The sequence below is a fragment of the Dendropsophus ebraccatus genome, chromosome 15 (genome assembly GCF_027789765.1).
Source record: "Dendropsophus ebraccatus isolate aDenEbr1 chromosome 15, aDenEbr1.pat, whole genome shotgun sequence".
NCBI lineage: Eukaryota > Metazoa > Chordata > Amphibia > Anura > Hylidae > Dendropsophus > Dendropsophus ebraccatus.
This window is the reverse complement of record NC_091468.1, coordinates 29,803,676-29,875,764: the sequence shown is the minus strand read 5'-3', so window position 1 is coordinate 29,875,764 and position 72,089 is coordinate 29,803,676. Positions and strand designations below refer to the sequence as shown.

At 45.2% G+C, this 72,089-nt stretch overlaps 1 protein-coding gene across 1 annotated transcript; it reads left to right on the top strand.

Moving 5' to 3' along the window:
* The first annotated feature begins 35,337 nt into the window (after positions 1-35,337).
* On the top strand, positions 35,338-49,177 carry IRF2BP2 (interferon regulatory factor 2 binding protein 2). The gene is made up of 2 exons (XM_069955517.1): positions 35,338-36,754; positions 47,949-49,177. Exons 1-2 carry the CDS (start codon positions 35,902-35,904, stop codon positions 48,668-48,670), a joined length of 1,575 nt encoding a protein of 524 aa, XP_069811618.1. The 5' UTR covers positions 35,338-35,901; the 3' UTR covers positions 48,671-49,177.
* The last annotated feature ends 22,912 nt before the right edge of the window (positions 49,178-72,089 follow it).

The window sequence follows — 72,089 nt, the reverse complement described above, 5'->3', positions numbered from 1 at the left end:
ATACAACATTGGCAGAGTTATATACAGCCTGGTTATATACAACATTGAAAGTGTTATATACAGCCTGGTTATATACAACATTGACAGTGTTAGCGGAGGTCCTGTATACCTGTAGTCCTGCATCATCTTTATCTGGCCCTCTTAGGCACTACCTTTCATCCTTGGTGAGGACAACACAGAAGAGGTTTCAAAGTTTCTAATACTGTATACACTTCCCCCCCCATGCAGTTAGCCCCCGTACTGTATACACTCCCCCCCCCTTGCAGGTACTTCTATACTGTATACACTCCTTCCCTGCAGGTAGCCCCCATATTGTATACACTCCCCCCCCAGGTAGCCCCCCATACTGTATACACCCCCCAACCCTGCGGGTAGCCCCCATACCCTATACACTCCCCCCACCTTGCAGGTAGCCCCCATACTCTATACACTCCCCCCCCTTGCTGGTAATTACTATACTGTATACACTCCACCCCGCAGGTAGTCCCTATACTGTATACACTCCACCCTCTGCAGGTAGCCCCCATACTGTATACACTCTCCCCTCCTTGCCGGTAGCCCCCATACTGTATACACTCCCCCCTCCTTGCAGGTTGCCCCCATACTGTATACACTCCCCCCTGCAGGTAGCCCCCATACTGTATACACCCCCCCTGCAGGTATCCCCCATACTGTATACACTGCCCCCCTTGCAGATGGCCCCCATGCTGTATACACTCCCCCCTGCAGGTAGCCCCCATGTTGTATACACTCCCCCCTGCAGGGACCCCCATGCTGTATACACTCCCCCTTCAGGTAGCCCCCCATGCTGTATACACTGCCCTCTCCAGGTAGCCCCCATGCTGTATACACTCCCCCCTTCAAGTAACCCCCATGCTGTATACACCCCCACAGATAGCCCCCATGCTGTATACATTTCCTAACACGCAGCGAAATCCGCTGCGGATCCAGTATCATTCAACCCTATGACACTACATACTTGTAGCGGGACTGACATCCCTCAGCGAGTATGTAAATTAACCCCCTTGGCGGCCGGAGCGTAACTTACACTGACACAGGCACCCATCATCCTGCTGCACAGACCGCTGTTAGAACGTGCAGGCTCCCCTCCAGTGTGTTCAATGCTGTGCTGCTGCTGCCGGGCACGGCTCTCTCCTCACGGCTCTCGATGACCCCCATTGAAGTAGGGATGGTTCGAACCTGCCGAGGTTCGGGTTCGTACAAACCCGGACTCTCGGCAATAATTCTCGCTGTCTTAAACCTCCGTGCTGAGTGTGGATACAGCGGGAAGACCTCCTGGAAAACTAGGATACAGCCTATGGCTGTGGCTGTATGACGGTCCAGCTCCCTATAAAAATGAAAGTAGTAATCGTATTGGTTGCTAAGGCCTCCAACTGCCGTCTTTGCTGGACACAGCTGCAGCACTAATTATATCACCTGTGTGTGCAGTGTGGAGATTTTCACATTCATCTCTATGGAGCGCTCTTACCCCTCCCCCTCCCCTCCTGTACATCTGGCAAGGACGGGACCTTCGCTCTAACCTTCCTGGGCACCCAATGTATCTGTGGGCCAAAATTGGGGTCAAACGGTTCAGGCGTTTGGAAGTCTATACGGGACAGACAGACAGACTGACTTTCATTTTTATGATATACAGTAGATATATATACAGTGGTACCTTGGTTTAAGAGTAACTTGGTTTAAGAGCGTTTTGGTTTAAGAGCTCACAGTTTTTCAAAATTGTGATTTGGTTTAAGAGCATTGCTTTGGTTTAAGAGCTCCCTGTACGGGGTGGGAGCGCAGGTGGAGGAGGGGTATGGTCTGCATAGCGGGGTCTACAGCCCTGTACTCTGACCCAGGAAGTCTCCCTCACCTTCCAAATCATAGCAGATCCACCTCAGGCTGGGGCTTGCATCAGGGGACAGGACTGTGGAGGTAATCTCTCCATAGCTGTAACCCCTCTCTCCCCGGACAGAGAGTGCTGCATGTATGTGCCCACATCTGCCCTGCTCATTCCTTCATGCTCCCTGCAGTCTCTGTCAGTCCTTGTGTTTCCCATCCTCTCCATTACTGTACAGAAACTTATAATATCACATATTCTGCTGTTTCTGAATGTTTGTTTCATCTGTTTTACGTGTTATTTAGAATAATAAATCATTACTTTTGGGGTGTAGAACCAATTGTCTGCATTTCTATAATTTCTTATGGTAAAATTAGCTTTGGTTTAAGAGTGGATTTGGATTACAAGCGCGGTCCCGGAACGAATTATGCTCGTAATCCAAGGCACCACTGTGTATATATATATATATATATATATATATATATATATATATATATATATATTTATATAATGAAAAACCATAAAAAACATATAGGGGGATGTTACGGCCGCGGCGGCGTCCCGCGTTCCGGGCCGCCGCCGCGACCGCTACCTGCCCTATGCAGCAGCCGGTGTCCATAGTCGGGGACCCGGCGCTGCTGTCACCTCGGCCCCGGGGGGCGCCTCACCTCTCCACGCTCCTGTCTCCCGCTGTGCCGGCCGGCGCGCGCGTCCCCGCCTCCTAGGGCGCGCGCGCGCCGGCTGTCTCAGATTTAAAGGGGCAGTGCGCTCCTAATTGGTAGTTGCACCCAATCACTCCCCTATAAATCCCAGCATGCCCTGTCCTTAGTGTTGGAGCCTCTACATGCTTCCCATAGCGTTTGGCCCAGCCCCCTGTTGTTCCTGAGTCCTATCTGTTACCTGGTCCCAGTCCCTGTTCCTGAGTCCTATCCGTTACCCGGTCCCTAGTCCCTGTTCCTGGTTCCTGTTTCCCTGTCACTCCATCTGTTCCTGCGTTCAGCCTGTCACGTGCGCTCTCACCTGCAGACCTTTGCCAGTGCCATCTCCTGCCTGCTGCTCCTGCCACGCCTCGCCTGCCGACACCAGCAACCAAGCCAGGGGTAGCGACCTGGGGGTCGCCTGCCGCAGCAAGTCCATCCCGCCTTGCGGCGGGCTCTGGTGAAAACCAGCGACCCCTTAGACTCCGCTCCCTGGTGAGGTTTGTGCCATCGCTGGTGCCGGTCCAGCGGATCCACTACTCCGGGCGTTACAGTAGGCTCCAACCATGGATCCCGGCGAGGTGCCAGATCTCCGTGACGTCGCCAGAGTGGTCGCGCAACAGGCTCAACAAATCCAGAAACAGTCACAGCAGATCCAGCAACTCACTGCCGCCTTACAGCAGCAGACTACTGCCCAGCGCACACCATCTCCTGACGCTGCTTCTTCACTCCGACTGGCCCTCCCAAGCAAGTACTCTGGGGACTCTAAGTTGTGCAGAGGATTCCTGACTCAGTGCACCATGCACATTGAACTTTTGAGTAGTCAGTTTTCCACCGAGCGCTCTAAAGTGGCTTTCATCATCAGCCTATTAGAGGGTAGAGCCCTGGCCTGGGCCACGCCACTGTGGGACCGTGATGATCCAGTTGCTGCCAATCTCCGGGCCTTCCTATTTGAGTTTCGCTCCGTCTTTGAGGAACCTGCCCGTGCTTCTTCAGCCGAGACTGCTCTCCTCAATCTCTCTCAAGGCAGCTCCTCTGTTGGTGACTACGCCATCCAGTTCCGCACCCTGGCAGCCGAATTGGACTGGAACGAGGCCGCCCTATTGGCCACCTTCAAGAAGGGCCTGTCTAGTCGTGTGAGAGACGTGCTCGCTGCCCGAGACCTGCCTACCTCCCTGAACGAACTCATTCTACTGGCCACCCGAGTTGATACTCGTTTTTCGGAGAGGGAGGAGGAGGTTCGGCATGAACATTTACTAACCCGTTCCCGTCGCCATCCCCAGCTGGCGCCAGTTTTCCAGAATCCTGACCTTTCGATGTCCCAACCCTCTCCTGAGATTCCTATGCAGGTGGAACGGGCTCACCTGACGCCTGATGAAAGAATCCGGCGCCTGGAGCAGAATCTCTGTCTCTATTGCGGTGGTTCCGATCACTTCCGGCTGGGATGTCCCCTACGTCCCCAAACATCCGGAAAATGCTCGCACCTAGTTCCGGTGGGACAGGTGTCCCTAGGTGTGAATGCCACCATTCCAAGTCTGTCTATGCCAGTTTCCATCCGGACTCCCTCAGGACAAAATCATCAGACTACTGCCTTCCTCGATTCTGGGTCAGCAGGCAGTTTTATTGCGGCAACATTGGTCCAAAGATGGCGGCTACCCGTGACCCGACTAGCCAGGCCCCTGACTATCTCCTCGGTCACAGGCGAAATTCTTACCGACCGTGTGTACTACCAGACCGCATCTTTAGTCCTCCAGGTGGGTCCTTCACATCAAGAAGAGATATCCTTCTACGTCCTGCCCCATTCTTCCCCCGCGGTCCTCCTGGGACTCCCGTGGCTACAAAAACATGCCCCTCAGCTGGACTGGAGAACCGGGGAGATTCTCAGTTGGGGTCAGGACTGTTCCCACCAGTGTCTCAAGTCACCTCAGACCAAGTGTATTATGTCATTTCCTGTCCCGGCCAAGCCTCTATCCGGCCTACCGGCAGAAGACCAAGGCTCGGCGGATGCCTTCTCTGCCGAGGTGTACCCTCTCCCCGTACCCAAGACTAAGGTCGTATCCTCTCACCACCGGAAGAACTTACAGAAGGTCCCTTGCCACGTTATACCGCCTGATCGCCTAGTACCAGTCGTCACCTCCACTCTTCAGAGAGTACCCCCCGGAAAGACTCATGTTCACCCTGCGCTTCGAAGAGGTATTTTGAACTGGGGACATTCCTCGTTGGAGGCCGGGCACCCGGGAGTCCGTAAGACCGGCCAACGGATCTCTCGCCACTACTGGTGGCCCAGCCTATCCCAAGATGTCAAAGACTTTGTGGCTTCCTGTGCCATTTGCAGGCAAGAAAGAGGGGGAGGCCAAAGGGGGGGGGTACTGTTACGGCCGCGGCGGCGTCCCGCGTTCCGGGCCGCCGCCGCGACCGCTACCTGCCCTATGCAGCAGCCGGTGTCCATAGTCGGGGACCCGGCGCTGCTGTCACCTCGGCCCCGGGGGGCGCCTCACCTCTCCACGCTCCTGTCTCCCGCTGTGCCGGCCGGCGCGCGCGTCCCCGCCTCCTAGGGCGCGCGCGCGCCGGCTGTCTCAGATTTAAAGGGGCAGTGCGCTCCTAATTGGTAGTTGCACCCAATCACTCCCCTATAAATCCCAGCATGCCCTGTCCTTAGTGTTGGAGCCTCTACATGCTTCCCATAGCGTTTGGCCCAGCCCCCTGTTGTTCCTGAGTCCTATCTGTTACCTGGTCCCAGTCCCTGTTCCTGAGTCCTATCCGTTACCCGGTCCCTAGTCCCTGTTCCTGGTTCCTGTTTCCCTGTCACTCCATCTGTTCCTGCGTTCAGCCTGTCACGTGCGCTCTCACCTGCAGACCTTTGCCAGTGCCATCTCCTGCCTGCTGCTCCTGCCACGCCTCGCCTGCCGACACCAGCAACCAAGCCAGGGGTAGCGACCTGGGGGTCGCCTGCCGCAGCAAGTCCATCCCGCCTTGCGGCGGGCTCTGGTGAAAACCAGCGACCCCTTAGACTCCGCTCCCTGGTGAGGTTTGTGCCATCGCTGGTGCCGGTCCAGCGGATCCACTACTCCGGGCGTTACAGGGGATTACCAAAATGTCCAATTCATAATGAATACATAGTGACTAGGGCAGTAAATATGTAAACCAATTATAGAAGTCTTAAGGCCCTATTACACAAAGCAATTATCGGCCAAATTCTGCTGATACTGGCCGATACAGCCGATAATCAATTAGTGTAATAGAGGACAACTATTAGCCGACATGCACGATGTCGGCTGATTGTTGTCTTTCAACTGGCTGAAATGGCAACAATCAGCCTGTTAACAATCTGCTGCAGTCGATCCATGTAATAGGATCTGCTGCAGTCGATCCATGTAATAGGAGCGGCAGCAGCAGCAGACCGCTATTGTCTCCTATGGGCTGCCCGAACTATCTGACGATCACCCGGGCAGCTCCTTGTGGCCCCCTGCTGTTACCTGCTCCTCTTTGCTCGCTGTCGGCAGGATAATAGCATCGGCAGCAGGCAGGGGAACGAGTAGCATGCGAGCACTGACCTGACAGCTCGGCTCTCACTTGCTCTCTACATCGCCCTGTGTAATAGGGGCCTTAATGCTATTACAATCAGGATCCTTCTAATTAAGTGCTGGGGTGAAGGCCGCCCGACCCCCCGCTAGAGCCCTGGATACTTACCCCATCTCGCCAAGTCCCAGGACAGAGATATCCTTGTCGGAAGCCCGCCATGCGCGCTGCATAGGTGAATCCGATGCTCATAGAGAAGGACGACTCTATTCATTCTCTATGGGCGTCCGACTCATCTATGCAGCGCACGAAGGATATCTCCGTCCCAGGACCGGCTCCAGGAGCAGGACTTGGCGAGATGGGGTAAGTATCCGGGGCTCCAGCGGGGGTCGGGCGGCCTTCACCCTGGCACGAGGATTGACAGGTTCCCTTTAATAATAGTGAAAGTATGCAAACATGACAGCTGCATCTAACTGTCTTAAATGCAGCCTTCCCTGGTGTCTAGTGGCAGGATTACCCGCCGCCCACCACCACTTAGATGCGATCACAGAGGGAAGATCCCTTAATCTTACCACTCCAGGCCTCAGCATCGTAATGACGCCGATCCCGACTCAGTATTCTATTGCATTGGTCTGCAGCAGGACAAAGCAACAGATCACCGATTTCATGGATTGGTGCTGTGTAATTCAACTACACTGATCTCTATGGGAGATCAGTGCAGTTGTATTAGAAGTCACTCAGGAGGACTTCTAATTACTGTGAAAGTAAAAAAAAAAAAAGTGTTTCTATAAATACAAAACCCCCTCCCCTAATAAAAGTAAGAATCACCCCCCTTTTCCCGTTTTATAAATACTCAATCGCATATTCGCAAAGATTCGCATAGACCAAAGGATAAAAGTGTTATCAGCATGTTAATAGAGCAATTTTAAGGAATGTTTTTTTTTGTGCAAAAGGTTTTATTTTTTTAAAAGCCATCAAATAATATAAAAGTTATGCAAGTTGCATATTATTTTAATCGTACCGACTTGAGGAACATTTACTACAGTTTTTCCATTGGACGGCGTAAAAACGACCCCCCCAAAGAAAAAGAATTGCCTTTTATTTTTCAATTTTACCACGCATACAATTTTTTTCCTGGTTTCGCAGCATATTTTATGCAAAAATTAAGTCTGCCATTGCAAAGTACAATTAGTGACGCAAAAAATAAGGGCTCATGTGGGTTTCTAGGTGAAAAGCAAGGGCTAAGGCCTTTTAAACAGAAGGAGGAAAAAGCAGAGATGTCTGTGATTGGGGACGCATTCAGCTTTTTCACAGATCCGCAATCTTTTCCATGAAAAAATAGATGTCCAAGTGCGGACCGTGATTAGTGATAAGTCTATGGGATCCGTGTTTTTCACAGACATCACTTCTGTCTGCGAAAAACATGAAACAAATCTAAGCAAACTAGTCACTTAAAAAAAAAATTTTGTACCAGTTTTACATTTTTGTGGATGCAGATGCATTACAGATTCAACTACCGGCCATTTTTCACGGATCACAGGGTATTTGCGACTTGAATGTGTGAATGAGGCCTAAGTCCTTCTGTGATGTCACATTCCCTTTAAGGTAGCTTGCCTTTTTAGTAGTACACAAAGTGATGACTCCATTAATATTAATCTTAGTTTATCTCCATTGAGATTCTGCACATCTGGAGACGGCAGCGCTTGTTTTGTTTCTTTCTTTTTTTTTCCCTTTACTTCCCGCTGCCATAGTAACCAGTGCATGTTTGGTGAAATGTTCTGAAAGAAGAAAAGGCGCTCTGAGAGCTCGACTGGCAGTTGTCCAGTGTAATCATTCTGCAGAGCTGAATTGAGGCCTTTGGCAAACATCCAAGTTTCAGAGAACAAAGATGTCAGTTCCTAATGTTGGCGGCAAAGCTTGTTTGACATCCTTATATGGTTACCCAGAATTCTCTGCCTTGGCTGCTTTCTATTGCCTTTAGGGTTGCAAACAGGATTAGCACACAGGGACTTGTTTTTCTCCTTTCTCATCCAACTGTTCCAGTGACATCATCTATGCTGATTTTATTTGCCAGAACTATCGCTTATACAATATTTCATGTACGGTGTATTTTAGTGTGAATTGCTAATCCAGATACCTTTTATATGCTGGACTGCAGTCAGCGACGTGTGCATCGAGCATCTAGAGCCTACACAAACCACATGACATGTTAAATTTAACTCCAGAGCTCCATGTAGTGAAAAAAAAAAAAATCAGACAGTCTGGTGCTAAGTATAAGCCTTATATAACAGTGAGTCACTGTAACATGGGCTAAAAATACTATCATTGTTTACTGCTTCCTCGCTATGATTATTTATCAGACTTATTGCTAATGTCAGAAGAGGCTACGGAGCTCGCGGCATTTGCTGCAGCACATAAATATATATATATATATATATATATTCTATTTTTTTTTTAATAGGATTTCCTGACAGTGTGCATAGCAACAATCTGAAAATATAAGAGATTATAAAGTACAATATACACAAAACAATATACGCAACACATTGTACTGTTACATAATACGTAAAAGAGATGGAGACGGCCCCTTCTGGCATCCTGAGTCTTATGACACTTCACTTTTATCACGGTAGCGTGTTTCACAACACTGTGTGGTAGGCACTGCTAATGCATAACAATAGCACACAGTCTAATCATACAGAAGGGGAGTTGAGACATTTAAAGGGGAAACTATTAGCAGGTTCAGCCTCAGCAATGTTTTCGTGCATTTGCAGATTAATTCAGAGTCTAGTAAGGCTGTTTGGAGCACTTTGGGGCATGGCTATCGTCCCCAGAGCACAGATACGGCCAGCCTCTACTGATATTCATTAGAACGGGTAGGCCGGCTGGGGTTGGATTAGTGTTCTGGGGAAAAAAGGAGGGGGGGGGATGTATCTGAGATGTTTTATTTTTTATCTAACATGGTTGTACTTCCTGTTAAAGCCTCCCTACAAATAAATGTTATTGATCACAGTGTGTCTCGCACATCTCCCTAACTGGCCACACATTCTTTTCTTTCTTTTAAACTCTTTATTTAGAGAAACAGCAGGGGAAAACAATGACACTTCAATGCGCCAATATACACAGCAAATTGCACAACAAAATGAAACATCAGCAGTTCAGTACAGTGTCAAGCCAAAGTGCACAGTAAAAAAAGAAAAAACATGGACAGTAAACTGTAAACATGACACACCGGGCATCATCAGATCCCCCCATGTCCCTCAGTGTTTTTTTTTAATATAAAAAAACAGATAGGTCCAGGGTCCCAAAAAACTATGGGGGCAGTAGGGGCGGAGGGCATTGAAATGGCTGCACATTCTGTCAATATTTTTTAAATGTCTTTTAAGTCTAAGAAAATATTGATGGAATGAGCGGCTGGCCAGGCTATATCTCCTGATCACATCAGGTCTCAGCAATCAGACCTGCTGTGATCAATAACTTTAGTTTACATAGTTGATACGGTTGAAAAAGGACACATGTTCATCAAGATCAACCAAGGAGAGGATGAATGATGGGTAGATTCTATACATATACAGTGAAAGTGCCCCTGTGTCCCCATTATGATACTGTACTGGGTAGAAAGCCCTCTAATTTTAACCCACTTTTACCCGATCAACTCTGCTGGTGATCAGATGCCTTCCATCTCTCCTCCATTGCCTGTCCGTGTCACCTATGCTTCTCTCTGACCCCTAAATTAACCCCTTCACCGATAACTTCTCCAGACACCCCTAGTACCAGCAGGTTTGCAGCCACCTGGGGAGTTGTGTGTGGAGGAAAAGTTAACTGATTAACCTATACTTTATGATGTAGTGTTCTCTATTGATACATAATATAGAATACAGAATTTGCTTTTATATACGAGTAATTTGGATTACAAGCACATTCCCGGAACAAATGATGCTCGTAATCCAAGGTTTCACTGTACATTTATGTTATTTTGGTCTAAGCGCTTGTCTCTCCTTTAGTGAAGCCTCCACTGTATTTGCTGTGTCCAAATCCTGAGGTGACTATTCCACAGATCACTGTTCTCAAGGTGGAGACATCTTGTCCCCTTCAGAGATTAAAGGAGACGTCCGGCAAAAATTTAATTTTTTTTAAAAGTATTGTATTGCCCCCCAAAAGTTATACAAATCCACAATATACACTTATTATGGGAAATGCTTATAAAGTGTTTTTCCCTGCACTTACTACTGTATCAAGGCTTCACTTCCTGGATAAAATGGTGATGTCACGACCCGACTCCCAGAGCTGTGCAGGCTGTGGCTCCTGGAGAGGATGATGGCAGGGAGACACTGAGGGACACAGGGCATTGGAGGGACACTGAGCATCCCTCTGCCATCATCCTCTCCAGCAGCCACAGCCTGCACAGCTCTGGGAGTCGGGTCGTGACATCACCATTTTATTCAGGAAGTGAAGCCTTGATGCAGTAGTAAGTGCAGGGAAAAAAGCACTATATAAGCATTTCCATCAATAAGTGTATATTGGTCATTTGTATAACTTTTGGGGGGGCAATACAATACTTTAATAAAAATTTTCGCCGGACTTCTTCTTTAAACCTTGTTTTTCCTCTAGGCGAAGGCAGTGCAAGGAGGTCTTTTGAGGGGGTTTTATCTGGAACATCTTTTCCCCACATTTCTTGTAGGGGTAATTTATATATTGAAATAAACTACATCAAAAGTTATTTATATTAACAAATTAACGAAACAAAAACACAATAGTATCGCTACTCGCCTTACTTTGCTTTTCTAACATACCTGCTATTTCATAGGGCACATTGATTTCTGATTTGTTTGTTGCTTGTCCTTCTATCCTGTATGGATATGGAGACAATCTGGGGGTTACTCACTTGCTGTGATGCCATCTCCCAGGTCTAAGATGGTTGGCACACACAATCTGAAGTCAGCTTTATTAGTCCATCCACGGCAAAACATATGCAGTATAGGCAAAATCTGGCCACTTAAAGGGGTTATCCAGTAAAAAATCTTTTTCTTTCAAATCAACTGGTTTCAGAAAGTTAAAAAGATATGTAATTTACTTCTATTTAAAATTTTCAAGTTGTCCCATACATATCAGCTGCTGTATGTCCTACATGAAATGTTTTCTTTTCAATCTGAAACACTGCTGTCTGCTGACATCTCTATCTGAGAGAGGAACCATCTAGAGCAGTAGCAAATTTCCATAGAAAACATTTCCTGCACTGGGCAGCAGAGAGCCATGTGTCAGACTAAAAAGACAACAATATTTCCTGTAGGACATACAGCAACTGATCAGTACTGGAAGACGAGATTTTCACAGGATAACCCCTTTAACAGAACATTACAGCTTCCCTAGATGTCCTTTCTGAGCCTACTGCTCAATATTACCAGTTGCACTGGTCTCACCAAGATACTCTCCTCTTGGCTGCAGCTCCCACAGGCCTAGCTTTGCCTGTGTTCTCCCACACTGTCTTCACCTAAGAGCCATTAAAGTCTTTAAAGGGGTTATCCAGCGAAAATCTTTTTCTTTCAAATCAACTGGTATCACAAAGTTATATAGATTTTTAATTTACTTCTATTAAAAAATCTAAAGTCTACCCATACTTATTAGCTACTGTATGTCCTGCAGGAAGTGTTGTTTTATTTTGAGCCTGACACTGCTCTCTGCTGACATCTCTGGCCGAGACAGGAACTCTGTCTCGGTTTTCTATGAATACCTATAGGAAACCTCTCCTGCTCTGGACCCTGAGGGTATGTTCACACAGAGCAAATGTGGCGGAAATCTGTGGCGGAGCTCCCTGCCGCAGAATCCTGCCAGCCTCAGTGTGGCACTGTTTCTCTATGGGAGGGCTTGCGCCCTTTCGCTCTCCTCCACTCATAGAATTGACAGCGGCAGGAGTTGGAGGCGAACAAGCTCTCCCATAGAGAATGGGAGCAGAATTTCATCAGAATTTGGGCGGGTTCAGAATACGGAATTTGTGTGGATAAAATTTCAGGGGTGGGGGTTGGTTATATGTTGTTTAACTTATCCAAGTGATTCTGAGATATATGGCATATTGTACTTTAGGTTACTGGTGAATATTGGATGATATTTGAGTAGTATAAAAGAAAGTGGCCATGGTTTTCTACTCAGAGACAACACGACTCTTGTCTCCAGTTCTAGTGTGGTTTGCAATTAAGATCCAGTTGATTTATAGTTGCCAACAGTCACATTCCCCAAATAATTTTCCAGGTAAGTCCTGAGAAGCCCTCCCTCAATGCATCTAACCATAACTTCTAATGAGTGGTTATTTTTAAATAGTGCACTGACAGAGGGAGGAACCATTGGCTCCTCTTTCTGACAGCACCTCTAGTGGCTGTAGGGTGCTCTTTTTTTTTTTTTTTTTTTTTTTTTTTTTTTCTTCTTTTTTTTCTTTTTTTTAAAAAGAGGTGCTCTTTGCTGACGTCACTCATGCAGAGCAGGAAGATGAGTCGCTAAAGGAGTTCTGCGGGCAGGTATGGCTTTGTTTTTTTTTAATTACGCATGGGGGGATGCCTACATGGTGGCGGTAGGTGCCTTGCATGATGGGAGGGGGTGATTACAGGGGCATGTCTACAATGGAGTCCTAACTATATTACATTTTAGGGGAGCTGAGTACAAGGGGGATTACATTCAGGGTATGCCTACTGGTGAGGAGGAGCTAACTACGAGGAGGGGATTACCCTAAGGTAATGAGAAAAACAACATACTGAATGGATACCTACAGGTTGGAGGCTACCTACAGAGAGGTCTAACTACTATAATTGGGGGCACAGAGGGGGCCTTAATAAAATATTGGGACACAGAGTGGTGCTATCTTCTATATGGTGGCACAGAGAGGGCTTTTCCACTATATGAGGGTATAAATGTGGGGCTTTTGACTATGTAAGGGGCCTAAGTGCTATTTGAGGGCCCAAATTGGGGCCTAAATACATCATGGGAGCGCAAAATACACGTGAGCACAAAATAGTCACTGCTACATTGTGGAGCAATACATATACAATACAGCAATCCAGGGCGTTTGTATAGAAGTGAGGATGTTGCTGATACTGGGGTCTGTCATTCTGGGGGTCTGATAGTGGGGTCTGTAATATGCTGGGGTCTGATACTGAGGTATGTAGAATGCTGATACTAGCGTGTGTAGAACACTGATACTGGGGTCTGTAATATGCTGGGGGTCTGATACTGGGGTCTTTAATATGCTGGGAGTCTGATACTGCGGTGTGTAGATCACTGATACTGGGGTGTGTAGAATGCTGATAGTGGAGTCTATAATATGCTGGGGGCCTGATACTAGGGTCTGGTACTGTTGTCTGTAAGATGCTGGGGGTCTGTAATATTCTGGGGGCCTGATACTGGAGTCTATAATATACTGGGGGGGGGGGGCTGATACTGGAGTCTGTAATATGCTGGGGTCTGTAATTTTCTGGAGTCCTTATACTGGGGTCTGTAATATGTTGGGGGCTTCATACTTGGATGTGTAATATGCTGGGGGCCTGATACTACAGTCAGTAATATACTGGGGTCTGATACTGTTGTCTGTAATATTCCAATATTGGATATTGAAAAGCTTTTCCTTATCATCTGAGCACCCCCGGGGTATGTGCAAACTCTGTTAAAGGTTTTGCTGATGGTCTGTGCATCAATTACCACCGAATAGCACAAAGAAAAAAAAGATAAAAGCAGTGGCTTCCTTGGCGCAATCCGTCTGGACCAGGAGTCTGATGTCTGGATCACTGGGTTTCCTCAATGTTCTTTGTGCTAATCTTGCTGAAGGAACTCCTGGCTGAGAAGGTGGCGGGCTGCAATCCCACTGCAATTTCAAGTTCTGAATAGTGTTGTGCCTAATTCAGTATGACCACACCAGGTGAACACCAGGCAAACTATATACTTGTGTTTGTGGCTCCCTCAGAGTTAATTTTCCTGCACATGCAGCACTTTTTTTCTTCATATATTTGAATTACCACCGAATGTAGCAGTGCCCATGACTTTACCTGTGTTAATTGAGAACCCATTTAATCATTCATGTGTTAAAAAAAACACCCAGAGAATGGCAGACTTCACTGCAAGTTAAACTGATTACGTTTGCCCAAAAAATAATTATAATGGATACAGACAGCAGTCATTGGCTATATCCAGGTTTTCCAGACAACCTTAGAGCTTTATCCAAGTTCAGCAGCCACCGCTAATCAAATGCCGAATGTTCGGGTTCGGATCGACTCATTTCTATTAGTAACACTATTTACTGACATTGACAATCAGCTTCTCAGTTTGAATTGATTCCTAATATTCATTAACCTATCCAGCTACACCCTGACCCTGTTACATAATTTAAGGACATTAGAAGCTTTCAGCAACATTGTCATAAGATTCGATTTAGTAATTTTAAAGGAAAGGCAAACTAACCTTTCTAATCTGAAACCCACTATAACCCCCACCATCATTACCACCTATTAAATACATAAGGTTTTTACAGGTTTATTAACAGAAACCAGGATGTTCGTGTGATTAAAGCCATATATGCATAAAGAAGCTGATTCAGCAGTGGCCCCAGTCTGGCACACTTATCCGTGATCTGGGTGCTGGGTCAGGTGGCTGCGGCATCAGCTGCTTTCCAAAATGAGAGAGAGGCTTCGAGGCTTGATGAAGTAAATCCACAGGCACTGAGCTGTTCCCCAAACTTGGGCCTCTCCTTAATGATGCTATGCTGTCTATATTTAACACCACCTTTCAGTGCTACCATTGACAACTGGCCTGGGCTACACAGATGTTTTCCATATATGCTTTTCTATGCAGAGGCGTAGGTATAGGGGGGCAGAGATTGTGACTGCACCATGGCCCAGGAGCCTGAGGGGGCCATAACGTTTCTTTTAACTGTATAAAGAGCCCAGACCTATAAATACATAAAGCACTTTACTTGAGGGGCCTTGTGACCAATTTTGCATTGGAAAAATAAGAGCAAGCACTCCAATACTACTGTTCACACTATGCAGTTTGCACGCTGCTGTAGCTAGGGCGCGGAGCAGGAGGCACAGACCCAGCCGAGGCCCAGCATGGCCAAGTTAGCTGGGATAGGACAAGGCTGCGGAGGGCCAGCGCACTGATTGGCTGAGTGGGACATCAGGGAACCAGGAGTCTGAGAAGCAGCGGGGTACAGCCAGCTAATATATTAGCCGGGCAGCTCTGGGTTAATTGGGAAGGAGCTACCGCAGTGAAATCCTGTACAGCTACCCTATAGCAGTAAACATGCATTTTGTCCTGTATACTCTGGGGGACATTTATTAAGTCCGGCGTTTTCTGCGCCAGGCTTAAAAATGTCCCCGCAGCCCCGACAGTACGCTGATTTATGTTAAGGTGCACTTTTATTATTATTATTTATTTATAAAGCGCCCTTAGTTCCAGAGCGCTATACAATAGATAGGCAACAGGCAGGAACAATACAAGATCAGAAAACATTACTTGAAGGCAAAAGACAGACTGGTACATGGGGGAAGAGGACCCTGCCCGCGAGGGCTCACAATCTATGGGGTATAGGGAGAGAAACAGGAGGTAAAGTGCAGCCATTCAAGTGTGATGCAGAGTTATTGTCTCTACATAAATCCTGTGCGCACCAGGAGTCCACGCCCCCCCCCCCCTTCCACCCCCTCCACACCCACTCCCCGCCCATTTGGCGAAGCTAGCGGAAAATGGCCAGATGCGGAAATTTTTTCGCAAAACAGCCATTTGCGAATAAACATATTTGCATCTGGCCATTTTCCGCCAAAAAATACAGCATTTTGGGATGATAACTGTCCCCCTCTGTTTTATATATTAATGTGTGTGCGGCAATAGTGATAATTTCACTGTTATATTATTACTGCGAGAAAATGATCCTCTCTTTGGAAATATATGGCTGACCTACTTATACTCAGCAACAAGGACACTTGAAAATGATTAACAACAAAGACAGAAGAACAATTCAAAAGCCTTTGATGGAAAACCTTTGAACTCTGGGTGTGTATGTGAAGAATTTTTATTTACTGCAGTTCAGTCAGCACAGTGACCAACTCTTGTCAGAAGTGATGGAATAACCAAGCTTATATTATGGACACCCAGCTATTTTACCTCACAGCAAACACACAAATCATAAGGTCCTATTACATGAAGCGATTATCGGCTGTATTTGGCCGATAATCGCTTTGTGTAATAAAAGGCAACAATCAGCCGATATGCACGATGTCGACCAGTGGCGGATTATAATGTGGGCGGTTTGGGCGGCCGCCCGGGGCCCGAGGCTCCGGGGGGGCCCATGCCACGCCGCCCACATTATAATGACGCCCAGGAGGCCCCCTTTTCCCCCGCCACTGCAGGCTCTTGTGACCGCAAGCATTGTTTCGTCTGCCTCCGGGTGATGCGCGCCTGCCGGGGGTGTCCCGTCCTCCTTCCGGCAGCGCATCACACAGCTCCTAGTGCCGCCTGGGCCCTGACTTCCGGTACTGGGAGCGCACGTTAGAGACGCTCTGTGTACCGGAAGTCAGGGCCCAGGCGGCACTAGGAGCTGTGTGATGCGCCCGCTGCCGGGGAGAGGACGGGACACCCCCGGCAGCCGCGCATCAGTCGGAGACTGCAGAAGGAGAGGGGATCGACGGGGGAACGCAGGGTAGGTGAGTTGTATTTTGTTATTTTTGTGTTATTTACTGACTGGGGGGGCATCTATAAAGGGGAGAAGAGGGGGACCATCTATAAGGGAGGGGGGAGAGGGGGACCATCCATAAAGGGAGGGGGGAGAGGGGGACCATCTATAAAGGGGGGAAAGAGGGGGACCATCTATAAGGGAGGGGGGAGAGGGGGACCATCTATAAAGGGGGGTAAGAGGGGGACCATCTATAGAGGGGGGAAAGAGGGGGACCATCTATAGAGGGGGACCATCTATAGAGGGGGAAAGAGGGGGACCATGTATAAGGGAGGGGGGAGAGGGGGACCATCTATAAAGGGGGGAAAGAGGGGGACCATCTATAAAGGGGGGAAAGAGGGGGACCATCTATAAAGGGGGGGAAAGAGGGGGACCATCTATAAGGGAGGGGGGAGAGGGGGACCATCTATAAAGGGGGGAAAGAGGGGGACCATCTATAAAGGAAGAGGGGGACCATGTATAAGGGAGGGGGGAGAGGGGGACCATCTATAAAGGGGGGAAAGAGGGGGACCATCTATAGAGGGGGAAAGAGGGGGACCATCTATAAAGGGGGGAAAGAGGGGGAACATCTATAAAGGGGGGAAAGAGGGTGACTATAAAGGGAGGGGGGAGAGGGGGACCATCTATAAAGGGGGGAAAGAGGGGGACCATCTATAAGGGAGGGGGGAGAGGGGGACCATCTATAAGGGAGGGGGGACCATCTATAAGGGAGGAAAGAGGGGGACCATCTATAAAGGGGGGAAAGAGGGGGACCATCTATAAGGGAGGGGGAGAGGGGGGCCATCTATAAAGGGGGGAAAGAGGGGGACCATCTATAGAGGGGGAGAGAGGGGGACCATCTATAGAGGGGGAAAGAGGGGGACCATCTATAGAGGGAGAACGAGGGGGACCATCTATAGAGGGGGAAAGAGGGGGACCATGTATAAGGGAGGGGGGAGAGGGGGACCATCTATAAAGGGGGGAAAGAGGGGGACCATCTATAAAGGGAGAGGGGGACCATCTATAAGGGAGGGGGGAGAGGGGGACCATCTATAAAGGGGGAAAGGGGGGACCATGTATAAGGGAGGGGGGAGAGGGGGACCATCTATAGAGGGGGAAAGAGGGGGACCATCTATAAAGGGGGGAATTAGGGGGACCATCTATAAAGGGAGAGGGGGACCATCTATAAAGGGAGAGGGGGACCATCGATAAAGGGGGAAAGAGGCGGACCATCTATAAGGGGGGGAAAGAGGGGGACCATCTATAAGGGGGGAAAGAGGGGGACCATCTATAAGGGGGGAAAGAGGGGGACCATCTATAAAGGGGGGGAAAGAGGGGGACCATCTATAAAGGGAGGAAAGAGGGGGGCCATCTATAAGGGGGGAAAGAGGGGGACCATCTATAAAGGGGGGAAAGAGGGGGACCATTTATAAAGGGGAGAAAGAGGGGGACCATCTATAAAGGGAGGAAAGAGGGGGACCATCTATAAAGGGAGAGGGGGACCATTTATAAGGGAGAGGGGAGAGGGGGACCATCTATAAGGGAGGGGAGAGAGGGGGACCATCTATAAAGGGGGTAAAGAGGGGGACCATCTATAGAGGGGGAAAGAGGGGGACCATCTATAAAGGGGGTAAAGAGGGGGACCATCTATAAAGGGAGAGGGGGACCATCTATAAAGGGAGAGGGGGACCATCTATAAAGGGGGAAAGAGGGGGGCCATTTATAAAGGGGGGAAAGAGGGGGGCCATCTATAAAGGGGGGAAAGAGGGGGACCATCTATAAAGGGGGAAAGAGAGGGACCATCTATAAAGGGGGAAAGAGGGGGACCATCTATAAGGGGGGAAAGAGGGGACCATCTATAGAGGGGGAAAGAGGGGGACCATCTATAGAGGGGGAAAAAGGGGGACCATCTATAGAGGGGGAAAGAGGGGGACCATGTATAAAGGGGGAAAGAGGGGGACCATGTATAAAGGGGGAAAGAGGGGGACCATCTATAAGGGGGGAAAGAGGGGGACCATCTATAAGGGGGGAAAGAGGGTGACCATCTATAGAGGGGGGAAAGAGGGGGACAATCTATAGAGGGGGACCATCTCCTATAGGATTAGCACCCTCCTCTCCTGACATCCTCTGTGCTGCTGGGCGCTGCGACCTCCCCTATAAGACCAGCACCCTCCTCTCCTGACATCCTCTGTGCTGCTCGGACCTCTCCTATAGATCAACACATTCCTCTCCTGACATCCTCTGTGCTGCTGTGACCTCCCCTATAGATCAGCACCCTCTTCTCCTGACATCCTCTGTGCTGCTCGGACCTCTCCTATAAGATCAGCACCCTCCTCTCCTGACATCCTCTGTGCTGCTGTGACCTCTCCTATAAGATCAGCACCCTCCTCTCCTGACATCCCCTGTGCTGCTGTGACCTTGGGGGGGGGCAACATCAGGGGACCAGGTGAGGTGGCAATATGTTTATTGGGGGCAGTGGAGGTGGGGTGGGCAATGCTTACTGGGGGTAGCAGCAAGGGACCAAACATTTTGTTTATTGGGGCCAGCAGGGAGGGGAGGCAGGCAGTGTTTATTGGGGACAGTGGGGGGGGGGGGGGGGCGCAGTGGCAGTGTTTATTGGGGACAGTGGGGGGGGGGGGGCGCAGTAGCGGATTATAATGTGGGCAAATTGACTTGTGGGGGGGGGGCCCGGGGCCCAGGGTACATTTAATCCGCCACTGATGTCGACTCATCCTTGTCTTTCAGTGTCTTTCAACATGTTAAAAGTGCTGCCGTAAAGTGATGTGCTGCCGTTGTGCCGTGAAATAGGAGCAGCAGCAGCAGACCGCCGCTATCTTCTATGGGATGCCCGGGCATTCTAACGATCACCTGGGCAACGATTTTGTGTGCAGCTGGCGCCCGCTAGTGATGATTTGACAGCAAAGATCACTCCAATACCAGTCAATTAAAAGGGTTCTGCCACAAAGAAAACTATGTCTATATAGAAACATTTTGTAAAACGAAACCTATTTACTACATTCCTATATTTCCTACAATGTATCATTTGAGAGATATAGACTCACTAATCCCCCCATGGACTGTTTTATCTTTTTATCTGTTGCCCTTGGTTTGGCTGCCAGGCATCCACTTTCTTGTGTTGCACATGCTCAGTTCACATGAGCTGTCTCATTAGTACTGGTAGTTGGTTTTCACATCACATGCAAGCAAGGGGGATTTTGGGAAAGTGTCTGCACTGTTGCATGGCAACAGCAAGGTCGCAGTTCAGAGAGGAAACCAGGAAGTGAATAGATACATGGGGAATAAAACTGGTACAGCGATGTAAGCCTTTTCTTTTCTTTTTTTTTTTTTAAATATTTTATTGGTTTTTCGGCATTGTGACAAAAATAAATATTTTGTACAGTATCTCATGCACTATATTATGAGAGGATGTTAATGACTTAACAACATAAGATAAAAGAAAAAATTACATTTCTGTAGTGTACAAATCAAACATAAAATAATCCAAAAAGAGTCCCTTAGTATGTTCCGTAGAAGTTGAGAGGTGGGAAAGTTTAAGGCTGGGTTCACACACAGTATATTTCAGGCTGTATATTTGAGGCTGTATAGCAACCAAAACCAGGAGTGGATTGAAAACACAGAAAGGCTCTGTTCACACAATGTTGTAATCAAGTGGATGGCCGCCATTTAATGGCAAATATTTTCTGTTATCTTAATACAATGGCTTCTGTATTGAAATAATGGCCGTTATTTACCGTTATATGACGGCCATCCACTCAATTTCACCATTGTGTGGACAGAGCCTTTCTGTGTTTTCAATCCACTCCTGGTTTTGGTTGCTATGAGGACCTGACATGAGGACCAAATACAGCCTGAAATATACTGTGTGTGAACCCAGCCTTATAAGTCTGTAATCAGAGAACATCACCATATGCATATAAATTATACTGTTAGAATGCCGTTAATAATATCTAATACCAGAATATCTTAAAGAAAGACAATAGACCGAGGAACAAAGACAAAGAATATAAAATAAAGAGTAAAAATTACGAAAGACATAATGTAAAGCACAAAACACACGACCAGCCCACCTCCCCCCGTCTGAAGTCAGAGATAGGAGCTCAATGAATAACATATTTTCAATGATTGGAAGCAGGAATTTTGAGTTTTCCTAGTGTATTGGCGGCATCAGCTTCCATATACCATTTTGTGTTTTTAAAATAAGACATGAAGGTGGTGATTTCAGTGGGAGATAATAATTCAGCTATTATTAACCTCCATTTTTTGAAAAAATTATTTAGAAATGAATTCGGACTATGTAATACATTTATTTTCTCCATATGGAGAAGATGTATGACGGTATCTTTGACTTCAGAAATAGTGGGAATAGAATCCTTTATCCAGTGTCCTAATATACATTTCATAGTAACATTTCAAGTAAAACAATATGGATTCCCTGCTGTAAAAATATGCGGGTTTCTACACCATCCGAATTCTTTGAATGATAGTGGAAAATACATGGGAGTGGATCATTGGGTAGCGCAATACACCAAATGGAGTCTATTAGTTCCCTGATCTCTGTCCAATATTTATGTAGTTTTGGACTATGCCAAAGCCCATGAAGGAGATCAGCTTTGTGAAGACTACACTTAGGCTACGTTCACACAGAGCAAAAGGAGCGGATTACGCAAGGAAATATTTCCGCCTGAAATCAACTGACACTGAATTCCGAGCAGAATATAAGCAGAATGCAAGCAGAATCCCTGCGTATTCTGCTAGGAAAGTGTTCAGCTCATAATCAGCTCTTGACAAATTCAGCGCGGAATACTCGAGGAATCCGCGCTGAATCCGCATGCATTCAGCGCTGAAATTCAGCGAGTATTTGGTGAGTAAACTAGACTATACCAGAACATATACTAGAATCCTCCTCCCCCCCCTTTTCCCCATTTCCGCGCTGATTCAGCGAGTAATTTCCGCTTGTATTCCGCTTGTATTCCGCGCTGAATCCGCGCTGAATCCGCGCTGAAACAGAAAATCAGAGCCCCATTGATTTGTATAGGCTTCCGCTAGCGGAAGAATGAACATGTTCATTCTTCTGGCGGAAAGCGGATTAGTTCAGTGCGGAAATTCCACTGTGTGAACTGCAGAGCAGAATTTCCATTCAACACAATGGAAATTAGCTCTGCACCTATTTTAACGGCTGAAATTTCAGCGCTGATTCAGCGCAGAAATTCAGCTGCTTTTGCTCAGTGGGAACGAGCCCTTAGGGCATGTAAGCCTCTTTACTAAAAACAGCACATGTATGTGTACCACATACATATATATATGGTTATTATACCATCTTTGCTTCATGATGCTACTCCTTTAACTGTTTAAATACGAAACAATCTGGAACCAATTTGGCACCCCCTGATTAAATAAAAAAGGGGGGGGGATCGAATGTAAACAAAAAAACAAATGTTTGATATTGCAACATGTGGAATTGTCTGAACTATGAAATTATCACATTTCTGATCCTGCACAAACATCAAGGTCTAACTTAGAAAGTTTGTTTGTCAAAAAAATGGATTGAAAAGTCTCAAGTAGGTGGTACCAATAAAAGAAAAGTTATGGTGAGAACATGACAAGTCATATTCTAAAACAAAAAAAAATGGTTTTATTTATTTTTTCTGGCTTTGTAAAACATTATAGGGTAATAGTTAATGGCAAAAGATGCCTCAAATGAAAAGAAATTCCCAGTTTATGTCATTGAGGTTCCCCATAATGATGACATCACTGGTTTGTTGTTTCATCTATTTATATCGGTAATAGAATTTTTTATAGCTTCTTTTACTTTTGCTTAGAACAAGACCTTCTCTGACAGGGTTCGCATTAGGGATGTTAGAGCGAGATATAGGAGAAAGAATCTTTATTTGGCAGAAATGATCACAGAAATATAATCCGCATGGTATGGGCACAGTCTGGTATAGGTAAAAAGATCCCTGACCTAAGGGACTCAGCTAAAGAAGACACTGTCACTGCTGGTTAATGTGCTCAACGCTGTGAAAACCTAGGTGCAGTGTCCCCTGGGAAACATCAATATACAAAAAAGTTTCAAAACATGGGAGGAACTAGCCAGGCCCAGCCAAGGGATGGTTCCTATAAGGAGACCACGGAAACCACTGTATTAAGTGGCCCGTTCAGTGAATATCCAACTTTGTAACCTACAAGGGATATTGTAACCTACAAGGGATATATCCACTTGTATTGCAAGTGCTACAAAAGAAAGGGGTAAGAGAACACCCCACAAACAAGAGAATACATAAATATAATCACATGAAATATATACCCATCTACCGTGCCCTTAGTATGGGACCACTGCACCACTCACCCGGCGCACGTTTCGCGTACTGCTATTTCGAGGGTAAGGGACAAGGGAAATACCAAAGCCAGGTATCCATCCACAGACAGCTGTTTCGGGGGAATTGCCCCTCATCAATGTGGAGTAGGATTCTAGCTAGGCGGAAGGGCCACTTAATATGTTGGTTTTGGTGGACTCCTTACAGGAGCCACCCCTTGGCTAGGTCCTTCCCTGAAGGGATATGTGGCTAGTCCTGTGTTTCCAAACTCTTAAATGAGGCGCCTTGGTATAGGTATAGTCCAAAGGGGTAGCCAAAGGGAGCTCCACTGGGAACAAGGAGCAACAAATCTCTGGGGGCCGCCGTTACAGGGGTGTTGAACTGAGCTTTAACTCCCTGCTCCAATATACTAATAGATACTTCAAGTATTGAGGGTCAAGTGTCCCAGGCAGGGTCTGGCCTAAGCTATAAATACTCACTCGACTGAGATCCCTGGGAACCTCATACATCAGCTACAACCCTAATAACAACAACCCCCTTATTCTCATATACCCCAGGAGGCCCCTCAGACTGTTTCAAGCCCATATGTGGCTTTTAACTGTGATTAGGGCCCTGCAGGGGCAACTCCTACATCCAGATAATTTCTTCTAGGTGTGCGGGGCCCTCATTATCCAGTCTGCAGATGTGTGATCAGTCCCAGCTAGGGGGCATCTGGAAGACTTGGCCCTTGATTAGATGAACAATTTCTATGCTGAATTAATCACCCTCCCTACATGTGCCACTCTGGAGAGATCACTGTGTATTTAGCTGGACCGAGTGATAGTACAGGATGTGGACTTGAATATCTTGCATCATATATGTAAAAGGTTCCATATTTCATATTGTCACATCCTATAATACCATTTACTGCATGTCTTTTTACCATTACTCAGCTCTTCCACACATACACATTTTCTACTGATCTCTACTACTGAGAAAAAAATAATTTCCAAGAAATGAAAAACAATATTATTAAAGGGGTATTCCACTCAAACATAACTTTTGATATCTTGCTGCCTATTGTGAGACTATCAATTAATTTCATACTTATCTATTCAGTCTCCTTCCCCTAGTTCTCACCTGTTGCCTTCTGCTGAAAAAAAAACCCAAAAACCTCTGTGAGTTTCTCTCTGTCTCCCCCTCCTTTCTGAGATAGCTGATATAAACAAGCCCCTGACTGGCTTTATCTGCAACATTGCAGCTTCTTTGGATTAATCACAGTGAGTTCATTAGCAACTTGACCTCAGAATTACCCTCCCAGCATTACAAAGAAGCTACAGTGTTGCGGATAAATCCAGCCAGGGACCTGTTTACATCAGCCGTCTCAAAAAGGGGGGGGGGGGGTTGGAGAGAAAAGCTCACACATAGATTTTTGTGTTTTCAGCCGAAAGCAGAAGCTTAGAACTGGGAGAGGGAGACTGAATAGATAATTAATATGCAATGAAATGTTAGTCTAGCCATGGGTAGCAACATATCAAAATTTATGTTTGAGTGGTATATAGTGCTTAAGTCCTTTAAAGCTGATTCTGATGGGGTACTCCAGAAAAAAAATCAACTTTTGTCAGGAAGTTATAGAGATTTGTAATTTACTTGTGTAAAAATCTCCAGTCGTCCAGTACTTATCAGCTGCTGTATGTCCTGGGAGAAGTGTTGTATTTTTTCCAGTCTGACACAGTGCTCTCTGCTGCCACCTCTGCGCATATCAGGAACTGTCCAGAGCAGGAGAGGTTTTCTATGGGGATTCGCTCCTGTTCTGGACAGTTCCTAATATGGACAGAGGTTGCAGCAGAGAGCACTGTGTCAGACTGGAAAGAATATATCACTTCCTGCAGGACATACAGCAGCTGATAAGTTCTGGAAGACTGTAGATTTTTAGATAGTAGTAAATTACAAATCTATATAACTTTCTAAGACCCATTGATTTTAAAGGGAAAAAAATCATAGGAGTTCCACTTTAAGAAAATCTCTTTATTTTCTACACATGCGAGTGATCCGCAAAATAAGCACTTACAATATGATGTAACTCTTATGTCACTGGTTGTCTAACGGTTTACCTCAAACAGCAATGTTTGTGGGTGAAACTGAAGGTCTGTTTTAAGAAAGCAACTGAAAAGTGATGAAACAGTCAACGCAATTTCCCCACCAGAATACAGCACAAAGTAACACTGTGGAACAGCGTTTATTTACAACAGTAGTTGTATGGATGCAATTCATATGTGGCAGATTTGTTGAAGATATTTTTACAAATATTCAGTTTATTTAACTTCCCAAGTTTTGAATTTCTAAGATCCATTAACATTTTTATTTTTTCACTGACAAAGCTGTATGTAAGCTTAGTTTTTGCAGGATACATTAAACTTTTTACTGGTCTTACTATGCAAAAAAAAAAAAAAAAAATTTTTATTCTACTACCTTTAAGGGGGGTCCTACCTACTGGGGCGCAAACCACCTTGAAGGGAGTTCTACATGCAGTGGGGGGCACACAACATGCAGGAGGTCTGATTTTCATGTGGAAAATTACCTACAGGGAGGCAAACTAACTTCACGGGGGTCAGGGGCAAACCTCCTTTAGGGGAGTCCTATCCCGGGGGTGGAAGACTACTTACAAGGGAAAAAACTGCTTGGAAACTTTATGGAGTGCTTACTACCTGCAGAAGAAGAACATTACTTTAAAGGGGTCCTACCTACTGGGAACAAACATTATATGGGGAACAAACTAACTACAGGGGGCAAACTATCACTAGGGACAAATACATATTGGGGTCAATACCTACAGGGAACACTAGGATGCTAGGAAAAACTACCTACTGATTATTTAGTAGGATTGTCTCTAGTTAAAAAGTTTTTTTTTGAGGTGTCGCAGGGTGGAAAAGGTTGGGGAAAAACTGATTACCTCTGCTGTCACCTCTAAGTGTAATTCTGTACAGATGTCTTTCCAGAAACCTCCTCCTTATCATTACAGACTTTTAGCTTAGTACTAGGAATAGAAATTGCAAGATTTCAGCATAGTAAAATAGGGGGGGGGACTAAAAAGTTCTTGAAAAATGTGTTAAGCATAAAAACTTTCTTATTTCATTATTTTTCCATTTAGGCCACGTTCACAGAACGTAAGTTTTGAATTAAACACGGGCGTAGTTGCAGCTTCACAACAAGGGCCGTGATTAATTCAAAACTTACGTGCACTGCAAGCTGAGGGAATCCCTAGCGGCAGCACGAAAAACTGACATGTCAGTTTTGTGCGGCCGCTATTCATTGAATAGCAGCCACACAAACCTGACAAGTCACATCATGGAGTGTGTGGCTCCAGCCACATGCTCCATTGTCGGCTATGGTGAATTGGGATGCAAGCGCACACAAAAGGTACTGCAGTACCACCCGGGATGATCTTCATAAACACCGGACGTTCTGTGACCCAGCCGGTGTTTTACGACGTGTGAACATGGCCTTATACAGTAAAGCTGACAAGCTATAAAAAAAGAGAAGCACCCAAATATTGAAACCACTCTATTGGCCACTTTTTTATTTAACCCCTTAAAGGAGGGGAGGGGAAGGATAAAAGAAATAACATGCTCTTACCTCCCCACTCCAGCGCAGGTGGCCACATACCGCCGCTTTGGTCCCCTTCCGCTTCCTGGTCTGAGCTAGGACCCCGTTACGGCCGCTGACAGGCTAAGTGAACCTCACACATCATGAGCCCAGACCCGACTCAGAACAGGAAGCATCCGGGGACCAGATTACGTGGCCACCAGTGCTGAAGCAGGGGAGGTAAGAGCGTGTTATTTTTTTTTTTATCCTCCCCAGCACTTGTAAAAAAATAGCTTTGCCTGGACCTCTCCTTTAAGGACCCATGATGTACCAGTACACCATTAAGTCCAGGGGCTCTATGAAGCAAACTCAGGAGCTGACTGTGGGCTTCCCGATCATTTTCCCTGTCTGTCAGAGGTCTCATACTTACCTATTTTGTCACATTATTTATCAGGACAAAATTTAATAAAAAGCGGTCAAAATCTCTCATCTTCACAAATATGATACAAATAAAAGCTAGAGATGGTGGCACAAAAAATGATGCCCCAAAAAGCCCCTTAGGTGGAAAAATAAAAGTGCTATGTCTCCTAAAAGGTGAAGAGGAAAAAACTAAAATGCCAAAGTGAAAATTGATGTCTGTTTATTAAGGCCAAAATCCACTGTGTCATTAAAGTGTACTCATTTAAAATATTTTTACAGAAATCAATAGTACAAGTGATTTTAAGAAATGCTGTTATAGGTTTTATTAGGCAAAAAAATATCTGCTGATTATCAGGTAAAGCCATCTTCATTACAGAGGAACAAAGTTGAGATGGGTTTGCTGAATCCATTATAACCTATGGAGGGGGGAGGGGCCGAGGGGGATGAGTGAGCAGGAAGAGCAGCAAACAGTTCTGCAGTTTGGAGACAGTCTGGGTACATAAAACGCTGGATTCACAGGTCAGAAAATCCTGCTTCTTCTGAATTGAGGGGGAAGGTAGGAAAACTGCTTTGTTTTGTTTTTTGTCTTTTGAGTATAGAAAGAAACTCTTTACTTAATAAAATCTATTACAGAATTTCATAAAATTGCTTGTACTATTGATATTTTTTTAATTTTAGCAAAGTGACATTTAAATGACAGGTACACTTTAAGGCTATGTTCACACTACGTATATTTCAGTCAGTATTGTGGTCTTCATATTGCAACCAAAACCAGGAGTGGATTAAAAACACAGAAAGGATCTGTTCACACAATGGTGAAATTGAGTGGATGGCCGCCATATAACAGTAAATAACGGCCATTATTTCAATACAACAGCCGTAGTTTTAAAATAACAGCAAATATTTGCCATTAAATGGCGGCCATCCACTCAATTTCAACATTGTGTGAACAGAGCGTTTCTGTGTTTTCAATCCACTCCTGGTTTTGGTTGCAATATGAGGACCACAATACTGACTGAAATATACGTAGTGTGAACCCAGCCTTATCGTTTTATCGTTCCGTATAAACCCAGCATTAGGCTAGGCTCACTTTGTGTTTTTTGTGGCCATTGTTTTGAAATACGGACGTGTTTTTTACGTAGTGTGAACATAGCCTAATGTATCAGTTTTATGGGCAATAAAAAGGATGGTAACAACAGATGCAGGTGTATGCCATCGATCAGGATCCACTTTCAGTTTTCCACTTACTTAAAAAAAAGTAAAATAATTTTTAGTGTACACAAAAATATGTACGTTAAAAGTAAACATTTAAAAACGGACAGCCAAAAACGCAAAGTGAACCTAGCCTTAAGGCCCTATTCCACGGGCCGACTTGAGGAGCAAACAAGCGCTCTCAGCGCTCGTTAACTCCTCGTTCCCCGCTTGCTGTCGCTGCTATTCCACGCGGCTGTAGCGAGTCGGTAAGTCTGGGGAGGGCCGTGGGGAACTGCCCGGGTGATCGCTAGATTGTCCGGGCAGCCCATAGCATACAGCAGCGTCTCCTTTTCCACGGAGTGACGGCAGCAGATCGTTGCTGTATCAGCTGTTAGTTTTTCAACATGTTAAAAAACAAACGACTGCAACGATTAGCCGACATGAACGATGTCGGCTGATCATTGCCTTCTATTCCACAAGACAATTATCGGCCGTAACAGCTGATAATCGTTCCGTGGAATAGAGCCTTTAGTTGCAAGTGACTAGGTCACAGAGTCTCTTTCTAAAGACCTTGCAAAGTTGTGGGAGAGGCAGATAGGAAAGCGATCATTTTCCTGATTGCGGTCTGTAGTGACTGGTGCACATAAGGGGGAGGGGGGAACTGGTGACCTTTCATCTATACTAGAACTACTTGTTTTTCGCCTGCCTTCATATTTTAGAAGTCGATGAGTAGTTTTCATTTGTATTTGTTTTAACAGAGAAAAAATATATAATGAAAACATTCATGCTTTACTCAAATACGGAAGTATCAATGGGGTCTCGGATTCTTGTTTCTAAGGGGAGAATTTACTTTGAATACTCCCACTGACCTGATATATAAGTATTTATGTTATGTTTGAAATGCATTTTTAGTTATAAATTTAATTCTAAGGAGAAATCCCACCCCAGTCTGGCCGGCTGAGCAGGAAATCCATCAGCCAGGTTGGGACGCTGTAGCAGCAGGAGACCAGTGGGGGTTTGGGAGCTGTGATGCGGCAATGTGAGGAAATAGTGCGGATAGCGGACAAAATGTACCATTAACCTAAAGTACAATATTTCATTTAAAAAAAACAATCTGAGAATGGCATGGATAAGTTATGGCATCACAGAGCTATAACCACATAAAGTGAGACCGTTCAGATTTACAAAAATGGGCTCTGGTCCTTACAGCCATTTCTCGACCAGTCCTGAACGGGTTAATGTTTGAACTGTGTATTGCGGATGTAAATCTAATGATAAAACATAGACGTAGTAACAGCCATTTGCCGGAGATTACACTAAAGTAAGTTGCATCCCGGCATTACAGCAGAAGTATGAGTTACTTAGTGGTTATACACAGCCATGTTTGTATTACCCAAGGCTACAGTTTTCAAACAACCCCTCGTAGTTGTAAAACGACATTCATTAACTCAGCAGCCTATGGAAAATCTGGGGCTGGAGAAGAGGAGAGAGCGTACGTGACTAAACCTTTAAACTTCCTCTTTCATAAGACATCACATGATAAAGAGCAATTACAATTCCTGCCTTGTGTATTGCATCTGCAAGTTTCAGACGCATTGCCTCACCTAGGAGCCTCACTCATAAAGGCAGTGCTGCGACCTCATTGGAAGGAGTCCAATTTCATCTCCGAGCTTGTTGTAACATAACAACAAAGGTCGCCTTTACATGATTAAATAGTGCAAACGAGGCAGAGATGTCAAATTCCAATAACTTTAACCACACAGGGTCACTGCTTCTGGGTCAAAAGTATAAAGAAAAGTCAAACTGTGCAACAATATTAACTCCTTCACTACAATAAGTTCAGCTAGAAGAAGCATGTAAAAGATATAAACCACATCTAAAAATAAGGAAGCGTAAGGCCTCATTCCCACATTGCAGTCACCATATGTGCTGCCATGCGGTCACAAATAGCCGTGCCATTAGCAAGAGAGATGAGTGAACCTCGAACTTGAGCGTGCGGCCCTAAGGCTGCCTGGAAAACATTGATAGAGCCATAGTCCATAGGCTGCATCCATGTTTTCCAGGACTCCCTAGGGCTGCATCCAACTTCTGCTGTCACAGGTAATGCCATGAGGTTCAGGTCCCCAACATTGCACAACAAGGTTTTAGAAACTCTACCCAGGTGTATTGTACTGTAAAAACAGAAAATTTATTTTTAGCGGCTGGGCCATATGAACTATCCCTGTATTGTTTGTGCGGCCATAGGAATACATGCTATATCTTCTGCGGGTGGACCCAGCGTTTTTCCCCAAATTTAGCACATTTGGATTAAAGAAAAACAACAAAAAAAAAAAACTCTGCAGGCAGATGTTACTCGAGAGCCAATGGGGAAATATGAAACGCAATACCCACATGATGTGTTTGGGTTTGGCATTGTTTTGCTGTGTTCAGAAGCATCCTGTTCTCCAGCTCTCCCATCCAGCCTCTTGTATCTTCCGGCCGCTGCCTCCACTGGAGCCTAAAGACACAGCAGCTAGATGGGAGAGCCAGAGAATAGGATGCTGGATCACAGAAGCAACACTCTAGGTAAGTATGCAGATAGATAGATAGATAGATAGATAGATAGATAGATAGATAGATAGATAGATATCCTATATGTACAGTATATCCTATATACTTATCAGTGCTGTCAGTTTCTATGGCTGCTTGAACGATACAGGGATCGTTTGTGCAGCCCAGCCATTCGATTCGATTGTGCTGCAGAATTGAGCTCTGATCTCGCCGATTTTGTGGCTAAGAAATTTATCAGTGTAAATTAGTCACGCTATTGTATGTACATTTAAAGGTAACACTTGCTTCTTTTTTATATTTTAGTGTAAAATATATGATAAAATATTAGGGCATGTAGATCTAGAAGTATGCAGCAGTCGGAAAAAGAAGTGAAAAAAATCCTGTGGACCTGAAGGGGTTAAAGGGAAGAAACGAAATGTGAAGTGCGCTTTGATGTGAGAGCTCGGCTTCCAGCGCCTGTAACATGATCCGAGCTCAGGGCTGGAGATTTGCTTTTCTGGAAATTCCCAAGGACATATCCAAATGCAGAGCAAGTCAGTGATATGTCTGCAGCACAAGGGTAAAAAAAAAATCCCTGGTGTAAGGCGAGCCGGTGGTTTTCTCTCCAGCCCAAGCTACCAATCGTGTTGTTCCACATGGCTTCTAATAATGTCCCCTTTGTTCCCAGCACTACGTCTGCAGAAGCTGCCACTGGTTATGCACTGGGGCACATGATGACATCTAGGCGGATACGATACGTGTGTAAACAGCAGGAGCGCCGTATGTAAGGGCTTAGCGTCATGATAACCGCACCCAGCACCGTCCACCCCCATTCACACGAGCTACACATCTGCCGCAGACAAACCCATCCCCGCATTCACACGTGTCAGCAGGGAATGTCCCCTAGCAGACATGCTGAACCATAGGCGACATATTTAGATGTGGAGTGCGATCCAGGCTAAGTTATATAAAGTCCTTAGTGGAGAGAACTATATTAGGACGGCGGTGACGCAGCACTGACATTCTCTTTCTCCTTGGAATGTCAGGCCAGCAGCACTACAGACACGCAGCAGTCTGGCGAGTGCGCAGGCGCAGTGGAGAGGCCTCAAGGCTCTGGCACAGAGCCAGCTCTGGCGGCTCCTCCCTTCCCCCCGCTCACGTAAACAGCCGCCGTGTTATCATGCTGGACATGGAAGGCCCTTCAAGGGGAAAAACTGGGAGAGCTGTGCATCAATGAGAAGAAGCTTAACCCTTACAGCAGCAGCTCAGCTGTATCCTAGTTATCCGCACTGCATTGTTTCTAAAACCAACGCTATTTAACCCATTGAGGAGGGTTTTAGCTTTGGGGGTATTTTCGTTTTTTTTGTTTACATGTACGTATAATGGCTTGTTTTTTTTTTTTCACAAGTTATACTTTGTAAGGGTGGGTTCACACTACCGAATCTGCACAGAGACGTTCCGTCGGATTCCGTAGCTCGTACCCGCTCACATCTCCGGCTGTACGGACACCTTTCTATGGCCGGGCCAACTCCGCCAAAAGAATTGACACATCAATTATTCAGAACTTCTTTGCGCGGATTCCGTAGTGTGAACCCACCCTCAGGGCGCTTTAATTGTATTGTAAAATGTGCTGAAACAAAAAGAAATGGTATAAAATGTGCGCAGCGCGCCCCGTGACTTTCTTTTAGGTCAGGGCGAGGACATACCAAACTTTTCTATTCTTTTCACTTGAAACACTTTTTTTATGTATTGTACCATCCGGACCCCTATATTATCAGCTACAGGCCTTGTTTTTGTGCTGTGGTTTGTAGCTTTTGTTGGTTTATTTTAATGTTGATGGGCTTTTTGATCACTTTATATAAAAGGGAGGGGCTGTGTCAGTACAGCAGCATGAAAATTTAAACTGGGAGCTCACGGTATTATAATGATACATAACAATAATAGTTGGACACCATCCATATATACGGAGTGTGTGCACGAGGCTTTAGTAGTGGATTTCCTGGTTGTACTTCCTGGTTAAGAAGTTGCTTAGTACTACAATTCCCAAAATGTATTGCTTTCTCTCAGATCTTCATCACAGTCCTCCCACATTGCCCACTCTCCTCCCCCAGCACTTCTACAAGTTCCCTGCCCAAAGCTGTTGCAGCACATCTCATCTTCTCATTTCACTGCAGACTATCGGTGACGTTGCAGCACATGTTCCTCTCACTTCTTCTCTGCTCAGAGAGATGGTGATACAGGCTGGCGTGGGGCTGATCACACATGGTGAATCACTCAGGGGGTGGGGCTATAGCTCAGAGACAAGATCAGCCAAGTCTTCTGTGACATCAGAGGGTGATGTGTTGTCACGGGAGAGGGCGGAGCTGGAGACAATACAGATTTTGTAGTCCTAGTTTCCATTTCCTGTCAGTGGTGAAGCAGCACACTGAAGTCACGACGTTTAGTGATAATAAGTTATATATCTTGGAGTGAAAGTTTTATTTTAATACATTGTTCTAATACTGAATAGGTTCAGGTTATTACCCTGTAACGTTGATACAAAGGAAGGCTAAAAAGCCAAGTCAGTTTTCCTCATTTTATAGGGGAAAATTCCTTCCTGACTCCAGATCCGGCAATCAGAATACATCCCTGGTTTACCAAACCTCCTTCAGAATGTAGCGTCCATTATGTGTAAAGTTATTACTCTCCAGAAATGCTTCTAGGCACCTCTGAGTTCATCATGATCACTTCCTCCTCTATAGTGTCACTGCTCTTACAGTAAAGAATCCCCTTTCTGTGCCCCTCCAGGTGCATAGGCAGCCTGTTTACTTCCAGCTCCGTGTCACTTCACCTAGATGAACTTACAATGCAAGTCTATGGGGCCATCTAGGTCTCAGACACAGAGCAAGGAGAGGACAGGTAAGTATAATCTTTATTTTTTTTTATTAAAGGAGAAGTCTGGTGCAGGGCAAAAAAATCACTATGGGGAAGGGGTAGAGGGAAAATAAAAAAGCCAATATGCTTACCGCTCCCCGAGCCTACGCTGCACTGCTTCACAGAGCTCCTGGACTCCGCCGACTGTCATCTTTTCCTGGGTTCGTCAGAGATGGGTGGGATTTAGCCCACTTAGCCAATCGGTGACTACAGCAGTGTCCTGCCCCCGTCAATGACTGGCTGAGCGAGGCATCTGTCAACCGCATTGTGACGTAGCCTGCAGGGAGCTAAGAAGACAGCGGGCGGAGTCCAGGAGCAGGATGCGGTGCTATACGGGAAGCGGGACAGGTGAGTATGACTTATTTATGTTCCCCCACTCCCAGCCCGAAAAATTTTTTCGGCCCAGTGCCAGACTTCTTCTTTATTCTTGCATCAGGCGTGCATCACTATTACATGTAGTGACGCACAGCCAGTGTCCAATGATTTAAAAAAAAAAAACAGGACAAAAGACAACAATCAGCTGATCGGATCTTCGCCTGATCGTTATTATTACATGGAGTAATGACCTGATTCAGCAGATTATCACTCTGTGTAATAGGGCTTTTACAGTTTCACATCAGACGTGAGGAGATTGTGACAGAAGGCCAGCTATGCACACGGCTATTCCTCCAATTTGACTTCTATGGGACCCTATTGTATTTCCGCAAGAAACACTGTGGTATTGTGAATCAATATTTCTAGGCAACAATAACCCAGTCCTATGAGGTCACACAGAGCAATATATAGGGGAACCCTCTGCCTAGAGCCGCAGGCACTCCGAATGCCTCCCCGCCTCGTGGACAGGGCTCAGAGGCCTCGCCCGGGGAAGAACAATGCTGTTACATGGTGTTTTTTCTCCTAATAATAATACAGGTTTTACGGCTTTGTGGGTTAAACTATAATTTCCTGGTCTGTAGAGAAGCCAGCAATGTTTGCGATGTGTGTGGAGCCAGCTGCAGCTCTGTGCTTTTGACCTCTCTTCTTTCCTGCTAACGCAAGCGCCTTTGGCGAAGTGATTCAGCAGCATTATACAAGAGCACGAGGGAGGGAGGGATAACAACACGAGGAGATTTACCAACTCTGTACAAGCCATGGCAGAGAAGGCGTGAAATAGCTGGGGAGCGCTAGCAGAGTGGCGTCCTGTGGGAGAGGGCGGGCCTGTGCGCCCAGCACCACAGATATTTCTGGAAGGTCTTGGCTTTCCTCGACACATTTTGCTAATTATTAACCATTCACATTGAGAACAGTGACCCACCCTAACCTTCATACATGAGGCTAAATATACACACAGGATTATGGAGGGAAATCCAAGACTCCTGGCAGCATGTCCCCCTCCATGGGCTGCAGAGCTGGGGGCCACCCTGCCCAGTCCCCACACTGATTCCGCGGTAAGGTCACCTATCAGTCCCAGCCTCTACGAAAGAGAAAATGTGCTTGCATCACCGTCCCCCTCCCCCAGCTCCCGCACCAGGCCCAGTGACTGAGAGGAGCTCCTGCACCAGCTCGTCGTGTTTGTTGTCTTGGCAGCAGTTCAAAGAATGAGGGGGAGGGAGCGCGAGCGAGGAAGCGTGGGCGTGCGTGCCGAGTGACAGTTACTGCGCCTGCGCACAAAGGAGGCGGTGGCGGCGGCTGGACGGGGACTGTCGAAGAATCAAGTAAATAGGGAACGTGGAATCACAACGGTTGGCTCGGGCGTGACGTCACCGGCTTTGCGAAAGGAGTCTGTGACGAGAGGCGGGAAGCCGCGGGCTGTGGGGATAGATGCTGCTTGTCGGCGCCCGTCCATGTTGTGCCCGCACTAGCCCGGCTCGGCACACGAGGGGTTAAGGCCCGAGTTGTTGTGAGCTTTTGGCAGTCTAGAAAGGGGGGCTGCTCTGGTGACTGAGGCCGCAGCCAATAGCCAGGCTGCTTCCCTTCCCCCCTTTCCTCTCCCTCCTCCCCCTCCCAGGAGCGGTGCAGCTGAGGAAGGCGAGAGAAGGAGCTTCACAGAATTCCTCCTCCTCCTGATCCCGGGATCCTGGGCGTAGTGTGCATGTCTCCTGCCGGACCTCGCTGCAGCCAAGGCGGAGGGCGCCGCCGCCCAGCTCCCCGAGGCTGACTACCCCCCCTTATCGCCGGGGATCGCACCTTCTCTGTACTGCGGATCTGAGCGGCCCGATCTTTCTTGCTATGTCATCCGCCACGGTGGCCGCCTCCCGGAGACAGTCGTGTTACCTGTGTGACCTGCCCCGGATGCCATGGGCCATGATCTGGGACTTCACCGAGCCCGTGTGCCGCGGCTGCGTCAACTACGAGGGGGCCGATCGCATCGAGTTTGTCATCGAAACGGCCCGCCACCTAAAGCGGGCGCACGGCTTCCAGGACGGCCGCTCCCCGGGGCCGCCCACCTCCTCGTCCTCCTCCGTCCCGGCCTCGGTAAAGCCGCAACTCAGCGCCAAGGAGATGGCGCAGATCGGACACTCGGTGGGGGGCCCCGATGGCGTCTCCCGGGCCCCGCAGCAGCCGCAGTGCCTGGACCGCTACCCACTGGAGAGGCCGCCGCCCCGCCTGGCCTCGGATTACGGCGTGGGGCGGCAGGTGAACGGTATCCTGCTCCCTAACGGCTTCCCCAAACCGGAGGAGCCCCCCGAGCTGAACCGCCAGAGCCCCAACCCGCGCAGGACTAGCACCGTGCCCGCCTCTCTGGGGGCCCTGATGAACGGATCCCCCATGGCCGGACGGCCGCCTCCTCTGGGTCTCTCCGCCGCCTCCCTGGTCGCCGCCGCCACCTCTGCGGATCTGGGCGGTAAGCGGCCGGGATCGGTTTCCAGCAGCGAACACGACGCCAAGGAGAAGCACCGGGCGGACAGCTACTCTGAGCTGGGGGACAACCACAAGGGGCGACCGGAGGACTGGATCAACAAGCCCAAGACGGTGCGGGACACGCTGATGGCCATGCAGCACAGTCACCCGCCATTCAAGAAGGATACGGGCTCCGGGAGGGTGATGGGCTATGATGCCGGCAACGCAGCCTCCAAATCGGGTATGAGGATACCGTACACTGTCCGTATGCAGCTAGAGAGCACCGTGTGAACACCGGCAACGTGTTAATGTGCTGATGCAGCAGTTCCTGCCCCAGTGTGTACTCTGCACTGCACGGCCTGCCGGTGTGTGTGCCTGTATACTGCCGGTGTGTGTGCCTGTATACTGCCGGTGTGTGTGCCTGTATACTGCCGGTGTGTGTGCCTGTATACTGCCGGTGTGTGTGCCTGTATACTGCCGGTGTGTGTGCCTGTATACTGCCGGTGTGTGTGCCTGTATACTGCCGGTGTGTGTGCCTGTATACTGCCGGTGTGTGTGCCTGTATACTGCCGGTGTGTGTGCCTGTATACTGCCGGTGTGTGTGCCTGTATACTGCCGGCCTGCTGGTGTGTGCGCCTGTATACTGCCGGCCTGCTGGTGTGTGCGCCTGTATAATACTACCAACCTGCCCGTGTGCCTGTATACTGCCTGCCCGCCCATGTGCCTGTATAATACTGCCTGCCCGCCCATGTGCCTGTATAATACTGCCTGCCCGCCCATGTGCCTGTATACTGCTGGCATACCCGTGTACCTGTATAATACTACCAGCCTGCCTGTGTGTCTGTATACTGCTAGCCTGCCCTTGTGCCTGTATAATACTGCCTCCCTGTCGGTGTGCCTGTATAATACTGCCTGCCTGCGTGTCTGTATAATACTGCCTGCCCGCGTGTCTGTATACTGCCACTAGGTAGACTGGTTCCCTCATTACAAGTTGCACTGTACACAGCTGACGCTATTGCCCCAGGGGGGCGTGGCTTGTGGTGACTAATTGTCACAGGATAACTGCTTTCACTTTTGCACTTTGTAGTGTGTGTGGTATGTGGGGTGCACCACCATTGTATGGAGAACTGAAGTGACTGCATATGGGCAGGGTATTGCCTGGAGATGGGAAGGTTGCAGATATTTCATGGTGATGTGAAGAGTTCAGCACCTCCAGTATGCAGTGGTGGTAATACAAGGTAAAGACTATGTGGCGGGGGTAATGTAGGGTAAGGATTTGGCACGGTGGCGGGGGTAATGTAGGGTAAGCATTTGGCACGGTGGCGGGGCTAATGTAGGGTAAGCATTTGGCACGGTGGCGGGGGTAACGTAGGGTAAGCATTTGGCACGGTGGCGGGGGGTAACGTAGGGTAAGGATTTGGCACGGTGGCGGGGGGTAACGTAGGGTAAGGATTTGGCACGGTGGCGGGGGGTAACGTAGGGTAAGGATTTGGCACGGTGGCGGAGGGTAACGTAGGGTAAGGATTTGGCACGGTGGCGGGGGGTAACGTAGGGTAAGGATTTGGCACGGTGGCGGGGGGGTAACGTAGGGTAAGGATTTGGCACGGTGGCGGGGCTAATGTAGGGTAAGGATTTGGCACGGTGGCGGGGCTAATGTAGGGTAAGGTGCTGTTAGTAGCTGTAGACCTGGGGATTTTCCATGAATGTGTTTTTTTGTGCGTTTGCTCTTTAATTAGAAACAACAGCTGTAGCTGTGGCTGAAGTGCGGATTCTAGAGGCTGAGCTGTAAGGGCCTGTCCCTGGGCGGCAGTGCAGTGTATTTAATGTGCTTATGGGTTTAGTTCATTGCTGATTAGAGCCAGAAACCATTGGCGGATCCACATCCACTAGGTGCTGGGATGTCAGCGGTAATATACATACGAATCTGTCACCTGGTCTCTTCTAGGGCCATACATGTCACATGAACATTGGTGAGACTGCTAGTTTCACCATTACTATACAGAGACATTCTGACAGGTGACAGCAGAAAAAGAGACCTGGCAATTGGATTTCTTCATGCACAACCCTTTGTTGTAGGAGAAGTGTCGCCATCAGAGGTGTCTGGCACCAGCTACTTCCCCTATGGAGAGCATGTGTTTGGCCGAATCTGCGTGTCTGGAAAGGGTTTAGAGCTAGAGCTGCAGCTATGGAAGGTGTGTCTAGGTGCTGCAGTAGAGTGAAGGCTTGTTGCACATAACCTTTGAATGGCGGTGTAACTCCAGATGTGTCCTGTAGTGGCAGAGAACAGTCTGGTAACAAGTTGTAGTGTCTTATTTGGTATATATTGCCTAATCCCCAAGGTTGTGTATTGTGAGTACTCTGCCTTTGCTTGTTTCCTTTCTGTGGTGTTTTTTTTTTCTTTTTTTTTCTTTTTTGTGGTTGTCTAAGTATGTAAAATGTCATAAGGTGACTGGCCAGGGCCTGTTGTATACAATAATTGTGTAGATGAATCCGTAAAGGCCGTAAAAGGCCAGTATCTCTCTTGATGTAGGATCTCATTGACTTGTGTTCTGCTGAGGCGGCTGGGACAGGTGGTGCTGTGTGCGATCCGGTCAGTGGTGTAGAATATAGCAACGTGTTTCTACCCCATGTGGAGAGAACTTTACACTTAATCTAGATTTGCACAGTGCGATGCTTTGTTGTACCTGGAAACTAGTGGAATAATGTCTTTTCCTTGGGGAATATTGCTAATGGTTTTACCCCTCAGTCGCGGCAATATAAAGTGATGTTCTATGGACGTACACCAGGCATGGCAGAGCAGGGATCCATGTCGCTCTTTGATGTAGTTGAAGCCTGTTTGGGTTGTCGCCCTACCTTCTCATGGCCAGTACTATTCTCAGTTTTCCGTTGTAGTCATCTTGGTAGGGGAAGGCTCCACAACTGTGAGCACAGAAGAATCTTTTATATTTCTTACCATCTTGGGTGCAGTGTGAGGTCACTTTTGAAGCTCTGTTTGGGGTGGGAAAACAGCCTTACGGTCCATTTTGCTATGTCTTCTTGTGGTGTTGCCGGGGTTCCCTGCTGACTTCAGAGCCTCCACTTCCGAGACAAACTCTTAGGAGTGACAGCCCACTCAGCCAATCACTGGGCCATGGGCTGTCCTATCTCAGTCAGTGATTGGCTGAGTGGCTGTCATTCCTGAGAAAAGTCAGTGGGAAGTGGAGCCTCTGCTGCAGTGGCGGGGGAGAGGTAAGCATAGGATGTTTGTTTTATATCTACCAGCACAGCAATATATTAAAAAATGATGAAACCAAATGTAATTTTTCCTCCTCCCCTTCTAGCCATTATTTCCCATCTACAGACCCATATGAGAGCTTTCATTTTCCAGGCCCAATTGTACATTGTAGTGAGGCTTCATTTTCCTTCTCTATGACACCCTACAGTGTATTCTGTGGGTCAGTATGATTCAAACCATACCCAATATATAGAAAAAGTCACTTTTATTACAATATTTATTCGCTTAAAATTGCTCTTCTCGCCCCGTTTTTTTTTAAATTGCTTATACTGATCAGGTTGCTCTAGGGTCCATTTACACAGAAAGATTATCTGACAGATTATCTGCCAAGGATTTGAAGCCAAAGCCAGGAACAGACTATAAACAGAGCACAGGTCATTAAGGAAAGCCTGAGATTTCTCCGCTTTTCAAATCCATTCCTGGCTTTGGCTTCAAATCTTTGGCAGATAATCTGTCAGATAATCTTTCTGTGTAAATGGACCCTAAGATTAGTGCTCTGCTGGTACAATCTGCCTCAGGCAGACTTGATCAGCAAAGTTACTATGGCAGGTATAGAGATCTAGTGAAGCTGCCCAGCTTACATTGTAATAATGATCAATCCCCAATTGTGTTGTGAAGGTGCTGATCGGACACAAGGAACAAGATCAATGATTTAGGTGACTAACATCAGTGTGATCATCGATGTCGAGCATTAGCAGTGACTGCTGGCGGCTGCTGAGCCTGCTTCATACCTCCCTGCCGCCTCTTTACTGTATATGTACGGCAAAGAGCATTAAGGGGTTAAAGTAAATCTGTCAGATGCATTTTACATTTTAAAATGTTAAGAGGTACTTCTGTAATGTGCAGTGTGTCGGAGGCTTTTACCAGGCTTCTATACAACTGCACACTGAACTGCCTCCTTGCTTCCCCTCCCATCCCTTATCCTGCTGGGAGGATTGTCAGTCAAGCAGAAATACACATACCGGGAAGAATGGTACCAGTTGCTGTCACCTGTGCCAGTGTGGGAGGGGGAGTGAGGTTTGGAAAGCCTCTGACACTTTGCACAGGAAAGTATTTTCCTACATTATGGAAGCACAGATGAGTATATGAAAGGTACCATGTGTCTCAAGCTGTCTAATAGTGTCAGCAACGTGAAACATAGCTGACAGATTCACCGCTATAGCCTGGTGGTGGATGCAAAGATGACAGAATTCAGGCAAAAATTTTATGCCCATGTTGAGATTGAAAAATTCATGTTTCTTTCAATACTTGCTGTATTGAGCATTATGGTGTCTTATTGTGTTATTGTCTTGTGCAGCTCAGTTGTTTTTATGCTATGGGTAAGATTACCAGTGTCAAGAACTATTGTTCTTAGAATTCCCCTCCCAGACATTGCCTGTGTATACAGCTGCCTGCATGTCTATTTGTTATAAGATACAGTGCTGACACCTACAATAGGTTCTGCTTGTGACGCATGCCCCACCAGATAGCTGGCAGCAAAGAGCACTGAATGTGGGACCTCACATGAGGAAGGAGGAGACTACAATGTGTCAGAATACAGGGCGGTTATCACCTGGATTGTGGTCATGTGACAGTACGTTTAGAAAATGACTCTTACGGTATTATTATTGTGGGATGTTTGTTTGGTTTGAGCATTATTAGGCTCCGTGCACACCAATGCCGCCAGCCTCCCTGTCATAATGAGTGTATGGGAGGCTCGCGCGCCTCCTCTCCCTGCGCTAAAGAATGAACATGTTCCCATAGACTGTCATTATTACATGCAGGCTGGCGGCATTCCGCGGCGAAGAATTCCACCACTTTTGCCCTGAGTGCACAGAACCTAAGGGCCTATGCACACTGAGCAAAAGAGGCGGATTCCGCTCGAAAATCCGCCCGTTTAAATTGAGCTAAGCACTTTTCCATTGTTTTCAATGGGCTTTGCGCTGTACTTTTGACACAGCCGGATTTTCGTCTGTAAATCTCCATCGTGGATCCGCTTTCCGCCCAGGTACTAGTACTTTGGGCTGATTCCGCTAGAGGAATCTTTTAGAATCAACGGGGCTTGAATTCTGCTCAAATTTCACCAGAGCAGAATAGAAGAGGAATATCAAGCAGAAATCTTTCCTCTTCAATTCCTTGTCTTTTGCTCAGTGTGCAGCTTGCATGACTTAAGGAGACCCCTGTTTAATGTCATGGTGACTGCAAGTGTCCAGAAAGGCAGGGTCTTGTTTCATGCGTTTTCCTGGCCTTCCCTCAGCCTTTATTGACAGCTGTATCAGTCATAGGTGAGTGGGGGGGCTCCTTATACAGTGAGATCTCTGGATGAAACTAGAAGACCCCGCCTCCTGGACACTTGCTGTGACCAGGGCATTAGACAAAGGCTTCCTTAGTCTTGCAAGCTGCAGCAGTTTTGATGCCTTAACTCATCTTACAGATTCCCTTTAATCAGTACAGATCAGTCACAGCTTAAAGGGAATATGTTATCTGTAATACTTCTAACTGCTGACACTGTTTGATGCTTTTAGCACAAGGACCTTTCATATATAACACATGGTACCTTTCATATATCTGTCTGTGCTTCCAGGAGCTCAGGAAGATCTGGAGCTCAGGAAAGCCTCTGTGACCTTCCCTTTTATATAATATGATTTTTCTATGTTCTGGTAAGACGGTTGTTTGAAAGTTACTATGTGTCTCCTTGCTCTAACAATGTTAGCAGTTTGGAAAGTGAATATAGTTATATTCCCTATAAAGGGATGGTGTCACGAAGCAAAGAAGGTAAAATCATCTTTATACCACATACATATATGTTAAGGAGAACACAGGTGCTGTTTTAAAGCGACTCTGTACCCACAATCTGCATCACCTGCCAAACGGACCACAGGACAGATCTTGGATTAAAAGCAGCTATCCGAAGGTACAAGTGGTTTGTGGGGGTCAGATTGTGGGTACAGAGTCGCTTTAAGCTCACATCCCTGTACCATCTTTCTTCCTAATGGCTCTATTCACCCTCTGATTTCCTCGCTGTGGCCATGCAGCAGTGCAGACACCTTCCCTCAATCCAATCAGTAAATGCAAAGGAGCACACAAAGATTTCTAACTTTTTTTTAAACTTCTTACTTTTTGTCAAGATTCAGTAATAATGAAAGCAAAAATCTGTTCCTTTGCATTTACTGATTGGACCCCAGGTGTTCGCATTCATCTCAAGGGGACAGAGTCTGTTTATAGTCGACTATTTTCATGTGGCTTACTGTAAAGCATATTACTAAATGCAGTTCAAAACAGCTCAGGCAAGATGGCAGCCCCCATAACAATGTACAAAAGGGAAATAAAAAGTCAGAAAATAGAAACAGATTACAATAAAAGAACAATTTTTAGTATCCATATCTAATCCGTAAAAGAGAATGTAGGTTTCACATTCCCTTTAAAGGAGAAGTTCAAGCTCTGACTTTTTTTTTTCTTCAAAAGCTGAGGAGGTGGTGGTTGAATTTAACAAAATGCACCTACCTCTCTGACTACAGTGCTGGGGTCCGCTGTCCTCCGGTTCCTGGTCCTCTGAAAGCTTCCTGGTCTGAGAGGTGACCAGGGTCGTGACTTGTCATTCCCGCTCGGCCAGTCAGCTGCCGAGACGAGACCCCGCTACGGCCACTGACTGGCTGAGCGGGCCTGACACGTCACAACCTGGGTCCCCAGATGGTGGTTTGGCTGTTTTGGGATACAATTAAGTCCAGCAATATGGGGAGAGTGAAATAAATGTAATAAACAAGAATTTAAAGAAGAAATTAAAAGAACACATGCACCAGAGTTGGGGTATGTTCACACTGAGTAAATCAGGCAGAATTTCGCGGCGGAACTCTCCACCCGCCTTAGTGCCATAGCCTGTCTATGCTCCGCTCTCTGCTTAAAGAATTGACATGTCAATTCTTTAGGCGGGGAGAAGACACCCTGCAGCGCTACCACTCTCCGCTCTGAGTTAGGGAAAAAGAGTCGAACTTATAACTTATAATGGAGCTAGAATTGGAGTGCAGCAGCGCGGTCCTCTCTCCCGCTCGTTCTCCCAATTGGTACGGGTCTGAACACTTGGACCGGACCGATCAAATGTTTTTATGACATGTAAAAAGTTTTTTTTTATATAACAGTGACACTTTAAAGAGAAGCCAAAGAGGAAAAGGTTACCACCCTCCATGAGTGAGGCATCCATAATATTGCTCCCTAAACCTGGAAAAGACCCTTTAGACACCAAATAATTTAGACTAATTTCCTTAACAAACAGTGCTGCTAAAATATATGCCAAGGTCCTTTTTTATTATATATATATATATATTTATACATATATATATATATATATATATATATATATATATATATATATATATATATATATATATATATATATATATATTATTATTTATTTTTTTTTTTAAAGAACCCAAATATTGCTCTTCCAAGAATTCTGGAGCTAATGCCTGAGATTGGAAAATATTAAGGCCTATTAATAAACTGGTCTAATTCCATAGTGATGTCTCTGGACCTTAAATGTTCTATCTCATTTCTCCTGTTGTGAAACTTGGGCGAAGGGGAAAGCTTTAGTTACTTAGGGATACAGGTATCAAGAAAAATAGCAATTTGAATAATTAAATACCAAAATAATTGTCAAACAATATAGAGAAAAAAGTGGAAAATTAACGATTTCAGATGCTGCCAGGATAACTTTAATCAAAAAATTTTTCCTGCCCGAATTATTGTGTGGGTTCAGTGCAGCACTGGTTTGGGTGCATACAAAGTATTTATAAATAAAAAATAAGAGCAGCACCGAACGCACTAGTCTGGGGGCGCAAAAGAGTGCGCATGAAGTTAGAAAAACGTAAAAGGGGAGGATTGGGTGTTTCAGATGTGGAAACGTACTTACTTTCTTTACAAACTGGCTGGCTAACTGGAAGCAAAAAAACTTGTATATTGCAATTTTGTAACAGAATAGATATTTTTCAAATTCTGCTCCAGGAGGTCCTGCTTCAGTCACTGAGTGAGACCTCAGGAAGCCTCAGATGCGGCCGCATCGTGGAGCAGGTAATGTATCTTCCCAGTGGCAGGGGGTTAATGGGGCGGCGCTTACACACTCGCAGCGGGATGACCATCCCACTGCAAATATGTTATCACATTGACACTGACAGGAGAGGTATCCGTAGCAGAAAATTCGCTGCGGATACTTCCAGTGTGAATCTTGCCTTAAAAATATTTTCAAGGAAAGTTTGCTTCAGTTCTGACACTCTCGCTCGGTTCCCAAACAGTTTTTTGGCACCCAGTCTTGAAGTACAGTAATACCTCTGTGTTAGAAAGCATCTGAATGCGAACAGTTTGGTATTGGAACGAAAATTTACCCGGGAGTAATGTTCGGAATTCGAACTTTGCTCTCTATCTGAATGTTTTTGTGAGCGTGGATCTTGGGTTGTTTGCAGCAGGATGTGATTTAAAACAGCTGCTCGTTGATTTAAAGGGGCATTGTGGAGATAATGTGTTTAAATCACATAGTGCTATAAAGTAATGTAGATGGCCTACGGTTCCAGGACTTACAGGCTACTGTATGCCAGACAGTATTTGTCATTCCATCCGGGTTCACACACTGCTCTCCTCCCTTTCCCGATATGTATATTTTTAAAACCTGAGACGGTTGCATGCTTGGAAGCTAATAGCAGCCCTGCTTCTCTGGTAACATGCAGTCACATGAGCCTTCACATGGCCAGATGGGCTGGAATTGCTTCTGCATGTGTGCAGCTCCTTGCTGTAGAACACATGTACCGAGAAGAGGCAGGATAAAGCAGTGCAGCTCCAAACATGAGACAGGTTGTCCCAAAGATTGTCGCTGACCCAGAGGGAGCAGCAATGAGCAGTGTGTTGACCCAAATGGAATGACCCACCTTCTGCCTGGCATACAGTAGCTTGGAAGCCCTAGAACCCTCCATGACGGTACCCTATACCTGCACAATACACATGCAGCTCTACTATATCATACACACAGCTCTGACACACCTCTGCTACATCAAATACCTAGTCAGCCACTGACATGCACACACACATTTATTTCATATTGCCCCTACTTATAGTACTGTGTTTCTAGGGATCCCTTTTCAGTCATGTAACTACGCACATGGTATTACTGCAGATCCTTTAATTCCTATGATTCTTCTACATGTAGGAGTCTGGATGTGATGCAAATCACAATCATATTTTATTGGTTGTCGGTGCCGATCTCACTGATCGGTTTTGGCAGATTGAGGTAGAAGACCGTTCACCCAGCTGTTGGGCACATCACTTAATTGGCACAGTGCCCAACCATTAGGTAATCATTCAGACCCCCCTGTCTTCCATTGTAAGATAGGCACTTTTTAGCAAAATATTTTATAAAAAGAAATATACAGTAATTTATTATGTTATAGAGGGACTGTGTCTTTATCAAGGTGTGGTTTGTTTTTGTGTATTTTTTTTATTACCACAAATTTGCTTTCTGGCAAGAAAAAAAACACTAAATTTTTTTATGCATTTCCGAACTGTAGACATAAATGCCTTGTTAATAAATGGACGAGTTTCTGAAACAGCGGGCTAGACTCATAGGGCCGAAGATGCTGGTAATTTTCTCTACCTTCCGTATATAACCTGACCTTCCCTACATCCTCAGTGCGTTTTTTTGTTAAATATGTAAATAGTCGATTTTGGCACACGGGGGGAGGTGGGCTACAGCCGTCAGTGCACCGATCTGCCTGCTACCTCCTCTTCTGAGGACTGTAGCCACCACCTGTGCACAGAACCGCCTAATTTACATATGAATAACATGGTGCTAATGAAGAATACTACTTTCATTCTTGCCATCATCGGCCCTATGGGAGCATAACAGCAGGTTAACAGTCTAATCCTGCTCTTAAAGTTTCCCTTTAAGCCTGGCAATGCTACCTTCACAATCACAAAGTGATGCAGGACAAGAGCGCTCTATGCAAGGTGGGATTGGCATCTCTGGTTCTGCACTCAGGATATACATTAGTACTGAGGTATCCCCCCCAATATCCCAGAAAGGCTATTTATTTTCTAGTGTGTGGAAATGTGATATGTTCTGAGAGGCCTGGATGTCTGCCGAGCGTGTAAATGAGAAGAGTAGACAGCACTTCCAAAAATACCCCAAACATTTAATATCGCAGCTGGTATGCAATTTTTTATTTTATTTTTTGATTCAGTTAAAACCCAAGCAACCCAGTTACATTGCAGTATGAGGCAGGAGGTGTAATGCTACATTATGACACTTTGTAGGTGTAAGGCAACTATACACCTCCAAACATTGCCGGCCAAATGATTGCTCAGCTGACAGTTCTCTCCCATCTTCCCCATGAATGGACTTTACTGTGATTATGAGGAAGGGGTAAACCGCAGCCACACAGCTCTGCCAGTGGATTATCTCTCATAGAACAAAGGGGTAAGACAGTGAAATATCATCTGCTCGACCCCTATTTCCAATGACGTCATCTGTTGGTGATGTGTCTGGAGAGGCTCAATCACTGACGGCTGCACCTGCTGCGAGAAGCAGCTTCAGCCATGTAGTGTATGGGGACCTTTAGTGTTTGCTTTTGGGTATGTGGTCATGGCACCTGTTGCTATTACTGTTTGGGAGGACTTAAATGGAACCTGTCCGTTTATGATGACGTCATAGGGAGAACTTCTCTGCCAGCTGTGACTAATGCTAATATGTAATTTAAATTACACTGTGTTACTGTTGCTGCCCATGCCCTGACCACTATGTTGCCTCATCTATTGTGGTACCCATGTCCTGCCCACTGTGCTGCCCCTGATGCTTACTTAAAGGGGTTTTCTGATTTCAACTTACTTGTCCTCTATTTAGTAGTACTTCCATATGTAAGTGCTACTAGGTTTAAATAGAACATGTCAGGTCCCTGGGGCCTCAACCTGGAACTTGATGGGTCAGAGCAGTGTTTTGACACTGTTCTATGGGCACCCTGGCCTCCCCCAGAACAGACAGCCATGAAAGTGTGAACTTTTCAGCAATATGTGGTGTGAATTTTTCAAGTAATAAGTGAATCATTTAGAAGCTCTCGTGTAGACGACCCCTTTATTGCTTTCAGCATTAGCCGGACTTGCTCTTCTGTGTGCACTAACGCATTCTATCTCTGTTTATTTCCTCTAGGTGCCCGAGCCGCTCGGAAGAGGAAACCTTCTCCAGAGCCAGAAGGGGAAGGTGGTTCTGTTAAGATAAATGGCGATGGACAGTCTTGGCTGCCAGCAGCTGATGGTCTTAAAATTTCTCCAATGACTAGTACTTCTTTCATATCTCCCCCTTCTACCGTCTCTCCTCATTCCAACCGTACCACACCACCAGAAGCTGCGCAAAATGGCCAGTCGCCCATGGCTGCTTTAATATTGGTGGCAGATAACGCTGGCGGCAATCACGCTTCAAAAGATGCTAACCAGGTCCATTCTACAACTAGACGAAACAGTAACAGCCCGCCATCCCCTTCCTCTATGAACCAAAGAAGAATGGCTGCAAGGGATGTGCCGAGCCAACTTTCTAGTGGAGGAAGCTCATCCCATGCAGGAATGGAACAGGTGCACCCCCCAAGCATTCCTGATTCTTCCATACCAAACAGTATACCATTGTGCTGCACTCTTTGTCATGAGCGTCTCGAGGACACGCACTTTGTACAGTGCCCTTCAGTACCTACTCACAAATTTTGTTTCCCATGTTCAAGGCAAAGTATTAAACAGCAAGGATCATCTGGAGAAGTATATTGCCCAAGTGGGGAAAAATGTCCCCTGGTGGGATCAAACGTACCATGGGCCTTCATGCAGGGAGAAATCGCTACAATTCTTGCTGGGGATGTTAAAGTGAAGAAGGAAAGAGACTCTTGACTTTTTTTTTTTTCTTCTGCTTCGTAGCCACCATAATCTCTTACTAAACTTCTTACAGTGGGGATGTGTGTGAGATACATTGAGAATATATATCTAATATATATATATATATACACACACAGGATAAATGTAGACTGCATAAACATGGCTGTATAATTTTTAATTTTTGAATACATTGTGTTTCTATTTTTGAAAACAAAGGTATGTACTGATCAGAAAGGTATTCTTTGTTATTGTTCTTTGCAAGTATTTGTTCCTATCCAGTGACAGTTCCTGTTCCGTGTAGGCTGTGACTTGAGATGCTTTTTAGAGCACTTGGAAAACAGAAATGCTTTTAGCTGTATTTGTATGCACTTGTTAAAAATGCCAAATACATTTTATGACATTGTTAATTGTCTCTGGTTACTCATTTTCTTTGAGATTAAGCTTTTTTAATTGTAAAATTTATTGATGTAATTTGAACCACTGGGTGATGTTTATTAAAAAAAATCTTGTTCACCAAAGCAATACTTTGAGTATGGTAATTATTTAGCTGATCAATACGTTTTGTGTATATATTATATTGACTTACAGTTGTAAGGAGATTTCTATCTAATATGTAAGTTAGCTGGATACATGTTCCTCAATACTACATTTTATGTGATTTATGGGTGGGAGGTTCTGCAATTTTAGCCATTTTAAGGGGCAACCTGCAAACTTGTGTTACAAGGTTTAAAGGGGTTATCCAGTGCTACCTCAATGGAACTGAACAGCAAAACCCTGCCCAAGCTGGAGACAAGAGTGGGGCTGTATCTGGAAGAAAGAGGCCATGTTTTTGTAGCGCTGAATAACCCCTTTAAATCTTTAATGGAAACCAACCCTTTAAAGTATATGGTATGGTATAATGAAGCCTCCTGCATCATGTGCAAACGTGTAACTGACACCTATGAGCAAATAAATGTGCCTTATGTAAACTACTCTCAACTAGTCGTGTGGATGTTCCTCAGCACCAAACTAGTTACGGATGGCACGTTCAAGTTGTAATCCGGCATCAAGGGGAACCGTCCCTGATGACGCTCCCAGAGAGGTGGAATTACAGCCGACTGAAGTGTGCCATCTGTGACTAGTTTGGGCCCGAGGAACATCCACACGACTAGTTGAGGGTAGATTATATATGGCACGGGGCATTTACTAACTTTATTTTCAGGGGTATCTGCAGAGCTCATAGGGGTCTGTTGCGTGTTTGAAAACAACTCAGGGGGCTTCATTACACCATGTGAATAGCTTCCAGGGCGTTTTCGCAGAGATTTGGTTCCCTCTTAAGGACTTTTTACTCGGAGTGATTATCGGCAGGGTGTGACAGCGATTAGTTGAGGAGCAGGAAAATGCCTGATTCTCACCTAATCTGGTCTTTAGAGCATGCTTCAAAATGTGTTGTTGGACGCACATTTCGGCCATGTTCACACAACGTGTCACAAAACGCCCAGTGTTGGTGAAGATCATCCCGGCCGGCACTGCAGTACCAGTCGGATGATCTTTATTTGTGCTAAATTGGGATGTGGGCACATCTGTGTGCCGGAGCCTCACTCTCTATTGTGTCACCTGTCAGGCTTGTGTGGCCACGATTCAATGAACAGCGGCTGCACATAACTGACGTCAGTTTTTTGTATGGCCGCTAGCTGTTCTGGCCTGAGTGTATACACTTCGGCTGGGATTCCCTCTAACAGCAGAGCACATAAGTTGTGGATTAATCACGGCCATTGTTGCACATTGGCAACAACGGACGTGATTAATACACAACTTTGTCTGAACACTGTTATGTGAGGCCGTTAACAAAGGCAAACTGACAGCACTGATCACACAGCAGTACACACCTTCTGCGCTGCTATGTGATTCCGCATCCTGTTCTCCGACTCTCATGTCCAGCCGCTGCATCTTCAGGCCAAATGATTGATAGCCTGAGAAGCCTGGAGACACAGCGGCTGGACTGGAGAGTCAGAACAGGATGCAGGATCACAGCAGCAACACAGAAGGTAAGTATGTACTGCTGTGATCCGTAAATGTTTCCAAATGTGTAACTGACACCTATGAGCTTTGCACATACAGAAATAAAGTTTATAAATGTCCTGTGCTATATGTAAGTTAGCCTCAACCTAGTCGGTGTTCCTTAGCACCAAACTGGCCATGGATGCTGGGCTCGAGTTGGCTGTAATTCCTCCTCTCTGGGAGCGTTAGTGCCTAGGGACAGCCCCTCTGTGACGTGCAGCAGGCGCCTGCTTTGAGATTCACACCCAAGGGGCTGTCGCTGGACACTAATGCTCCCCGAGAGGCGGGATTACACTGCTGTGTAATCTGGAAACTGACAGCACAGGTATATGTACAGTATATCTGTGCTGTCAGTTTCCATGGCCGCACAAATGATACAAGGATCGGTAGTGCAGCTCGGCCACTCAATTTTCTTGTGGCGTATAAAGGCGCTGAAAACGAGTGATCGGCGCTTGTTTGTGGATGCCGACAGCCAACAAATTTGTCAGTGTAAAATGACCCTTAGAAGGTTTAACAACTGAAGATACTTGGTTTCTTTGAAGCTCATTCATTTGTTCACACGTCATGGCTTGATACACACATCCCAGACTGTAAGGGTCCATTTACACAAAGATTATCTGACAGATTATCTGCCAAAGATTTGAAGCCAAAACCAGGAATGGATTTAAAAAGAGGAGCAATCTCAGGCTTTCCTTTATGATCTGATCTCTGTTTATAGTCTGTTTCTGGCTTTAGCCTCAAATCTTTGGCAGATAATCTGTCAGATAATCTTTCTGTGTAAATGGACCCTTAGCTTTATACATAGTCAAAATTGTCAGTGGTTGCAGAAAAGACTCTAAGGAATCAACAGTTGGCTTTGACTTTTAAATGCACAAATCAATATTACAGGCAATTTTAAGAAACTTTGTAATTGGGTTTATTAGGCAAATATGCCATTATCTGCATTCAAAAAGACATTTTTCCAAGGTCCTCCCCCCCCCCCTCATTCACTAGTTTTCATCAGTCGAGCCCTGTCTAATCTATGGAGGGGGAGGAGGGAGATTAGTCACCAGAAGCCAGTATTGAAAGGTCAGTGCTGACTTCAGAGGAGAGAGCCCAGATGTAGCTGTAAATTAACTCTTTGTTGTCCTATTTTAGTGCCTCCTCTACCTCCACCCCTCCCCTAACTATAGAGAACCATGAAAACTGCTTTTTCATGATAAAAGTGCATTTTTCGGTTAATAAACCCAATTACAACGTTAAAATCACCTGTACTATTCATTTTTGAAAATAATAAATAAACGACAGTGACACTTTAAGGGTTATCATCACACTTATCTGTGAGCTGTCTATAGCACATACCAAGCCCTGCATAGACCGTCCATTCTGCTGAAAAAAGCAGAACACTGATTAAATACACAGAAAACACCATTATCATTTACAACTACATAACATAATCATCAGAACAAATGTAGGTAGGAACTGGTTAGCATTGGTGCAAAAAGTGAAGAGAATCGGTAAAAGCAGTCAGAACATAGTATCAAGAACATGGGAGTTGTTGTTCTCTGGGCTTTGGCACTGCAGTGCTGCACTGTGTTGTATGCTCACCCAAGGAAATGGGGTGCATACAGCATAGTGGTGCTAGGGCCCAGGGAATGATAGGCCCCTCCTCCTAGACTCTACTAATGACACTATTAAAGGGCTTCTCCAGCAATTTTTTGGTGTCAAAGTTATATTGATTTGTAATGCACTTCTATTTAACCCTTTAAGGACCGTGCTAACTTTCGTTTTTGCATTTTCGTTTTTTCCTCCATGTGCTTAAAAGGCCATAGCACTTGCATTTTACACCTACAGACCCACATGAGCCCTTATTTTTTGCGTCACTAATTGTACTTCGCAATGATAGGCTGAATTTTACCATAAAATATGCTGCGAAACCATAAAAAATTATATGCGCAGTGAAATTGGAAAAAAAAAAACGCAATTATTTTTCTTTGGGGGGGCTTCATTTTTACGCCGTGTGTCCTATTGAAAAACTTAGTTGTTATATATGTTCCTCAAGTCATTACGATTAAAACGATATGTAACATGTATAACTTTTATTGTATCTGATGGCCTGTAAAAAATTAAAACCATTGTTAACAAATATACGTTCCTTAAAATCACTCTATTCCCAGGCTTATAGCGCTTTTATCCTTTGGTCTATGGGGCTGTGTCAGGTGATGTGTTCTTTCTATCGGTGCCTTGATTGCGCATATGCGACTTTTTGATCGCTTTATATTACATTTTTTCTGGATTTGATGCGACCAAAAATGCGCAATTTTGCACTTTGGGATTTTTTTGCGCTTACACCGTTTACCGTGCGAGATCAGGAATGTGATTAATTAATAGTTCGGGCAATTACGCACGCGGTGATAAAAAACATGTTTATTTATTTTTATTTGTAAAATGGGAAAAGGGGGGTGATTCAGACTTTTATTAGTGGAGGGGATTTTTTATTAATAAAAACACTTTTTTTAACTTTCCCTTACAGTAATATGCAGCCCCCTGGGGGACTTCTATATACACAGAACTGATCTCCCATTGAGATCAATCCTGTGTATATAATAGAGCAATGATCCATCAGATCGGTGCTCTATTACAATGGTCTGCTGCAGACCATCTGAATAGATTGCCGAGCCGGGATCAGCGTCATTCCGACGCTGAGCCCCGGCCGGCTCATTAGAACGGATCTCCCCTCCGCGATCGCATCGCGGGGGGAGATCCCCCACTGGACACCAGGGAGAGGGGGCACAGCTGCTATTCAAATGCTATTCAGCTTTGACAGCGGCATTTAAATAGTTAATTAGCCGGCCGCGCCGGCTAATACACGCAGTCCCTGGCTGCACTTAGCAACCGGGGACCGCGCGCTGCAGAGAGGGCTCACGCCGGGAGCCCTCTCTGTTTACTCTTAACGGCCGCATGACGGGTATACCTGTCATGCGTCGTTAAGAGGTTAAAGATCTCAAGTCTTCCCATACTTATTAGGTACTATGGGGGAGATTTATCAAACATGGTGTAAAGTGAAAGTGGCCCAGTTGCCCCTAGCAACCAATCAAATTCCACCTTTCATTTTCCAAACAGTCTGTGAGAAATGAAAGGTGGAATCTGATTGGTTGCTAGGGGCAACTGAGCCAGTTTCACTTTACACTATGTTTGATAAATCTTCCCCTATATGTCCTGCAGGAAGTGTTTTATTTACATTCAGAAACAGTGCTCTCTGCTGACACCTCTGTCCATGTCAGGAACTGTCCAAAGCAGTAGCAAATCCCCATAAAAAAACCTCTCCTGCCCTCAGCAGAGAGCACTGTGTCTGAATGTAAATAAAATAACACTCCCTGCAGGACATACAACAGCTGATAAGTATGGGAAGACTTGAGATTTTTAAATACAAATAAATTACAAATCTATATAACTTTCTGACCCCACCCCCACCCGTGCACCAAAAATCCTAATTAGCATATGGATAAAATGTAGGGTTTCCTTAAAGCTGGTTAAGAAGTAATGGCGTGTTTAAAGAGGTTTATTTGACAGATTTTTGAAGCCAAAGCCAGGAATGGATTTGAAAAGAGGAGAGATATCATTATAAACGTACAATTATAACAGATCATCCTAACATGCTGTGAGTTTCCTTTTAGGTACGTTCACACATTCAGAATCTGCAGCATGTGTGAATCTACATGAGTGATAGTCTGATATGTAAGTGTATGTATAAGGATGGACAGGATTGGGGGCAGTTTTAAGCAATGTGTTTTTGCGGTTATTGTTGGCTGAATCTGTGGGAATTGAATCTAATGGTGCATGGATGCAGATCTACATTGTGTGATATCAATTGCAGTTTCTATGTCATTATGTGCTTGTTTTTATTATTCTTTATTATTTTTATTATTATTTGCAGTGACTTATTGTATCCATATGTATGTACTTATGTTTTTCATAGATGCCTTGTACTACAAATGGCATTTGTATCCTGTATCATAAGGGGGGGGGGGTTATTCCTTCAGAACTTAAAGGGGTACTCTAGTCAAAACTTATATAAACTTGCAATATACTGTATTCACGGCTTTCGCATGCATATTGCTTTATTTGCTGCACTTAATGCGACTGGAAATGTTGTAGTCCTGTATAAAACGCTGTCTTGTCACACTGCCTATGTGGGCACCTTCTTGGGGCTGTGACATCGTTTCGGTGGGCCTGGCCTGAACGTCAGGACATTTAAGGAGCTATGAGAAACTTCTTGTGTCTCTTGATACTTGACTCTGACTCTAGGGGCTGTGATGTAAAATGCTGACACTGGGTGAGGATAGGCGGGATAGACAAGGCAGGTCAAAGAGCATCAGAACAAGGGGAAGATGTCACTCTTAGGGTGGGTTCGTACTGAGGAATTCTCGCGGATAATGTCCGTGGAATTCCGCTGTCTGTCCGTGCGCACGGCTGCGCACCTTTCTGCCGGCTCCATAGACACCATTCTATGGACCGGCGTATTCCGCTATCCGACGGAAAAAAAATTTAATCCAGTTTTTCCAGGAATCCGGAGAGGAGCGGCAGTGAGTTGAAAGGCAGCAGGCTGATGAGTGGATTGCAAAGATAACAAAGCGCTTCGCTCCGTTATTACATGTCACTTATTTCGGCGGGTAGCGGAATAAGCCGGCCCATAGAATGGTGTCTATGAGCCGGCGTAAAGGCGCGCGGCCGTGCGCACGGACAGACAGCGGCATTCCACGGCCATTATCCGCGAGAATTCCTCAGTATGAACCTACACTAAGGGTGCCTTCACACATACCGAATCCACAGCGCATTTCTCACAAGATCACTGGTACTGTAAAGGTCTATGGGGTTACATATCCGCAGCAGAATTTTCATTCCACTTTGGATATGTAACCCGGCCCCTTTAACCCCCCGCAGCCCCTGGCCAGGAGCATGCATCACCTGCTCCAGGGCCTTCCAGCATCTCCCGGCGGTCAGCCAATCAGTGCGCTGCCCTGCCGCAGAGCAAGCAGGAGCCTGGAGCAGGTGATGTATGCTCCAGGGCTGCCCCCGGCCCGGACCATACATTACCTGCTCAGCATGTGGCTGTGTGTGAGGCTCCCGGCTCTCATCGGTCCCCATCAGCCAATCAGTGCTGCTGCGCACTAATTGGCTGATGGAGAGCGATGGCAGCTGGGAGCCTCACACACAGCCGCGGCGCCAAGCAGGTAATGTATGCTGCAGGCCGGGGCGCTGGGTGGTTAAAGGGGCCGGATCACATACAGGCAGCGGAATAAAAATTCTCCGTATATGTGACCCATTCTGATTCACACTACCAGGATCCGCTGCGTATCCGGTATGTGTGATGCTACCCTTAAAGTGTGTTTACACTGAAAGATTTTTTGAAGCCAAAACCAGGAATGCATTTAAAAAGAGGAGAAATCTCAATCTTAAATTTTTCCTGGCTGTGGCTTCAAAAATCTGTCAGGTACATCTGACTGTGTAAAAATACCATTAACCATGAAACTTGCAGGATCTGGAAGCACACGTGTCCCGGAATTTGGACTGTAATGGAGCAGTGTCAAAGAGGAGCGGGAAAGCTGTGTCGTGGAGCGGTTTCTGGTTATGTTGCACCTGTTAGGGTACGTGCACACTATGGAATCCCAACAGAAAACCCATTGCGGATTCTGCGGCCCACACCTGCTCGTGTCCACGCCAGTGCCATAGACCATGTTCATTATTTGGATGGACGATGGAATCTGCCCGTGCATAGAATGGAGTCTATGGCACAGGCGTAAGTGCACATGGCCGCCAGAGTCCATGAGCGGGTGCCAGCTGCAGAATCCGCAATGGGTTTTCCGTTGGGATTCCGTAGTGTGCACGTACCCTCAAAGAGGAACTGTTGGGATTTTTTTTTGTTTTAGGAAATCAACAGGGGTTGTGATTGCAATCAGTTTTGCAATATACTTTATACATGTGGCCATCAGGTGTCCCATGTCAATTCTTTCGACGGAACCCGCCCGTGCATAGAATAGTGTCTATGGCACGGGTGGAAATGCACGCCGCCGCGTTCGGGGATGAGCGACGGAATATGCCACGTGTTATACATGGCAATTCCGTAGTGTGCACGCACCCTCAGAGTCCATTTACACTGAAATATTATCTGCCAAAGATTTGAAGCCAACGCCAGAAAAAGACTATTAACAGAAATCAGGTCATAAAGGAAAGCCTGAGAATTTTCCTCTTCAAAAATATAGACACATTGAACAGTATAACCATAGGGTGTCACAGCATTGAACAGTAGAACCGTATGGTGGTACAGCATTGAACAGTAGACCCATTTGAGGGCACAGGATTGAACAGTAGAACCGTATGGTGGTACAGCATTGAACAGTAGACCCATTCGAGAGCACAGGATTGAACAGTAGAACCGTATGGTGGTACAGCATTGAACGGTAGAACCATTAGAGGGCACAGGATTGAACAGTAGAACCGTATGGTGGTACAGCTTTGAACGGTAGAACCATTCGAGAGCACAGGATTGAACAGTAGAACCGTATGGTGGTACAGCATTGAACGGTAGAACCATTAGAGGGCACAGGATTGAACAGTAGAACCGTATGGTGGTACAGCATTGAACAGTAGAACCGTATGGTGGTACAGCATTGAACGATAGAACCATTTAAAGGCACAGGATTGAACAGTAGAACCGTATGGTTTCATGTAATCTATTATTTTTATATAAATCTTATATATCTTATCCTTGCCCATAGTGTTGATATACTTGGCCACAGTGGGGATATCCTTTCTGTCAGTAAGTATGGTGTATTTAATTTTATGAGGTTGCATTATTATTAGCTGTATGCTGCTATTAGTACTGTTTATTGTTGTAATAGAATTTTTTCAATTCTTGTGAATTCTTGTAATTGTATGATTATGATTAGAGATGAGAAAACTTACAGTAATAACGAAGTGAAGCACTTTGTTATCTTTGCAATCCACTTATCAGCCTGCTGCCTTTTAACTCACTGCCGCTCCTCTCCGGATTCCTGGAAAAACTGGATTCAATCTTTTTTTTTTTTTTTAATAAATACATTTTTTATTTGCCGTGATACAATCAAGGAGGAGAAACAAATTCTACCATAATATCCTTTAACAAGCATATTAATACTTATCCTCCTACAATCAAAATATCCACCTAATACCCGCCCCCCACCCCACGGAGAGAGAGTCCGAGAAAGAAAAGAAAAAAAAACACAGGAAAAAAAAAAAAAAAAACATATTCACTAACCTCAACCACCCATCCCAAATCTTTCGGTGTCCTCTAACTGACCTATCAGATGACCTCTTGGCCAGAATCTCTTCATATTTTCTTCCCAAATCCATACCGAGCAATCATAACTTTTATAATTATACAAGCTTTATTCAGAAGAGTGCCCTTTCCCCCATCATTTTTAAATCCACACAAGATCAACCTCCAAGTGTTAATTTCCACTTTAATTTTCAGTTTTTCTCTGAAGAAGTTTACCATCCTAGTCCATAGGTCTTGTACCTTGTCACAATCCCATAGTAAGTGCATAAAATCAGCAGTTTCTTTCCCACATTTAGGACAATTTGCATCCACCCTCCATCCCCTATTTACCAACCACTGAGGGGAATAGTATAGCTTGTTAAAGAGTTTTCATTTGAATTAGACAATGGTTTTGGGAAAAAGTTACATCCCTAACATTCTTCAGGATCAACTCCAACTCCTCTTCTCCCAACAGTCCTATTCTAAGGATTCAATCCTTAGAAACTGAGAGAAGTTTCCCAGGACTGGATCCAGTTTTTCCGGAGCAGATTTCATTTTTAAAATTATTATATATACATTTAAATTTTTTAGTTAACAATAAATAAAAAGGTTTAAAAGCTGTCGTGATTAGAGTTAAAAGCAGATAAGGTGAAAGTATATATTTAAATAAAAATTAATTAAAAAAAAATAGTTTCATGTCTTTTTTGAAAAAACATTAGGTTACATGTACTGTTCACATATACAGGATGTGCTGCAGGTTTGATTCAATACTAATTAATATTGAAGTCTAATGCTGCGTTTACACGGAACGATTATTGTGCAAATTTTTTTGTTATTAACATCACAGCAGAGAAAATATTAATATTATATTTTAAAAATACTGTTGTCGCCTGTTTGTCTGTGCTTATTTTCTAACCTGCTGCTAGTACCCCTTTAATGAAGACCCATTGTAATTTGAAAATTTATATATCTAAAAATGTTGTCCCTTGATATAACTTTCCTTTTTCTAAGCATGCATTGTATAATTCCCTTTCATTTCAGATTGCAAGACTTGAGGCAAAATGAAAGGCTAAATATTCGGACACTGTTGAGGGGACACTAGGAATAATAAATTCCAATAAATAAGAATTGGAAGAGGATGTTGAAGGGAGGGTAGGTAACACATCCTGGTGCCGTTGTGGCAACTGTGTTCCTATGCCAACATAAGTTGAATCAATTTTCTGTCAAGAAATTTCTAAAATTTTTGCCAAAGTCTCATGTTCTTGTATATGTGACGACTCATATTAAAAAATTTTCATATTACTTGAAGAATCAGCAAATGCGCATATGCCCATGATGTTATCGCATCCTCCTCCAGATGCATTTATAAATAGGTAATTTCTATTTATTTATTTATCTTTATGAAATTTATATTTAGTTGTTGAAGTTTTGTATTTTTTTATTTTAAAATCTTGGCTAGAGATGAGAGAATTTACATTATTAATGAAGTGCTTTGTTATCTTGGCAGTAGGCTTATCGGCCTGCTGCATCTGAACTCTGTGCCACTCCAGGTGCCTGGAAAAACTGGGAAAAGTTTCCAATGACTGGTTTCAGCTTTTCTAGGCACCTCGGGAGCGGTACGGAGTTCAAAGGCAGACGGCTGACAAATCAACTGCCGAGTTAACAAAGCGCTTTGCCTCATTAATACTGTAATTTCTCTTATCTCTAATCTAGACATCCAAAACGCAGTGTAAAGCTAGAATAAAGCCCTTATTACTCAGGGCGAGTGAGAGGAGCAAACGAGCGCTGTCAGCGTTCGCTTGCTCCTCGTTTCTAGCTTGCTGCCGGCGCCCCCATTACACGCAGCGGCAGCGAGTCGTTGAGTACAGAGGGGGCTGCGGGGGTAGGGGGGGCTTCCCAGGTGATCGCTAGATCGTCCAGGCAGCCCATAGCAGATAGCCGCAGTCTGCTGCCGCCGCTCCTATTCCACGGGGTGACGGAAGCAGATCATTGCTATATTAGTCATTTGTCTTTCAACATGTTGAAAGACAAACGACTGCAACGATCAGCCGACATCATTCATGGGCCTTAAGACTTGTAGTTGAAATTGTATTTCATTTTAATAGGCAAATCCGGAAAGCATGTTACAAAAGTTTTACAACATGGATCCATGGCTACCTTGGAACAGGAAGCCTATACCTTTTTGTCCTGTTTCAAAAATAGCGAAAATATCTAGATCCTGAAGGGACATATCAGGGCTTTATGTTTTTATCAGATTTGCCAGCGGAATACATGGCTTTGGATTACCTTTTTTTTACATATTAATTGACATGTTTTAATTGTTTGCTTGTTTAATTTTTTGCGGCCTCCAACCTCCCCTGTCCTCTCAAAAATGTTTCATTTTTTTAAAATAAATCAGGTTACATGTCATGTCCATATGTTTCAGTGGCGTAGCTACCGTAAAGGCAGGGTAGGCAGCTGCTATGGGGCCCAGGGATGCACAGGGAAGATAGTCTCCTGTGTCCTTCTGCTTAACCCCTTATGTACTGCAGTGTGTAAGTGAACCAGTGTTCACTTACATGCTGCAACATAAAAAAGGGTTAATTTGCAGAGGACAAGGAGATCTCTGCTTCACTACGCTGATAACCCCTGACTTCTGTTCTCTGCTGCAATCAAGTAGGAAAATGTGCTAGAGGTCAGGGGTTATCAGTGAACAAGCAGTGAAGCAGAGATCTCCTTGTCTTCCTATTTAACTCTTATTTGTGCTGCAGCATGTTAGTGAACTTTGGGTCACTTACCCAATGAAGTATATAAAGGGTTAAGCAGAAGGTAGTTGGCTCCTTCATATATGTATTTAACCATAAGGGCTCCTAATGGGCCCTTATAGTTAAATACAGTGGACTGACAGAGAAAGCAGCCATTGGCTCTCTGCTCTGCCAGTCACTTTTGTAGCTGCAGGCAGGATTCTGTCTCTGGCCACAAGAGATTTTAGTTTTTGGCCACATTACCACCTATGTGTTGTGCATAGGGGAGGGAGGGGGGGGGCATGAATTCTAGCTATGCCCCTTAATATGTTTTATATCTATACATCTATATTCTCTCTCTATATATATATACACACACACACTATAATTACATTCTTATTTTATCTTTATGACAACTCAAAGTCATTCTTCCCTCTACATGGGTACTGTTGTCATCCTTTACTCAGACAAGTTATTTTCTTGATAAGTCCTTGCCCACGAGGATCTTGAAGAGATATGTAACATCCGGTACACAATGTTAGAGAACTCTCCACGCTCCCCTGGTGTCCTCCTGCCATATGTCAGGGCTTCCTGCTGACCGCTCCATGTGGTGTGCAGCTTGGGGGGACCAAAAGGCACAGCAGGATGACACTGTAAAAGTTGAGAGGTAGGCATAACATTTTTACTTTTTTATACACTACCGTTCAAAAGTTTGGGGTCACCCAAACAATTTTGTGTTTTCCATGAAAAGTCACACTTATTCACCACCATACGTTGTGAAATGAATAGAAAATAGAGTCAAGACATTGACAAGGTTAGAAATAATGATTTGTATTTGAAATAACATTTTTTTTACATCAAACTTTGCTTTTGTCAAAGAATCCTCCTTTTGCAGCAATTCCAGCATTGCACACCTTTGGCATTCTAGCTATTAATCTGTTGAGGTAAGCTGGAGAAATTGCACCCCACGCTTCTAGAAGCAGCTCCCACAAGTTGGATTGGTTGGATGGGCACTTCTGGCGTACCATACGGTCAAGCTGCTCCCACAACAGCTCAATGGGGTTCAGATCTGGTGACTGCGCTGGCCACTCCATTACCTATGATAGAATACCAGCTGTCTGCTTCTACTGTAAATAGTTCTTGCACAATTTGGAGGTGTGTTTAGGGTCATTGTCCTGTTGTAGGATGAAATTGGCTCCAATCAAGCGCTGTCCACTGGGTATGGCATGGCGTTGCAAAACTGAGTGATAGCCTTCCTTATTCAGAATCCCTTTTACTCTGTACAAATCTCCCACCTTACCAGCACCAAAGCAACCCCAGACCATCACATTACCTCCCCCATGCTTAACAGATGGCGTCAGGCATTCTTCCAGCATCTTTTCATTTGTTCTGCTTCTCACAAATGTTCTTCTTTGTGATCCAAACACCACAAACTTGGATTCATCTGTCCACAACACTTTTTTCCAGTCTTCCTCTGTCCAATGTCTGTGTTCTTTTGCCCATTTTAATCTTTTTCTTTTATTGGCCAGTCTCAGATATGGCTTTTTCTTTGCCACTCTGCCCTGAAGCCCAAAATCCTGCAGCCGTCTCTTCACTGTAGATGTTGACACTGGTGTTTTGCGGGTACAATTTAATGAAGATGCCAGTTGGGGACCTGTGAGGCGTCTGTTTCTCAAACTAGAGACTCTAATGTGCTTATCTTCTTGCTTAGTTGTGCAACACGGCCTCCCACTTCTTTTTCTACTCTGGTTAGAGGCTGTTTGCTGTCCTCTGAAGGGAGTAGTACACACCGTTGTAGGAAATCATCAATTTCTTAGCAATTTCTCGCATGGAATAGCCTTCATTTCTAAGAACAAGAATAGACTGTCGAGTTTCAGATGAAAGTTCTCTTTTTCTGGCCATTTTGAGCGTTTAATTGACCCCACAAATGTGATGCTCCAGAAACTCAATCTGCTCAAAGGAAGGTCAGTTTTGTAGCTTCTGTAACGAGCTAGACTGTTTTCAGATGTGTGAACATGATTGCACAAGGGTTTTCTAATCATCAATTAGCCTTCTGAGCCAAAGAGCAAACACATTGTACCATTAGAACACTGGAGTGATAGTTGCTGGAAATGGGCCTCTATACACCTATGTAGATATTGCACCAAAAACCAGACATTTGCAGCAAGAATAGTCATTTACCACATTAGCAATGTATAGAGTGTATTTCTTTAACCCCTTAACGACATCGGGCGTACAATACGCCCCCGTTTCCTGGGCTTTAACGCAACAGGGCGTAAATGTACACCCGCGGTTTCCCCGCGTTCACGGCAGTCGGGCCGGTGGCACGGTGATCAAAGTCCCCAAAAGTAATAAATACCTGCTCTGGACCCCTCAGCTGAGGGGTCCAGAGCAGGTATTTGTACATTACTCACATGTCCCGGGGTACCGATCGGCGTCTTCCGGGGTTGCTGCGTCCTCGTCTTCTCGTCGGGTCTTCGGCTTCTTCCGTGGGGTCCCCTTCGGCTTTTTTCGGCTCGAGCGTCGTCTTTTTCCGAATTTTGCGCTTTGCTGCCCTCTAGTGGCTGATATGTGTAATACACTTATCAGCAGCTATAGGGATTTTCAGCATGTAGTAAAAGTTTTTTTTTCCAATTTTTTTTCTTTCTATTTTCCGCACCCTAACGCCGCTGAGTGTTGATCAGCATCGCACGAAAGTGCGCTGCTAATCAGCAACTCCTCCTTTTTGGCGTAGGGTGTTTTTTTTTTATATCCTACTATCACGGTCTGCTGATAAGTGCCGCACATAAGTGCGGCATTTATCAGCAACACCATTTTTGGCGTAGTTTTTTTTTTTAAAACTTACTGTAAAAAAACACGGAAAAAACACTACATTACACCACACTACACTACATTGAATAAAGTTTGACACTTCACCACTACATACCCCATATACTAATCTCCATATAAAAGTGGCCCCCGGCGTGTTTTCGGTATCAGACGCATACGCTATTATTGTCTCGGACACCGAAACAGCCAGTGAGGATGAATCCTTTTTTCCTCCATTCATCCTCATCGTCCTCATCATCCAGTGACGTGTCTGGGGGTAGCGTAGCTGCCCCCCAGACACGTCTTTTCTGCCAGTTCCATCCCAATAAGAGATGACAGTATGGCGTGAAATTCTACAAACTCTGTGAGAGTACCTCAGGGCACACTTACAGATTTAGGGTACATGCACACTGTGGAATGGCAAAGGATAACCCTTCGTGCATTCCACAGCTGGCACCCGCCGGCGGACTGATGCAGGCGTGTGTCTCCACCCATGTCATAGACTCCATTCTATGCACGGGCGGATTCCATCGTCCATCCAAAGAATGAATATGTTGGACGGAGAGCGGAATCCGCCTGTACATAGAATGGAGTCTATGACATGTGTGGAGACATGTGTCCGCCGGCGGGTAGCAGCTGCGGAATGCTCAAAGGGTTATCCTTCGCCATTCCGCAGTGTGCACGTACCCTTAGAGTGTATGAAGGAAGGGACACCCAAATCCAGCCCCCAGATGCCCCCCCCCCCCCCATCCTCCGAGTTAGTGGGGAGATCATTTGGGAACTGATCTTCCCACTGCTAGATAAAGGTTACCACCTGTACGGGGATAACTTTTATACCAGCACCCCCTCTTCCGGTCCCTCGCTGCCCGAGCTACTGTAGCTTGCGACACGATCCGTAAATATCAGAAGTAGTAATAAAGCCCTAATATTTAGCAGCCATGGAGCGGACCCAGCGCTTCTGGATATGAAGGACCCCGTATTGCACCAGGGCAACATTTTCCAGGTGACGTCCCCCACACTGGAGAAAGGGAGACCCCAGAAGAAGTGCAGACTGTCGTGTAATAGGGGGATCAGGAAGGACGCCATTTTCCAGTGTGACGCCTGTCCTGATCACCCCGGCCTCTGCATACTGGATCGCTCCAAGGTGTACCACACGTCATTGGGGTTCTACATTATCTAAATTCTGTCCCTTATTCCTATTTCAGGGGTCACGTTGATCCAGGGATTATTCTGATCGCCATTATGGAGTCGGGAAGGAATTTTTCCCCTGTGAGGAGGCTACTGTCGTCTGCCTCACAAGGTTTTTTTTTGCCTTCCTCTGGATCAACACAGGTTGAATTTGATGGACACCTGTCATTTTCAACCTTATAAACTAATAATTGGCCTAATACCCCCAAATAAATTAGAATTGTCCCTTTTCCCCAGCTATGTAGGTATGGCCGCCATTCCCATTAGAGGATGCCATGATGCAATTACAAAGCCTCTGTGCGGCCAGGACAGTAGAAACCCCCCACAAGTGACCCCATTCTGGAAACTACACCCCATAAGGAATCTAACGAGCGGGGCAGAGGGTATATGGCCCCCTGGTGACGGCCACATTTGGGCCGTGAAAATGGAAAAATTTTATTTTTTATTTTCATGGCACATGTTCCACTTATGTGCCCGTCACCAGTGGGGTCCATATGCTCACCGTACCCCTTGTTGGATTCCTTATGGGGTGTAGTTTCCAGAATGGGGTCACTTGCGGGGGTTTTCTACTGTCCTGGCAGCACAGGAGCTTTGTAATTGCGACATGGCCTCTATCCTCCATTCCAGCCTCTAAATGGCGCTCTGTCCCTTTGGTGGCTTGCCCTCTGCCCATATGGCAAATTATATCCACATGTGGGGTATTTTCGTACTCAGGGGAAATTACCCTACACGTTTTGTGTTCACTTTCTTTTTTAACCCCTTGTGGAAAAGGAAAAAATCAAGGCTAGACCAACATTTAGTGTAAAGTTTTTTTAATTTTTACACTAAATCATTGATCTTGTCTTGATTTTTTCATTTTCACAAGGGGTTAAAAGATAAAAAAAACACTAAATGCGTAGAGCAATTTCCCCTGAGTATGGAAATACCCGACATGTGGACATAAAGCGCCATGCGGGTGCAGGGTAAGCCTCCAAAGGGAAGGAGCGCCATTTGGCTTTTTGAGGCTGGATTTGGCTGGAATGGATTTCGAGGGGCCATGTTGCATTTAAAAGGCCCCTGTGTTGCCAAGACAGTTGACCCCCCCACACAAGTGACCCCATTATGGAAACTACACCCCTCAGGGAATGTAACAAGGGGTGTAGTGAGCATATGGACCCCACTGGTGACGGGCACAAATGTGGAACAATATGGCGTGAAAATGAAATATTACATTTTTTACACTATAATGTTGGTTTAGCCTTAAATTTTTCATTTTCACAAGGGGTTAAAAGAGAAAAAAACACACAAAATGTGTAGAGCAATTCCCCCTGAGTCCGTAAATACCCCACATGTGGACATAAAGCGCCATGTGGGCGCAGGGCAAGCCTCCGAAGGGAAGGAGCGCCATTTGGATTTTGAAGGCTGGATTTGGCCAGAATGGATGATGAACGCCATGTCGCATTTACAGAGCCCTCGTGCTACCAAAATACTGGAAACCCCCCAGAAGTGACCCCATTCTGTAAACTACACCCCTCAAGGAATCTAACAAGGGGTGCAGTGAGGATATGGACCCCCTGATGACGGCCACATTTGTGCCGTGAAAGTGAAAAAATGACATTTTTCCCTTTCACGTCACATTGTTCCACATTTGTGCCCCTCACCAGTGGGGTCCATATGCTCACTGAACCCCTTTTTAGATTCCTTGAGGGGTGTAGTTTCCAGAATGGGGTCACTTGAGGGGGGTTTCCAGTGTTTTGGCAGCACGAGGGCTCTGTGAATGCGACATGGCCCTTGAAATCCATTCCAGTAAAATCCAGCTGGCAAAGGCCAATTGGCGCTCCTTCCCTTTGGAGGATCGTCCTGCGCCCGCTTGGCACTTTATGTCCACATGTGGGGTATTTCTGTACTCGGGAGAAACTGCGCTACATGTTTGGTGTTTTTTTTTTTTTCTTTTATCCCCTTGTAAAAATGAAAAATGAATGCTAGAACAACATTTTAGTGTAAAAAATAGAATTTTTCCTTTTTTACACCACATTGTTCTGAAAATCTGCGAAGCACCTGTGGGGTCCAAATGCTCACCGCACCCCTTGTTATATTCCTTGAGGGGTGCAGTTTTCTAAATGGTGTCCCTTTAGGGGTGTTTTTTAGGTTTTGGCACCCCGGAGCCTCTGCCAACCTGAAGTGGTACGGTCAAAAATGACCAAATATAACGGAGGCGTTGAAATTCACTAGGCGCTCCCTTATATCTGAGGCTTGTGGTTGCATCAAATAGCGCAATAGGGCCACATATGGGGTATTTCTATAAACTGCAGAAACGGGGCAATCAATATTGGGGTGCATTTCTCTGCAAATAGGTTTATCATTATGAAAGATATTGGATTACAATAAAATCTCTGCACAGAAAATAAAACTTTTCAAATTTCTTACACACTTCGCTTTTATTTCTGTGACTCCCCTAAAGGGTTAAAAAACTTTCTGGATGTGCTTTTGCAGAGTTTAGGGGGTGCAGTTTCTGAAATGGGGTGCTTTGTGGGGCTTTCTAACATACAGGCCCCTCAAATACACTTTGAACCTGAACAGGTCCCTAAAAATATCTGATTTTGAAATTTTACTGAAAATTTGGAAAATTGCTGCTAATGTTTTAAGCTTCCTATTGTCTAAAAAAATGAAATATAGTTTAATAAATGCCGCCAACATAAAGTAGACATGTTGCTAATGCTATTTAATATATAATTTATGTGGCATAACTATTTTCTGTATAAGCAGAAAGGTTTCAAAGTTTGAAAAATGCATTTTTTCACAATTTTTCACGTTATTTTGGTGTTTTTCATAAAGATTCGTTATGAGTATCGACTCCATTTTACCAGAAATGTAAAGTGCAATATGTCACGAGAAAACAGTCTCAGAATCGTCCAGATAGGTAAAAGCATCCCGAAGTTATTAATGAATAAAGTGACACTGGTCATATTCATAAAATTTGTCTCTGTCCTTAACCCCTTAGCGACCCATGACGTATCTAATACGTCATGGCGCCGCGGGGGGTGTTCAGAGCGGGGTCCCCGCTCTGAACGGCGCTGATCCCGGCTGACACGTGCAGCCGGGCAGTGCCTCTGTTAGCCGGCGCCGGCTAATTAAGCACTTCAATGCAGCTGTCAAACCTGACAGCTGCATTGAAGTGCTTCAGACATCACATCCCTGGTGTCTAGTGGGACGGATCTCCCCCCCACGATGCGATCGCGGGGGGGAGATCCGTTCTTCTGGCCGTGCCGGGCCTCAGCGTCGGAATGACGCTGATCCTGGCTCGGCAATAGATTGCTATGGCCTGCAGCAGGCCATAGCAATCTATGACCGATCTCATGGATCTTTGCTGTGTATATACACAGCATTGATCTCTATGAGAGATCAGTGCTATGTATATACAAGCCCCCCAGGGGGGCTTCTAGTCCATGTAAAAAAAAAAGTAAAAAAGTGTTTTTATTAATAAAAAATCCCCTCCCCTAATAAAAGTCCAAATCACCCCCCTTTTCCCATTTTATAAATATAAATAAATAAATAAATAAATAAACATATTTAGTATCGCCGCGCGCGTAATCGCCCGAACTATTAATTAATCACATTTCTGATCTCGCACGGTAAACGGCGTAAGCGCAAAAAAATTCCAAAGTGCAAAATTGCGCATTTTTGGTCGCATCAAATCCAGAAAAAATGTAATAAAAAGCGATCAAAAAGTCGTATATGCGCAATCAAGGTACCGGTAGAAAGAACGCATCATGGCGCAAAAACTGACACCTCACACAGCCCCATAGACCAAAGGATAAAAGCGCTATAAGCCTGGGAATGGAGCGATTTTAAGTGACATATATTTGTTAACAATGGTTTGAATTTTTACAGGCCATCCGATACAATATAAGTTATACATGTTATATATCATAGTAATCGTAACGACTTGAGGAACATGCATAACAAGTCAGTTTTACCATAGGGCGAACGGCGTAAATGCAAATCTCCCCGAAATCAAAACAAATTCGTTTTTTTTTCAATTTGACAGCGCAAATGATTTTTTTCCGGTTTCACAACATATTTTATGGAAAAATTATGCCTGTAATTGCAAAGTACAATTGGTTTCGCAAAAAATAAGCACTCATATAAGTCTCTAGGTGAAAAAATGCAAGCGCTATGGACTTTTAAACATAAAATGGAAAAAGCAAAAGCGCAAAAACGAAAATTGGCTTGGACCTTAAGGGGTTAAGGCCATTTCAGGCTCTGTCCTTAAGGGGTTAAAAAATTTAATTAATATTACTTATCGTAAACATCCATCTCCTGCATTTCAATTATCTTCAGTCTTCACTACTATTGTTTCTATTACCAAAAATACAATTTTAAATTGACATTTTTTTTTATAAGGCTGTCTTGTTGGTTAGGCTAGGTTCACACTGCGTTTTCAGCATCCGTTTAACGCATCCGTTTTTTGCAAAAAACGCATGAAAAACGGATTGCAAAAAACGGATTCATTTGTGTGCATCCGTTTTTCCATTGACTTCCATTATAAAAAAAAACAGATCTGTTTTTTTTGGCGGACCAAAACGGACCAAAAAACGTTGCTGACCCTATTTTTCTGGACGTTAAAAAAACGGATCCGTTAAACGGATGCTGAAAACGCAGTGTGAACCTAGCCTTACACTCTGTCGTGGTTCCTTGTACTCAACTTCATAGCCTACTCTACTTCTAAAGGTCATTTAATTAACATAGGCCGATTATCGGCAAGGGGGTGTTTTAATGGTACAACACCTCGTCAGATTGTGTCCTCTCGCTATTTATCGCTACTGGTTGTACATCTCACTGTAAACAGTGGATGTTTGGTTAACAGCAATGAATAAACAATAAAGTGATCTAAAGGCACTGCAAACCAGCACCTAGTGGGCTCTATAAACCTTAGCCTTTTTTTCTTTTTACTAACATTGTTACATTACATCATGAGATATAGCCAGGTAGTGGATCTTTTGCTGTGCTCTCTTTTTGGCTATATATTTATTTACTTTACAGGCTTAGTAGTGGAAGCCATCTGATAGACAGCATACATTGCTAAGTCATGGCTAATTCTTAGCTGGTAAAATTGCTAACACTAACCCCCCCCCCCCCCCCCCCCCATTATTACCTCTGTATCCACTGCCATAGAGGTACTGGGAAGAGCCAGGTACACTACTCCTGGAGCGTAAACAATGGCGGTGGCAGGCTGGTATTTGGCTGTGGAGGGCCAAAATAAATGGCCTTTTCCACCCTGGTATTACTAGGCTACTGCTATTCGTTTTTTTTACCTTGCTGGTTATGAAACTGGGGAGGGGGGAACCCTACACGCTTTTATTATAAATATATAATACATTTAAAAAAGTATCTAGGGTTTTCCACCAGTTCCATATCCAGCCATGTAAAAAAAACAAAAAAAAAACAGAAGCAGCCTAGTAGTACCAGGGTGGGAAGGGCCATGTATTTTGGTATTACCCAGCCTACTAATACCAGCCTGCCACCATTCAGTCCGGCAGTGCCATTGTTGACTACTGGACTACGGGACTACTGGTACCCAGCACTTCCCAGTGCCCCTGTGGCAGTGGGTTCTGGGGTAATAATAGGGCTAACACAACGGCTAACACTTAGGGACTTACCAGCTAACACTTAGGTGTTCCATACAGAACACGGACATGGAATGCCTGTATCGGAGTCCTTCCCCCGCCCAGACAGCAGCTGTGATAGGATGCTGGGAGCTGGGGAACTGTATGAATATGCGCCGCGCTGTAATGAAGCTCTTCAGTAATAATCAATACTATTATTAATTTTTGTCTATTAAGATTGCATAACTGTGCTTTATTTTTTGCACAAGCAATACTTGTGACTAAAAGGAACATAATAAACACGCTCTACTTACCTCTCCTCATGCCTCCACAGCGCTGCCTTACCCCTGGACTCCTGCTGGACTTGTGAATCTGTCTGGCTCCATTAGGCTCACCAATCAGACCAGTCGCTTCCTCGTCCACCCTCTCCCTGAGGATTGGATTGGAGGATTGGTGAACACAATTTACTCCTGTGTCTTCTGAAGTGTATGGTGGCGTACTGGGCACATATTTTTTGTTACATTTGTGTGAGTGGGAGATAATATTTCTTACAATGTACTGGTCACCAGTTTATTATACATAATTTATGCCTAGACATTCTACTATTATTGTCTGTACTCTGTTTGTATTTCCATAGAATGATTATACTTATATGGTGTACCTTTATTTATCCAGTTTTTCCATGGTATATATTTGTACCCTTAGTGGTTTTTAATCATGGTGGTGTCTACGATCTTTCAATGAAATTTTTGTCTATATTTAAATTTATGTGGGGTGTATGCTTTTGGTAATTTGACCCCCTCTTGTTTGTTTGTTTTTTTTATTTAATGGAGAAATATGATTTTTCTAAAATAATGACATTGTACAGTGTGTAGGGATCTTCCCGGGGGATGGTGTGATTGGACACAGTTCACAACAGACTTGGCTTTATAAAACAGGAGCTTGGCGTTTATTTGTATCATAAACAGTCCAGCAAACAGAAATACAGCAACACCGTGCTTTTAAAAACAAACAAAAAGGTCTTGCCCGTCTGAGCACTTACTAGACATACAGGTCACCTGTCTGACACTTGGATAAGCAATATCGCAGGGTGTGAATAGGATTCAGCAGCGGCTGTATTCCAAGCTCCCACCAAACACAGCATCCTGGCTGAGAGCACTCCCCTGCACACTGAGCACACCTTTTGCCTTCTCAGGCTGATTGGGATCAGAGCTCACCTGATCCCAAAACCCATACTGGATCGAGGGGGAGGGAATGGCAGATCCCACTACCAAAACCTACCTGCCATTCCATGTAAATCCAGGCCCGATAAAAATAAATAATAACTCAGCAGCATAGCACTGCTGAGCAAGAGATCCCTCCTGGACTTACCATCTCACACTATGCATCAGCCTAGGTGAGATGTACACCCCCTCGAACACATCTCCAGTGACATGTCTACAAGTGATTAATATAAGAAGGCAACAAGTGTATGGAGTTTGTGTGTTTTGTTGGGTTTCTTTCCTTACCGTAACAAGCATATCCAAAGCAAACCTACACCAGCAATCAGGCTGTGTGCATACATCATAAATAATAAAGACAAAAGGGTGAAACACAGTTACCAGTCCTGTAGTCCATTCAGGGCTTAAAGGGGTAGTGCAGTGTTTATTTTTTTTCACAAAATAACACACATTACAAAGTTATACAAAGACCAGAAAACATTTCAAAGTGTGGTGAAATTGAAAAAAAAACGCATTTCTTTTATTTGGGGGGATGGTGTATTTACGCCTTTCGCCCCGGGGGTAAAACTGACTTGTTGTGCATGTTCCTCAAGT

Bases quoted from the DNA above. Each gene is read 5' to 3' on its own strand.
- IRF2BP2 (XM_069955517.1), top strand. From the start codon at position 35,902: ATGTCATCCGCCACGGTGGCCGCCTCCCGGAGACAGTCGTGTTACCTG. The intron at 36,755-47,948 runs GTATGAGGATAC...TATTTCCTCTAG, and splicing joins CAACGCAGCCTCCAAATCGG to GTGCCCGAGCCGCTCGGAAG.